This window comes from Neodiprion pinetum, chromosome 2, assembly GCF_021155775.2.
Source record: "Neodiprion pinetum isolate iyNeoPine1 chromosome 2, iyNeoPine1.2, whole genome shotgun sequence".
NCBI classification, from domain to species: domain Eukaryota; kingdom Metazoa; phylum Arthropoda; class Insecta; order Hymenoptera; family Diprionidae; genus Neodiprion; species Neodiprion pinetum.
In genome coordinates, this window is record NC_060233.1 from 4,501,841 (window position 1) to 4,573,929 (window position 72,089).

A 72,089-nucleotide genomic window follows, 5' to 3' on the forward strand; every position below is an offset into this window, starting at 1 on the left:
GATGATAATTGATTGAAAACTGTAATCATGACATACCTGCCTAAGGTCTAATTGGAGAGTGTAACAAATGAAACTCGGCAAGCTGACAAAAAGCCAGATATGGTTCAGTTGTTTGTAATCGGATCTTCAAAAATTACATTTGTTATAGTAACTAAAAGAATTGAGTAAAACAGGTATCGTTGAAAAAACCGTTTGAATATTGTTGGAATTACGAAAAACGAGGTACGCCCAAACATTTTGCGATATCCTCGATCCTTTTTTGGTTATTGCAACGCGAAATCAGTTTCTGATTTCAGGTTCAATCAGGTTTACTCAACTTTTTTAGTTAAACAAGGCTTTAACGTCAATCAACGGTTACAAGAAAATATAGCAACAGTGATCGTAATGAGAAAGAACAGTAACGGATACTAGAAAACTAATTTTCATTTTCTGCCTAGAACTATATTTTTCGATTCTGGTAAAAAATGAAAATATTTAAGAACCGAGCGGTAACCGGAACTAAAAATTTCTCTCAGTGTTGGAATATAAATTAAAAACTTGAGTTTTTGTCCAAGCTTGTGCAGCTAAAGTAGTTTTAGATTCAAGGCAACATTTTTCTCGATACCTTTCATCGTTTCGACGATCCCTGAGCAAAGGTTACTTTCTACTCTACAAGACTTACTCTGTGCATTTTTTCCTTTCTCTCTTCCCCTGTCCCTATTTTTGGGGTTCTATTCCCAAAAATTCCCGGCGCTTTCCATACTAAAGTAAAATACCGGGAATACGATTGGCGTAAAAATGGGACTCAACGTCGTCTTCCGTGTCATTCGGAGAGTACAAAAAAAAAAAAATACGAGCAAGGGAGGGCGGGGGGGGGGAATGTCGGGTGTATTGTTGCCAGACGCCGAGTCGGAGATATGATCTAGCGGCGCGGTTATCACTCCGAGGGAAACGTGATGTGGCCATGATATCCTAGGATGGATGCATATAAACGCAGGCGTGTGCATGAGATGCTGACCACGCAGGTCACCCACCCCTGACGATGAGTGTAAGAGACGGACCCAGGACTCGGGGCCTTACGTAACACGCAGCCTCGGCCACGCGGAGCTCGGGGTCCGTTTTTCCCGCTCCTTCGACTCCTCGAGGAATAAGTAAGCTGACAATGAGCCAAAAAGGGGGATCAGTTTTTATCGCTCTTTGTGAATAAACCATGAACTGGAGGCGGGCGGGATAAGGGGGTACACGCATACAAGGCCCCCAGGGCCCGACGCATCGGGTTTACAATTTACTTTTTATAATACCGATCAACGCGTGGCTCCGGTTCGCCGTTCGATCGATCTCTCTCTGCTGTTCCTCTTCTTCCTCCTCCTCTTCTACTCATCTCGCTTCAACTCCCGTGCTTTTTACTACCCTCGGTCATTGCGGAGCAGCTGAGGGATAAAGAACCGGATAAATTGAAAAATAGATATAAACGATCGCATGAAGACACCGTCACGGACAATTATCAGAATTTATACAAAATTCAAATTATTTTCAATCACGAATAATATCGTCAATTTTATACCGATGAAATGGTAGATTGCGCTACCAGTACGGAAAACAGGCGATTCCCGCACCGGTGCAGGAACGTGATATTTTGCGCACGCGGTTGGGAAAACGAATTTTACTCTATTTCCGCAGTCTAATATAAATCCCAGAAATTTAATTTTCAACTTGGATGTGAAAAATTTTTCTGAAACTAAATGGTTCTCCTTAGAAAGAGTTACGAGAAAAATTCGTGAAACGCAAAATTTCTTGAGATTCACTTTCCCGCGTTCGGTTAACAGTTTTTGTAGTCGGTTCTTTCACACGAAGCGGAATGAAAAAATAAATGTATAAGAATGAAAATAAGTGGCTCGATGAAAGAAGAACGCCGTAAGAGAGCTGCGGCTTTGGGCCCCAGGTATGAAAAAGCGCATAGAATGGATAATAGACATCGGATTGGTTACGTATACTTAGAGGGAATTGTGGTTTGGGTTATTGGAACACCCGCCCACACAAAAACCCGTCTTCCCTCAACTCGAGGCCATCATCCTGCCGAAAGTATTTATTCTACTCGTTTTTCGTCTGAGCTTTTACAAAAGCTCGCCAGCTTCAAAACCTCGAATTCGGTGCGTACAATAATGCGCCGCACCTTTCGTTAAACTTGTAATCCCGAAGGTAATCGCCAATTAATCGTAAAAATGAACGCGACAAATGTTGGACCGCTTATGTTATAATACTAGGATTTATTTTGTCATATTTCTCCACAATAATTTTCATTTTATTCGTTTTTTATTTTTTTTTCTTTCTCTTCTACGCTTCAAATTCCCTGTACAAATAAACACGCATCGTATTATACCATGAATGAATTATAAAGATCCGAGAGAAAGCTCACAGGGAGGGAAAAAAAACTGAGGTTTGAATAAAAAGAAAAAAAAAACCAAGAACCTCAGACGCCGCGGCTGCGTTGATTCATGAGAAGAGATAAGCGCCCATTTTTTTTTTTTCTTATTTCTCTTCCTCCTGCACCTTCCTTACATAATCACGGCAGCGCGGCAACGCAACGCAGTTGCCTGAAAAAAAAAATATATGCCTAATTCTTTCCCTGACAAAAGCTTAAGTCTTGACTGCTCGTTTCTTCTACGTTGGAACGACTCACGGTTCACGTCAAAATTACACGTAGCTCAATTACCATTAAGCGATACAACGTGTCTGTTTTCGGTACTGCGGCACTAATTTTATTAATTTTTTTTTTTTTTTGTTCTCTTAATCTTCATTTTCATTCCCGATCCTGATCGCCGATCGACACGCAAGGATTTCAGTTACGGCCCGAATCTTGACGCATTCTGCATTACCTAACTTGAATTTATTACTGTGAAACGGTAACAGTGCGTGAAAAATTGAAAACGTCAGGTTCGGAGGAAAAACAATCGTTATAAAAATTTTGAAGAAAATAAAAATAGGAGAAAAACTGCGCGAGTTTAATTTTGATATGCGTGTAATTCGTATGTGCGCGCGTGTATTTATATATATATATGTATATAGTACATAAAAAAGTGCACTACATTCAAGATTGGAAATATCGTCTTCTTTTTACTGTTCACATTAATAATAACAAATTCAACGTTCAACGTATATCGGATGTGTAGCAAAATAACCGTTATAGGTGTGTATAAGTTAAATACAGATTTACAAATATTTACGACTTAAGATCTACGTTGTACACAATTATATATGTATATATTAATCTGATGTCTATATTTATATAATTTGGAAATAATTTATATTGACTTACTGATGTTTAATGTATAATATAATATAATATAATGTAATATGTATAATAACGGACGTTTCAGATTCAGCGTGGGTTGTATACAACATATTATATACTCGTATAAGCGAATCGTACAATAAATTGTATATCTACAGGTTACAGCTTATTCAATATATTCACCCCTTTATTTGAATAAATCGCCACGCGTTCAGTCCCATTACGTCATCCCATAAACATATAATATGGGTAATTTTCACATCTACCTGTAGCACCGAATTTATGGGTTTGCGATGAAAAATATCAACGTATTATACGTATGTCTTATTATCTATACAATAACTCTCATTTAAGTTGTAACTAATTTCAGCCTTTTTAACGATATTCTAACGCACGCATTTCATCGCGCGAATTTTTTAACATGGTTTATAAATCGAATTCATTTTCTCCGATAAATTTGGGAATATAATATTTCTATAATACGAATGTCTATATCGAGTGATAGAAATTAATAATCTAACGATTGAAATTTGAAAATTTTCCAAATAGCAAATTGCTCGATAATTTTAAATTCGTTTGGCATTTATTTAAATTCAATTCACAACCTATAATTTTTAAATAATCAATTGAAATGTTCCGAGATTCTACAGTCGCAAAAACGTCCGTCATTTATCAAGGCACAATATTTCGGTGGTCAAGTAGAACCGAAATAATATCAGCTAACGTGTGTCTTCGGATAAAAAAAAAAAAAATTGGAAGAAAAAAAACAAAATTGAAACCATTGGAGACGAATAACATAAGAGGGATGCGGGTCGTTAATCGGGTTAAACAAACAACAGGGTTAAATCATAAAAAAAGGAAAATGAAAAATTCGTTCAAAAATTATATTTTCATCATTCTGGCACGATTTTGTAAACACAACATAATTTATAAATTAACGTACACAATCTTCAATAATTTATACATATTACCATTAATAAGATTTTTATACCTCATCTACTACCGTTACAAAAATAGGCAATATTTTCTGGAGATTCCGTGAATTAAAAAACAAAAACGATGTCAAAAGAAACAAAAAAAAAAGGAAGGAAAATTATTAAAAGTTAAAAATTATTTCAAAAAAACTGAGGGAGAACTATTAAGCGTTTCATTCGACCTTTGATCATTTACAACGTACAGGTATAACAATTTCTCATATCCCTCAAGCGCGCTCAACATTTTTATAACAATAGTAAATGCATGCACACAGGACTATCCAAAGAGAGGGAACAAAAAAAAAACTTCTTTTTTCCCTACTGTTTTTTTTTTTTTTTCCTATTCTTTTTTTCTTTCCTTTCCTTTCCTCATCTCAATGCAATAACTTGTGAAAACCTTATGACATACTAATCGTGAATAAAAGGGATTTATTATGTATAATAACAGGACGCGGCGGGATTAAGGGAAGTGGAAACGGGGTAACAAAATAAATAATAGAAGCATTAAACATTATTAATCACTTAACAAAATAACTAATGTATAATAATAATAATAATAATAATAATAATTATAGCCAAGTGTCTACGTATGTATGAACGTATTCGTATGTATACGTAATAAGTAAATGTATGAATAATTACAAACACAGGTAAATTTTTCTGGCACGATTGTTCGCAGAGAACGGGGAAAAAAAAAAAAATTTCCGTGCACGATATTATCGTTATGTGTGTTTTTTCTCCTTGTCGTTATATATGTATATATAAATACAATATTTTTCAGCTCTCAACTGCAGAGATTTCTTCTTCGAATGGCTCCGATTTTCAATATTTGCAAGTACAACACGCAACTACAATAATTGGCAAACTGTCGGAAGAGGTGAGAGAAAAAAAAAAATGGTTTAAACGTAATTTCGTTTTTCTTGAAATCTTTGCAAATTTTTTTTTTTTTTTTTCGTCGTCTTTTGTTTTTTGTTTTACTACATTCACCCTATCCGAACCGTTCAATTAGCAATAAAGGATTTCCATTACTATTTGCGGCGTTGATCGGAATGGAAAACTGGTTTAATGCAAGTTCGAATTTTCATTCCTTCCGTTGAAAATTTTCACGGGTCCGTAACATTTAAAAGAGAGATAATAAATTGTCAAGCCTGTTATTTACGGGCAAGTAAAATGGCAAACGAGAGAGCAAGTAAGTTCGTACAAACTTAATAAAAAAACAAAAGTTGAAAATAAGAAAAAAACCAAGAAACTTAATCACTAATTAATGTCTTAATAATGCTCGGCTATTAAACGGGATAAAAAGAAGAAACAAATTTAAAGTAAATGAGATACAATTCGACGTTCAAAAATATACACAATCTTTGTGATCCGATGTGTTCTAATATGTTACATACAAGTGTATAATAATATAATTTTTGCTAACGAGACGAGAAATGGCCCGAATATTGTAATGCTTGTATATGTATATATATCATTATAATACCTGTGTACGCGTTTTCACACCTTTAAATAATTTACTAGCCTATCGTGCACCGTAATGCCCTGATATACAGTTGATTTTATAACTAACGTTATTACTACCATTATTAATAATAGTATCATTATCGTAACTGTTAACGTTATTATTAAGAAAAATTGTTGACAACGCTGGCAGTTTTTTTTGTTTTTTTTTTTTTGTTTTTTTTGATTTCCTTTTTGCATCGACGAAACTTAAATAAATTGACAAACACACATACATAGTTTAACATTTCGTGTTACTCGTTATAAATTGGCTTTTCAAACGATGTGTAATTAATCAAGGATTTTTCTCGAGAAAGTACATTTTTGCTTACACATTTTTTTTTTTTTTTTTTGTATATTAGTTTTTTTTTTGTTTTTTTTTGTTTCTTCGAGAGACCTTCTACCAGGAGGTCCTCGGTCACTTATTAGAAGAAAAATAAATAATCTCGGAACCGTATCCACATCGATAACCAGATCGAAAGTATTTGTCATCGCCCTCTGCTTTTTTATAAACTTTTTTTTAACGGCTCGCGCAGAAATTTATTGCAAAACATTCATGCAGTATTTCGATAAACAGTCGGGTACAACAGTAGTAAAAACTGTCCCCAATTTTGCGTAACCATTGTAATACGTTACACAGTATGTTTCTTTTTTTTTTCATTTCTTTTCTTTTTTATATACATCTACGATATGTTATTATAATATTGTGCACATTATGCGGAGTAAAATTTAATAACATGACGTATAAATTTGCAGAATACGTGCACAATAATGACTAACTTTATTTATCAAACCTCGAGATGTTGTTTTTAAAAAAGTTTCGAAGCTTTTCGCAAAATTTTTTCACGTTAATATACGTTTTCTGTCAATGGATATATGTATATATGCATGTATATATGTATTTATATAGTCTTGTATCAAAAAATATTTCATCTCGTTTATCATCACAGTAATGGACCACAACTTGTATTTTTGTTTTCGCGTGTCAGCTAATTAGTCAGTCAAACATCGCGGGAGATGTTTTTTTTCTTTCTTTTTTTTTTCATATTTGCGTAGCGCGTATTTTAACGTATGTTAAACATGAGCGCAGATATGATTTTGATAGATTACAATTAAACAACTAGTCAATGGAATAATTTTGCGAACAGCTTCGTGTTACGGTCAAATTTTTCGGTATTTTTAATTTTTATTTTTTAATTTCTTTTAATCGTATTTACTTACGTACCTTGTACAATATACACTCAAATTTCGTTGAATAAAAACAAAATATTTTTCTAATTGGTATAAAAATTTCATTCGCAATTGAACGCGAGATAATTATGTCCGATTTCATTTTATATATTTTGTTTTACGCCGCATTTAGGTTACTAAAAAAAAATTTGATTCGTCGATAGAAAAGTGTAAAGGAGCCGTCACGGGTCGATTACAAAATACGTGTATTAATCGAGTTTGAGATAAAACAAATTAGACTTAGGTAAAAATAAAAAAAAAAAAAAAAAAAAACACAGATAATATAATAAGATAAAATAATGGTGCACGAGAGTTAGTAGGTAAAAAAAAAAAAAGAAAAAAAGAAGAAAGAAAAACATCCGCGATCAATCGCGATTATGCAGGATCGATTGAACTTACGTGAAATTTACTACAAGTGTCCTGGTAGCAAGATTTGGCACTGCAGACTTGCGCGATGGAAATTTCTCGAACAAGTTTAGCTATGTAATAAAAAATTAACGAAAAGAAAAGAATTACAAAAAAAAAAAGAACGAAGTTCAATAAATTATTATACGGATATTAATATATTAAGGATCACAACGTCGGAGCATTATTATGAACATAAGATAGAATATTTACAGCTGTTTACTTTAATATGTTAACCTCGGAGAGCTTATTATAGAAATTAATTCATACTTAATTCCTACATCGTGTTTATGATAGTGATAATAATAATAATAATAATAATAATAATAATGATAGAAATAGAAATACGACCAGAAAAGGTCATCTAATTAAATTCCTCACACAGCGTCGTGTCACGTTTCTTACGCGTTACGTTTTACGTATGTAGTTTTAGCGGAATGCTTGCGTTTTTTGTTTTGTTTTCATTTTTATTTGTTTCCATGTTTCTGTTTCGCTGATTTCTTGTTCAGGTGGGGGAAATTTTTCTCCAACTTTACCTTTATCTCACATCCTATCCCTCTGCGCATGTGTATTGTTATATAATTATTAAAAATTGCGTTAATTTTTGAAAATGATTAATCAATGTACCGACGAATAAAATTGTTTTAATACTCTTCTATGCAACGTATCGTCGATTAAAGTTACCGAGTGAATTCAACTGCAGTGTTTGTTTTCTTTCATTTTTTTTGCGTTTTTTTTTTTATTTATTACTTAGCAGATTCCAAAGCATACGCGAACACCTGGAATTCCGACGTCACAGACTATAATGAACTTTTTCAACGTGAAAATTAAGCTCGCACGACGAGTCGTTGACCAAAAATCTTGTCATTTCTCAATCGAGCACACAGTACGGAATTCGCGAGTGTTTAAATTTTCATCCATCTATCGAATGGCGAATAAAACTGGCTGGTCAAAGTCGCCAAGTGGATAAAACTAGCCGTAATGGCGGCCATTATCGGCCGCCATTCTCATTGCCTATCGTCACGGCGTATTTGCTGGCTGAAAGAGGTCGCGAAATCATTTTATTAGTAGAAAAAAAAAAAAAAAAAAAATACAAACTCGAAACTTTACCACGAAATGTTTCAATAATGACTTTGAATTTTTTTTTTTATCTTCTCCATGCGATGCTAACACAGCACAAGAGTACCAAGAGTTATTCAAACATGAAAATTTCATAATCTACGACGTCAAAACGCTGCGTGATTTTTGAAAGCTTATGTTATGGAACCGACTCAATTGTAACCAGCGGTAAAGCGTGTATTGTAAAATGATATGCAGACAGAGGTGTAGGTGACACCGGATAAGAGGTTAAAAACATCGATTTTCATAACCTATTTTCATTTCTTTTCGTTATCCTCCTTCCGTTCGATTATTTCCGATTATGAAAAATTCGAATAACACAAAAAAGAATCCTACATTTCTCAACAGCTTTATTACACCGTGTGTAATAAATTCTACGTTTCGTTATATTGGGTACCCCCATACTCAGCCCTTGGCAATATGATGATAACAATAATAACAATAACAACAATAATAATAATAATAATAATAGTTAAAACCGCAATAAGGGGTTATTAAACACATATATATTCATATATATATATATATATATATATATATATATATATATATGAATATATTATATACACACATATATATGTATATATATATATACATACACGCACATATAATACTGTAACGATGTTGCAATATACACATGTATATATTATACACATGTATAAGAAATACGAAGTATGTTTATCAGAAATATGTATATCGTATACGTAATCATTCGGTTGTGTGTCCATTAATGAAAAGCAACAGACACGAATAAATTCGATGATCTCGTCTCGATCAAGATCGTTAGTCATCACCACCGTAAACGTGCAACGATCGTACAAAAATTTATAATAATAATAATGATAATAATGATAATAATGATAATAATATTCACAACACAGAGTGAAGTATAAAGATTGTAGTGAGTAGAAAGAAGTAACAGTATAATATCGGTATAACGATAACGATAATGAACGTCGTCGTTAAAATCATCAGCAATATGGATAATAATAGTAGTAATAATAATAATAATAATAATAATAATAATAATAATCGTCAGCATCGACCACCGAACCCTCGACAAACGTCATTCCATTTTCCACTCCATCTTGACGTTCGCTGATCCGGCCGATGGCGAGGGTGCGCCATGATTCTGCGACGGTGAAGGAGGACTGCCCTCGGGTGTGCCAATTTCACTCTTCAACGGCTGTCCGTCAGGATACCTGGCGTGGGTCCGCATATGCCGTGTTATCATGTCCCTTCGACAAGCGGCGTAAGGACACTGAGGACACTTGTAAGGTTTCTCGCCTGTATGGGTACGCTGATGAGTGCTGAGGTGATCGGACCTGCTGAATACCTGTCCGCATACGCGGCAAGTGTACGGTTTTACACCTGTATGGAGCCGCATGTGTCTGGTTAGCATGTCCGACCTGGCGAAACTACGTTTGCAAACATCGCAGAGGTAAGCCTTTGCCGAAGCGTCCTGGGGACCCTGACGACGATGACGCGAAGCCATGTGCTTTGCGAGACGATCGTGAAGGCTGAACATCTGACCGCAAACCGGACACACGTAAGCGACGTCGGCACCGGGCGGCATCTCCTCGACAACGGGTGACACCTCCAAGTTGTACCTTACGGCAACGCTCTCCTTGGTAGTTGGTGAGGCAACGTCGCCTCTTACGACCGGAACGCTAACCGATCCTCGAGTTACGATACCGGGTGGTAGGATATGAATGGGATGCGGTCGTCCTCCGATCCCCTTCTTCATCGACAGATCGAGCGGCGAGTCCTGAGCCGGTCCGCTCGACGACGTCGACGTCGTCGTTGTAGTCTTCGTCGTCGTTGTCGTCGTCGGTGCCGGCGACGTCGTCGCCTCGTTCTCCAAGGATCCACTCCTCGAAAGCGGGGGTGGAATCGGCGAGGGTCGTTCCCACCCCGGAACGTCGGAATCGGAATGACTCCGTCGTCTGAACATGTCCGGCAGGTACTTCGTGTGGAGGTAGTGCTCGAAGCTGTAGGACGACGGTGATACCGGCGTAAGAGGAGTCAACGACGCCGGTGTCAGAGGCGTCAACGGCGAGGCGGGGGAGGGAAGAAGCAACGAAGGTGGCGTCGCGCAATGAACGCAGGCGCAACCGGCGTACCTCAGAGCCGGATGGTAGCTTGATAAAGTCAGGTTCCGACGATGAGCTCCAACGGCCGTTCCCAAACCCTGAACGGAACCCGGCGGATGATCCTCCTCGACCCCGGTTCCAGCCTCGTCCTTCAGACGGAGCGGGGAGAAGTTTAGACGTCCGGGACTGCAGTCGGCCAAGGGTGACCTCGACGATCCGAAGACCTCCTCGTCCTCCTCGGAGACGGTGGTCGAACCCTCGAACCTGAAAACCTCGCCCTCGTTCGGCGAGCTCCGATGAGCCTGAAGTATGTCGAGGACCTGTGACAACCGCTTTCGCTTGCGATGACGGTGGTTCCGGTTCGCCGTCGCTGACAGGGTGTTGTTGTTCGTACAGGGTGGCGGCTTCGCCGGTCCGGGGGGCGCTGCGGCGTCCTCCACGGCGCTCTCGGCCATCGTCATCGGCGACGCGCGGCACCCGCCGCCAAGGCCCTTCCTTATTTCTACCGCTACACCCTCCGAGGCTACCACCGTACTGCCTCCCACCTCGTCCTGGAACAGCAAGTTTTTTCACACAACGATTAGTCCTCTATTTTTTTTTTTCTTTCTTTTTCTTTACAACGAAACGACGATAGGCGTTGCGTGTTGAGTTACAGAAAGCAAAAAAAAATAGAACGATATTGCATAGCTAGTATTTTTCCGACTGTTTTTAATTACTGTTGTTGCTGTTTTTATTGTTATTATTATTGTTATTATTATTTGTTTCAGGGTACAAATTTACGTCCATCGGTTTTAGCGAGGTGTGAAAAACGTCAAATCATGATTAGAAACAGCCTGAATTTTGAATTCCTATATTTTATATATTCTCTTATTTTTCACAGAATAATCTAATAAACAATACAGGCTACAATTTTCGATTATTTTTACAAATAGGAAAAACGTATATTTTTTTTTTTTTTTTTCTTCTTTCGCCAGGTTTGAAAAGTTTCATCAAATTCGTACATATGTCTGTGAAAGTTTGATATCCGAAGATAATTATGTAAAAATGCAATCAGTGAAAAATGATTCACCAAGTTGCTCACATGCATTCCTCTCGATATACACATACATAAAATATATACCACTTTAAAACAAGTGTTAAAAACACTAAAATCTTGACGGAAAAGCGATCGATCAACGCTTCCTTCGAACAGATTGATTGTCAAAGACCGGTGTGATCGTTCGACGGAAGTCTTTTAACTTCCGATCTTCCAACTTCTACCTATACATTAGTACACGTATAAATCGTTTCAACGTCGCAGAGTTGCGGGACAATGTTAGTTATAAAAATATAAATGTGTATGTGTGTGTGAAAGAAAAAAAAAAAACATTCTCCCTGACTCCGATCGGCCGATCCAATCGTTCGGTGCCCGGTTTTTTCCTGTCCCTAGGCTGTGACCCCCTCGTCCCGCGTATCGAATACCAGACCGTAATCGTGGTAGGTATAATTGCGGAGGCTCGGAGGTATAACACAGTTTCTTTGGCCATACCGATCGGGGATCGATGATCGTCGCGCGATCGTCTCGATCAGCGTCCGGGCGCCGCGTCGATCGCATCGCGATGTCGAGTCGCGGATTCACCGATCATCAAACGGAATCGCCAGACTCGAGGATGAGAGGTTGTGGGAAACCAAGGTCAACGTTAATCGCTAGTCGGTAGATGGGATAGAGATCCCAAAGAAAATTATGGCGATACGTCGAATTCTTACGGAAAGACGTGGCAAGGAAAGAAAAAGAAGAAGAAGAAGAAGAAGAAGAAGAAATCACGAACACCGATCAGAGATCAAAATACACCTGTTCAATGGTTCAAGGATCCAATGGAAATGGTCAGTCAATTATAACCTTGAAATATTAGGAAATGACGACCGACTTTACGATTAGTTCACGCTTCAACGACCGGGCAACGACGATTAGTTATACAAGAGTTGCGATATTGAACTCGGGGGGAAAGTTTTTCGAAAGACTTGGCAATACTGTACAAACTGTTTTCCATGGGGTGTTTTTCTTTTATCATTTTCTTTTTATTTTCTTTCTTTTTTTTCTCTTGGTTTCTTACATACAGTTCGGCAGCTCATAATAACATGCACGTATTGAATTAATGTTATTTTATTCCAACGTTCGTTGTTTATTTTTGTTTTTCATTGACTATATTATTTCTTCCCCGTTCTTCTTCGTGTACAATTTGATTGATTATGACCCACCGGGAGGCGATTCGGATTCACCAAGAAAGTGTTGACCCTAGGTGCGTGTTCGATGACACAACGTCGGTTTTTCCATCTTCCTATTTTTCTTCCTCTCGGTAAAAATTCGTGAGTGTTAAATGATACCGAAGGTAGGTGCCCACCATATCCGTGCATAGAACGGCAATTTATCATAAGTTTGAGTAAACTGAGAAGGTAGCTGTATCAAATAAGAGAATATACAGGTATACACTGTATAAAGATAAATAGGCAGATACAATATTTTGAAATTTGAATACGATCCTGGACTATAAGCGGTGTCTACGCAACTATCCGCATGCGCGTACAATAATAAACGTTTGGTAGTAAATCACTCGTATAATATTTGACGCGTCGTAACTAATACCGTCCCATTATTTTCTCTCCATAGGCGTAAAAATTTTATTTCGCTTCTTCGCTTCTCCCGTACAACGTGTTACAACGTTATACGAATATCCTTATTACACATTCGCGGGATTCGTACAGGCCAAGTGGTTATTATCGTCGTAAGGTTGCGCATCCATGCGGGGGGAGGGAAATGGATACTTTTACGCGTTACAACGACACACGTGTCGGTTGGGAAAGAAGATAACAAGACGACAAGTCGCAAGCCTGGATAAGAGAGAACAACGTTGCTGGAAAGGGAAACGTGCGCGAGAAAAAACAAATAAATAAAATAAATGAAAAAAATAAAGGGAAGAAAAACTACGCAATGGAAACTAAGAAGAACTGGAACTTGAACGTCGGGTTAAATGCAGTATAAATGAATTCTGCATCCGTTCCTCATTTCGCACGGCTTACCGCACGTGACGGACGCTGCATAGCACCGAGGTAAATAATGCGATATGCGAATAGCGCTTAGGACACAGGTACACGTATGTGTATGTATATCCACACGTGGTACGAATCCAGTATTACGGAATTACGATGGGTATGAGAGTTTTCTTCTCGTATGTATACCAGCTATGTTTGTATCGCTAAGCTCTGGAACCTGCAGACTGCTGCTGCAGGTTGCACATTGCAAGTGCGGACAGGCTGGTGCAGCAACAGGTATATCTATCGTTGGACAGAGGGAAAAACTTGCCTCAATTTATATAGACAGTCGCGACAGGTGCGACGGAATGTGATTTTCTCTTAAGCAATTCTGCGCTCCATGCTGGAACGCAACGCAACGCAACGCCTTCGCAGTTTCTGCAAACTCCAACTGGAAGCAGTATTTTCAGAAAAGGATCTCGCGGGTGCGTTAATTCGCCTCAAACTGTTCAGCAAGCGGAACACTGAGAGAATAAATTCGCAGAATATCTTCCCCAAGTCGTTTGATAAACCGAGATTCGATCCGCCGCTGCGGCGTGCAAAAATCTCGACACGTGCCTAACTTTGATGAAAAATTGCGAAAAAAAAAAAAAAAAAAAAAAAATTTCACGGAAGCTGAATGGTAGAATAATGCAGCCGCGTGCAAACCGCACTACGAACGCGGAAAACTTAATCACGCCGTACCGTTTCAATGATAAGTTGCAGTTAGGCGGCTGCCTGCCTTACTGATCGATCGCACCCGAAGCGCCACTTATGACGATATTTATATTTACCGTTCTTACTGGCAATTGCACAGCAGCAGCAACAGCAGCAGAGTGGCGGCGGCTTATTAACAATACCTATACCTATATATTACCCGTACATACACGTATGTATATAATAGGTTATAGGTAATAGGCAAGGAAAAGAAATTACACGTGCAAACGTGCATCGTTGTTGTTGTTGTTGTTGTTGTTGTTGATGTTGTGCCTACCGAACTGCACAACACGCGGAGATAAATCAAATACATCGATTGCTTCGCATTTTCTTTTATTTTGCAGCTTTTTAAATGAATACACTCAACACGTTTTTGCCGCGAACGGTGATTGACTGATTTAGAAAAAAAAAAAAAAAATTTAATCCAAATAATTGCCTTAAACCTATTATTGTTATTATTGTTCGATTATCATAAAATGTGATCTCTGAACAATTTTCCGAGATAATTCATATAAATTTTGAAAATATCTAAACTCAATTCTTTTGGTCGTCAAAAACGATGAGTTTCATTTTATACATGGGAGATAAATTCGAGTCTCATGGATCGTTCGATCACGAGTACAAATTATTTTCATTGTGCAATAAACTGCAGTTATTTATTGGCGATCCGGAGTTTTTTACTCGCGGTATGTTTCAGTCACGCAACGGATGTGAAGTTAGTGCTTGACGTTACTGTAACAATGCATGTTCGAGAAGAAAAATGTTTGTTTTGCACAATTAAAATTGTCCGACATTTCTTTAAATCATACCGAACCAAACATACGCATATTTTTCAATGGCAAAATAACGAATTTCTTCCCGATGTTTCGTGACGTTGAACGTTGCCAACCTCAACCTCTCGAAAAAGAGATAAAAAGAGTTCGTGGTGAACGCATTCTCCAAATATGTCGATGAAAAAATTGTTTTCAAAATACGATCCTTAAAAAAAAAAAAAATCATTCCGCAATCAATCCTACGTTCAAATTTCTGACTTTCGAATCTCAACTACAACAATCATCACTAATCTCGCGTAAATATTTTTAATTTTTATCAACAACGACAATTTCCAACAGCAACGTTTATCCTAACGAAAGATTGATATAAAAAAATATACACTTTATCAATTTTATAACACGACGACGATTTCAAAATACGACGAACATCGGTTTGCTAAATTTTGAACAATTCGAAATTCGACTAACGATGGTTAATTTTTTCCTCAATAACCGAATCGACTCGAACGTTGATGTCCGGTAATCCAAAGACGGAAATCGGGGTGATCCGCGATTCTAAAGCAACGCCGAAAACCCTTGTCCAGGTCTTCCTGGAATCGGGTTCAACGTAACGCCCGTCAGAGGCACCTGTAACAGCGACTCGCGACCGCCGGACGAAGAGGAACGGAACAGGTTGAGATGCACGCGTGGGTGGGGCTGATCTTTTCTCCCGTACGATCCGGACTCCCGACCGCGTTCAGCGAAGGGTTCGAGGTTCGAAAGAGAGCGTTCAAATCGGGTCAAAACCGTGTTGGAAAAGACGGAAACCGGGTCCAAATAAATATCACGGATAATTTCGGGCGACTTTTGGCGGCGATAACTCCGCGCCTTTGGATTGTCGGAATAATTTCCGGGGCGTTTTTGCAAATTTCTGACACTGGATACCCGAGTCCGGTTTAAACCCGTCGCTGGTAACTCTCCGAGATCCCGATGATGCGAGAGCCTCGGGGCAGACGAGATCGGCTGCTGTTGCTGCTGCTGCTGCAGCGGAACCAGCGATGCTGCTACCAAAAAACCCGCCGCCTCGCTACCGAAGACCCGTGGAAGAGATGAGGAAGACCTGGAGCTCCTGCGAGAGGGGAATAAGATCACGGATTCTCTTCCTTCTCTCTTTCTCTTCTTGCTCTCTTTTTCTATCTCGGCGAGAGTCCGTCGACTTGCATCCATCGAACCGTGCAGCCGCCGGCAGCTTCCTATAATACGACACCGCGCGATACCGATCCACGTGCATAAATATGAAATGGATTCAAAATCTATATGCATTCCGCATCCACGATTCACGGTTTCTATTGTACGAGCAAGTTTTTCTAGTAGAGACAAAAGAAAAAAAAAAAAAAAACAACAACAACGAGGTCAAAGACAGTAACGTTACGGTAACGATGCGCGTTTGGGAAAAATTAGCGAAATTTTTGAAATTTATTAATGCAGTTTGTAAACGAAATATACACTAATTTTGAAGAGCCAACTCTTTTAAAGTCATCCTGCAATTGCAGAGTACTGATTTTTTTGCAAGATTTATCGTTAAGTTAACGTTGACTAACTTCAGCCTCGTGCAACTTCAGGATTGATTGAAATTCAGGAATTATTCATAATTAAAGGAAAACGTACGGATGTTGTACAGATTAAACTTTCTCAAAATCGTAAATCAACGAGTTTTGTTTAGATACGTTTATTACGTTAACGTTACTAACTTCAATACCTACTGTAGAAAAAAAAGCCACATCGGAATAAAAACTATACATTTACTTCTTTTTTTTTTTTATTCACGTAAATAGAAAGCGATCTCTTTTAACCGATTTCGGTTAAATATTACAAGTTCCAACTGTAACCCTTGAGTTTTTATTTTCCTGCAAGGAAGAATATAATTAGCTGAACAATCAAAAATTTCAGTGTTAATATAATGAAGAAAAATAAAATTTTTGCAAATTTGATTACAACTATTTACTCTACACACACAAATCGCGGTGAAAATTTTTTTCTTCTATTTTGTTTTATCTTCGTACACGTAAGCGAGAGTGGTATATTTTTCTATTTTTGACGTTCGGAAAAAATTCCCTATTCGAGGTATAAAATTTCCCGCAGGCTGAAAGTTGCTTTTACAGACAGACCAAGTCGACGATCGCGTGTCTCGCGAAACGGCCTTTTGATACATAGAGAGCTGTTAAGCATGCGGCTCGGTTGTTGTACAGCCGAGGGTATGAGCTCTCTTCGCCTGTTAGTAGCAAATTAACCGACAATTACGCGATAACGTCTCTCGCGCGAGCAGCGCGCGCAAACTCGCCTTACGCCATAATTCTGTGCCTAGTAGCTCGGAGCTTCGGAGGTGTAAGCGAACCTCCGTACGTTGCAAAAGTTAAAAGAAAATAAAATAAAACAATTGCCGCAAAATGGCGGTCAGTAGTTGAAAAAAAAAAAAAAAAAAGCCATTAGTTAACGTATTTTTTGCAAATTTTTGCATCCCACCTCCTAGCGATTCGTAACATTGACTCGTTTTTTTCCACTATCGTTTTTTAACATTAGCTAACGCGATTTTAAAACTTTATTGGCAAAATATCGATTATTTATATCTGAGAATATCGGAAATGCCATTTGTAGACACATCCTGATCGATTTATTCCTACTACTAATTATCGACAAGCAACTGAACATTAACAAGTTAAGTATAACATAAATTCATTGTTGATTGGGTATTCAATACATTAGATATTGTCTTTCTTCTCAAACGCAGGCGATAAACATTATATTTGCCAAGATATTATCATTGACAAATTTATGTATTATTAACACCTCTTTTTAAATAAATTTTTCAACTTTTGACAACGTTTCTCCGAATGGCCTGGCCCTGTTTTAGCGTCAGCTAATGCTTGAACGGCCGAAAATTCGGTGCGCAAACATTTCGGAAAAATTATTTTCTCGCAAATTGCAATTGATAAAAATTTCGCAACGATTCGGCTCGTGTGTCGTTATTAAGGTTGAGAGTTTCGAGGTTGAGAATTTCTGTCGAGGAAAGATGCAACAGCAGCAGCAGCATCCGTAAAACGACGAACCGAGACAAAACGGTCTTCCAAGTATCCCGACTTCCGAGTATACAAGGTGGACGTCGACATTCCGTCGCTCCAGAAAGTCGTCTGCAGTTACAGTATGTTGTTGTACCTATACGTGCAACTGCATACATACCTATAGGAAAGTTAACGGTACGGTCAAGGAACGCGAATTCACGATTGATCTACACCTACATCGGTGTACGCCTGCAAAGCCACTTTCGCATCTTTTTTCACTCCCTCTAGATATCGTGCGGGCGTGAAAAATTTATAAAAGAAAGTACGTCGTATAGGAAGTATACAAGCACGGAGAAAAATTTCATTTGTTACAGTAACAATTTCTTCTTCATTCTTGTTTTTCTTGCATTAAATGTCTTGCTTTGTTTCCTCTCGTTGAATTATTCTTTCGCTCTATCGCTATCGGGTCTCACATATATATGCAAATATATATATATATATATATCCAAGGAGATCGCACGCGTGCACGCCATCTTCCAAAGTGGTCAGAGTTTACAGCACGAACGGACCGTATAGGCGTGCGTGTGTGTGTGTGTATAAACATACACGTACACGCAGCACCAACGCCCATTAATATCGTACTTTTACATTATCGGCGAACTCGACAGCAGCAACAGCAGCAGATGCTTGGATTCGCTGCGCGATCTGCATCGACGGCGGTCGAGGTAAAAAAAAAAAAAAAAAAAGTAAAAAATATCTTTTTGAAATAGCCTGCAAGGTTATACCGGTACAAATGTATATAATAACTGTATAATTGTAACAAGAAATATTACGTATAATGACACAATTGTGTAAATTTATACCCGCAATACAAATTTCATTAAAGAAGCGTGTAATAAAAATCACAATAAAATCCGTAATCAATATAAAAAAAAATAATGAATGATAAGGTCTGATGAAAAATATACAAAATTCGAAATCGAACGAGGCTGAAGTTAGCAAAGTTAACGTAACGAAGTATCAGGGATCAAATCGTTACCGTACAATTTAGAATGACTTTCAAAGATTTTGCTTTTAAAAATACAACTTTGATTTCTTTAACAAGGTTTACGAAATTTCAGACGACCCGAAAGTGCGAGGTAACGACTTCTCCCAATCGTTCATTGTCAGAGTAACGTTACTGACTTCCCTTCCACGTCCTCGCGTTCGCACGCAGTTTGACGAAAATCGATTATCGATTAATCTATTCCCTCGCATATTATACAATCCTGTAACTGGTTGGTTACAAAAACGTCACGCATGCGTATAAATAGCACGTGCACTGCCCGATGCACCATCGGTTGGTTTAAAATGAGAAGTAAGGATTATTAAACATGGCGTAAACGACGGACGAGACCGGGAGGAAAAAGAGATAGAGAGAGTGAGAGTGAGAGTGAGAGTGAGAGCTTCGTTAATTATCCTTCCGCTTATACAAACACGCGGTAGGTTATCCTCCCCGCTCGTAAACATCGGTTTGTAGTAGGTATAACATGCTCCTTCTCCTTCTCCTTCTCCTTCTTCTTGTTCTTCTTCTTCTCCTTCGTCTTCTTCTTCATCATCGTCATCTGCATGGTTGCAGCTCGCGAGAACCTCGAAAGGAAGGTAAACGCGATCTTCCCTATACATCCCCCTGTACCAAAGTCCTTGCTCCCAGCATCCCGTCGTCGGTATTTTCCCATACGAAATCAAAATCTATACACACACACACACACACACACACATGTATATATACGAGCAGATACCGCGGCGTCTAGCTACAGGTCCAGCAGCATGACTTGTACCTGGCATAAATTATCTACAAGCATAAATTAACCGCCCTCGCTGTACGATAATAATTAACTATACCTCGAGCACACTGGCACCTGTAAGCCACGTTGTATCCACCTCCGAGTTATGCTTGGTACATCGTATTTAACTAGACGCGCGCAAACTGTGCCTTACAGTGAAAAGAAACGGGAAGTTACACTCCGAGAAATTTTTATTTCCGGTTACCGCTCGGTCATTAACTATTTTCAATTTTTACCACTATAGAAAATCATAGTTCTAGGTAGAAAATGAAAATTAGTTTTCTAGTATCCGTTGCTATATTTTCTTGCAACTTTTGCGAAAATTTAACGCTTGTGCAACGATAAATTGATTTACCTTTCACTGTTCATTCTGTCTGTCAGATTCTGTCGTTTTTGTTTTGTTTTTTTTTTTTTCATTTTTCAGTTTTTTTTGTTTTTTTTTTTAACTGCGCGTTACAGCGTCGCGTGCCTCGAGAATTGCGCCGCGATGCAATGTAATGTGCAATGCGAAACGCCAACCCCTGTTTAGTATGTATCTCGTACCGGACAGGCTATTAATTACACGCACAAGTGTGTGTTTGGGACATTTCGTGAGCCGCGAGCACGACTCAGATTTGCGCATATAAATATACATATACATGTGTATATACGAGTATGATGTTTGCGAAAAATTTTAAACGCACGCGTAATAAAGAGCACACGTTATACTCGAATGTATCAGGTGTACTGCGATGCAAGTTTGGACGAATTTTTGTAATCTGATTCCGATTGAGAAATAAAAAATAAAAATTAAAAAAAAAAAAAAAAAAACAATCACTGAAAACGACCGATCGCAACAAATTATTAACAATTTTAAAAGCTCCTCGAAACGAAGCATCGATGTCGGAATTTTTGTCGATATTTCAAGTAGATATTTTCAATTTTACGATTTTTTTTTGTTTTTATCTAAATAGATCTTCGCACAGCTCACGAATACAAGTAACTCGACGATTGTTACATTTTCAACGAATTTTGATGTTTCGAATCTCGAATTCTGGGTTGAGTGAAAGAAGAAAGTGTCTCGTAAGTAAAGGAGAGAATGAAAAAAAATGTTGTAAATTAAACACCGTTTCGTTTTCAAAGAGAGGAGGAGAAAAAAAACAAAATCCGAATACGAATTCAATCTACAAATGATTATACAGGAAATAAAAAATGAACTGTTTTTCTCAGTTTCAAAAAAAATTCTCGGTTCCCGGAGACTTTTGCAGCCCTTTTAAATTCTCGTTTATCCGACTGACAAACGATCCTGGACTGCACAGTGCGGATCCAGTCGCATAGGAACGAATAGGAAGCAATACGCGTGAGGCAGAATCGACGTAGCTGTATACTTGCTGTACAGTGGAAGGAATGGACGGATGGCATTATATGGCGGCACTGTTAAGGCAGGCAGGCAGGCTGGCAGCAAGAGAGGCGGCGGTAAGGCAAGTTTTTATCTCAGCCGCCATCTGCCGACCGATCGTCATTATCGCTAAGTAATCCTTCAGCCAAGAGGAGCACCACGCCGCTTCTCCTCTCTCTCTCTCTCTTTCTCTCCTTTCCTCTCTCCTCTCCTTCCAGCGAATCGCCTCGCCCTGTCCCGATCGTCGTCGTCCCCTTCTACACACGCGATACCGTGCTCTACTCTCCTCCTTTCGTCTCGTCTCTCTCGTCTCGACCACATTTCGATTTATCTCTTGACGAACGCGTGTGAAGATAACGGGACAGGGTTGATATTCCGAATTTGAAAAGGTCCGAAAGCGACGAATTCGGAATTTTTTTTTTAAGTGAAGAAAAGAAACTTTCAAGATACATCAAAGTTTCGAATGATCCGAAACCCGATGCTCAAAGTTCCGTGAGTACGAAAATGAGAAAATTTAAAAATCTGAAGCGTCGAAATTGCGAATTATCGAAGATTTTCAGTTTCGTGAATTTCTGGCTTGCTGAAATTTTACAACTTTGATCTTACTTTGCTTTGAATTTTCGATACTTTTACGTTCGAAATTCTGGTCGGTCAGTCAGACTTTCGATTTTTCTGATTCTGTACACCAACCCCTTGTTGAGTAAACTACTCTGTGCGAGTATATTTAAAACTTTTGGAATTTTACATCATCTTTCTCACTCCGCGTGCAACAAGGATCACAGTATTGTACCCAAACTTATTTAAAAATTCAACTTTTCCTCAATACTTTGACTACATTCTTTGAAAATCACGCATGCACAGTTTGGAAATAAACTGAACAACACTACGTACCATATTTTACAAACATTCGATACAAAATTTTTAAAATTATCTTTAGAAACCATTTCCTTAAAGGAGTAAAAGAATAGTAACGGATACCAGACTTTCCGGTAACCACTAGAAAACTAATTTTCATTTTCTACCCGGAACTATACTTTTCGATTGCGGTAAAAAATGAAAATAGTTAAGGACTAAAAATTTATCTCAGTCTATCTCATTACGGCAACGACGAAAATGCAAACGAATCAACGAAGGGTGAATAGGTGGGTACAGACATCGTGGCGCGTGGCACTCTGCATGTACGCTGTTACATGCCTGTATTATTTTTACGGTATGCACTCTATACCTATGCAGAGAAAACATATAACGCGGTAATAAAATTGTATAAAAATGTTATAAATCAATGTCTGCGTTATAAAACATCGACAAGCATGGGAGAGTATAAGTAATCCTCTCGACGTTTCTCGATTGATTTTATGTGCGGGTAATTTATACCTATACATGTACGTATCTCAAACACCAAGAAGTGTGCGTGCGTGTGTGTGTGTGATATACACGAGATGCAGGACAGGTGTTTGTATATATGTATACGATACAATAAAGACTGTGACACGTATTATAAAGAAGGAGCATCGCGGTGAAGGAGAGAGATCGAGGTTAATAAATTCTCCGTTTTTTACACCAATCAAATAATTTCGGTTACGTTGTGTCTGTGTGTGTCATTTTTCAACGGCGAATTTCATCACTCGACGACGCTGTGTTGTTATAAAAATTGAAATTAAATATAAAAAAAGCAGAAAAAAAGGAGAAAATTTTAAACGAAATAAAATCACCGTTTCGAGAGAAAGAGAGAGAGAGAGAGAGAGAAAAAAAAGAAAGACGACTGCAAGAAACGTGCCAATTTAATTTTTCATTCTGTCTTCGATCAGACTTTGTGTTTTTGAAATACGCGCATGTGTGTAATTAAATATATATTATGCCTGTAACGCGTCGTTGTCTTCTCTCGAATATAAAAACTACAATTTATATATTGCATAATTGTATACTTTATACGACAGTTTCCTTGACGCTGTCCACTTGCGAGAGCGGGATTTTTATTTTACAATTATCTCCTATCTCCTGTTATCCCTTTTTAATGGTTACATAGATTTACAAAGGAATTCTATTTTCGGAGTTTCGTATAATACACGCCGTTTGGAATATTATACACGCATGCCTGTTGTGTTAAAGTGTCACGTGACGCAAAGTGAGAAGAAAAAGAAAAACAAGAAGAAGAAGAAGAAGAAGCAACGTATGAGAAAAAGAAATGTAAAGCCTTTTCGAATTCTTCTAATACTAAGATTATTCTTATAATCATCGTTGTTATTATTACTATTCATTGGATAACCGATGGTTGAAATCGCGTTAGCTTCTCGCCTCCGTTCAATGAAAATCACATTTGGACAATTTTTGAACCAACGTCGCCTCGTTCAAGTGATTTTAAATTGAACCTCCGGCGGTATTTTATTTTTATTTTTTATTTATTTTTTTTTTTTTAAACCTAGGTACATCAATTACTTGATCCAGCGCGAAACATAAACCGATTATTCGATGTTATATTTATTCTCTACCGAAGAGCGAGTAAAATCTCTCGATGTGATATGTTAAAAGCATCGGCCGCGGAAGTTGGACAGCGAAAAAAAGGGTAAGATATTAACGTCAAATTCTTAGCTCCTTCCTTCTCCTTATTTTCTCTCTCGTTCCATTTTTCTCGTAATTAGTTCGTTAGTAAGGTCGTTATGCGGGTAAGCGTTTTTTTTTTTTTTTTTTCTTTCCTCTTTTCGTTGACAGGATAACAGCATCGCAACAAACAACCCACTGATATAAAACGCCTTGCCCGCGGTCAAAACTTGCAGAGAGAAAAGAATTCTATCGCCATTCTCAGGATATAAAAGTTGACCAAGGTTCTCCGATAACGCGCACTGCGTCCCATCGTAACTGCAGCCTTTCTTCCGGCAGCTTCGAGATCTCAGATACGATTAAAATAAAGAAATGAAACTTGTGAGAAGGTAACTCGCAGTCTCCAGACTTGCCAATTCTCATTTTATATTATACTTTTCCTTTGTCGTATAGTTTGTACGGTTGTGATTTTTTGTGAATGCGATTAATATTGGTTTTTTTTTTCCTCTTCTCGTTAATTGACGTTCAAGTCTGGATGTGAATTAATTATCTCGTACGAATTATAATATCGTTGAATAAATAAATGAAAGCTCAGCCAATCAATCGATCGATCGATCAATCAAACAATCGTTCCATCAATTAATCAATCAATCAATTTCTGCAATAGTGAAAATTAATAAAATATATATATATATATACATCTACTCGATGATCTTCGTTGCTCTTTATTATTCATAATCTATTTGCAAAAAAATATGCGTTGTTATTTTTACCTTTCAATGGACAACAATATTTCATTACTTGCGTAATATAATAATGTGATCAATAATATCACCCATAATTTCCAAAATAATTTACATGCACAACGAATGTACAGATTTTTCATTGGCTGCGTCTTTTCGCACACACACACACACGGAATTGAGTATAAAGTTTGTATAAAAATAAATAGGAATATCGTACAGTAATAAAAACTTATCAGCGATGCAGGTCAAGGGTCAACACAGAGAGTATAATAAAGCACTGCACGATTTATAGACGAATTGCATTGTTTACACGATGTAACATTGTTTTCAGATAAAGTGTATAAACAATTAAATGCGTACGTTATCATTTTTGTTATCAAGTTACATCCATGGAATAATGAAGAGATCATTCAATCACGGGATGGATTTTGAAATTGTAAGTTTTTTTTTCTCCGATTCTTAATTCTCGATACTTGAATAAAAGAAAAAACGTGAAAATTTATAGTACACGACGTTATAATTAACCGTGGTAATTAGTGAATTGTAATTTTTCATTGAGTAATTCGAAACTGTTGTTAATTTTGAGGAAAAAAGTTTCAAGACCGATCTGTTGGAATTTATTTCACACCGTCGCGATACTAAATTTCTAAATTGATCGAGTTGAAGATCGGGATTGATGAAAATTTGAATTATGAAGCGGGAAGCTGATCGGCAAAGGGAAGTCTCGAGGTAGATAAGGTCCCGTCCCAAGTCCTGCGATGCGAAAAAAAGGAGAATTAAGAACAAAGGCGGGACCGATCAGCGACCGTTTTGTTGGGACAAGACAGATAACTGAAGGGACGGTGGAGGCGACAAAGAGAGAAACGGAGAAATTGGGAAGAAAAATAAGAAGAAGGAGAAGGAGGACGAGGTAAGAGCGGCCGAGGGAAAAAAGGAGGAAGAGGAGGAGGAGGAACATTGAAACACTAAAACGTCGGAGATGCGATAGGTCGCCAACTATCCGAACAAGCACCCAGCCCACGTAATTAACAGGCCACTGCGGTCAGTGAGCGTTGCCTGGACGGCAGGTGAACTTCGACCAGGTGTTCTCAAAGAAAACGCGACGCGGGTTTGACGCTGAGCTTCGAATTTGTCGAGTCGAGACGCACGCCGAGCGAAGGTGGCGGTGAAGATGTGAAGGGACGGTGGAAACTTGAGGTAAACGAGTCAAACTTTGAAGAAACGACCAAGTTCCGAAATTCAAGTTACGATAGAGCAAAGTTTCGAAAAGTAAAGTTTCGGCGGGGTGAAATTCCGAAAATTAAAATATACTCATTGCGGTGCAAAAAAAAAATTAGAGTTACCACATCTAGAGAAATTTTTAGTTCCGGTTACCGCTCGGTCCTTAACTTTTTTCATTTTTAGCACTGTAGAAAAATATAGTTCTGGGTAGAAAATGAAAATTAAATAAAAATATAAAAATATCGAAAATCCAAAACAGAGAAAGATCAAAGTGGTGAAATTTCACTTCCTTCCTTTCGAAACTTTGCACTTTTGGAACTTTGAAGGTCCGGTTTCGGACCATTCGAAACTTTGATGTTTCGTCAAAGTTCGATTTCTTTACTTCAAGTTTCGTCACCAAAAATGTCGAATTTGTGCACAGGATTTTCCTTCGTCTCTAAACAATACATTTTACATCAAGTTTTGACAACTCTTGTTCGACCGTTATTTTTCAGTTTTCCTCGTTTTTTTTCTCACACATTCTCGTACAACGGGGGTGGTTCCGTTGCAATACAATCCGACCAATCAACCCTCCCGAGTGAATGAAAATGCAGATAATAAAATCGCGCGAAAACTCGATTACATCAAAAAATCGATCCTTCCGGCAAGTCACGCGCAGTTCTTCTCTGTAATCCCGATTCCGTTCAATTTAGCGATTATCACACAGTTCTTAAACAATACGTACATACATGGTACACACCTCGCGATGTTAAACCCGTCGGATATGGTTCCCCGCATCCCGTATCAACACCGCAAAGTCACGGAGATACGTACATGTGATATTTTCTTTCATTTTTACTCGAGGTCGCTCCGTTTGTCTCGTTCGTCAAATCTTTCGTTCCTCATTTTTATTTTTATTCTCTCATTTTCTCTCTCTCTCTCTCTCTCTCTCTCTCTCTGTCTCTCTCCTTGCTCCTCAAATCATATTCCATTTTCGATAATCAGAACCGATATTGCAATACACGTCTCCAATAATTTCTTCCTCCACCGTAAAAATTCCACAAGTACCAAACAACTTTCCCTCTCTTTTCCCGCCTGTACGTCGTAATGTAATGTTTTTAACCTATAGCGTGCGGCACAAGGAAAAATACTAGGAAATACTACCACCGGCAGCATCTCAGGAGCAGCACAAGAAGTCTGGACCAACCATTCGGCGTAACGACCAAAGCGTAATAATTACAGATGCGTGTTTCTGTCCCCTATCATCGAGTAAAATGCAGGGTGTACAAATACGACACACGCATGTATATATGTATAAATGAATGTAAGAGTTGTAATTTAACTTGACTCGCGTTGTTCGGGGTCGTTAGTCGGTTGATTATTATTTTATTTATCGTTTTCTTTTATTCGACAAAATTTTTGTTTGTTTTTTTTTTCCGTTTCTCTCCATTGTCTTTGCTTTTTATTAGTTTCATTCATTCATCCCACGTCCAACTTTTCTTTTTTTTCAATATTACGACGATTATTATAATTCTACAGGTTAACGCTATAAACCTGCGAGGAGTTCGGAGGATTTTTTATTTTTTTTTTTTTTTTTTCTAATGTCAGCGGGGCGGCGTGTCTACTGTCTCTAAAATATAATGTAATAGAGGTAGAGATGACAGCCAAGGGGTTTTTATAATACGATGAAACAAAGCGGGCTGTAAATATCTTGGATTATTTATTGATATATGCAAACGTGTAAAAACACTGTGACGAATTTCCTAACAAACAATTTGCCGCGCAACTCTTCGAGTTTTATATATCTATACGTGTACGAGGTTTACTAAAGCTAGCGAGAGCGTCGTTTAAAGGATTTCATTTTCATTTTTACACATGTTCGTTGCTCGTTGTTTTCTATTTTACAATACCCGTGAACGCCGTGTCAAAAGTTACAACGAAACGAAACGCGGTGAGACGTGAGAAAGAAATTTTATCAAACAAAAAAAAAAAAAAAAAAAAAATTCGTTACTCCGTCGAAAGAATTGTTTAAATCAAACTGACGGGATGTAAAATGGTATAAGAATAAAAAAAGAAAAAGAAAAGTAAACGTATTTTCAAACTCGTTTACGCGTTACTCGTAATGGCAAATTTTTTCATCACAAAAAAATTCCAGACATTGGGTAATATGTTGAAAATAACATATCTTCGAATCCGACGAAACGGTGATGCTGATTTTTGTTTAAATTTCAATTATTTCCGACTCTTGTATGAAATTTTTTGGTACGAATGTATGTACCTGAATACATTCACCTTATTCCGGGTTCACGTGTCTCTCCGTGTTATTACATGACGATATACTCGTATGTACGCTACGCTACGCTGCAGGGTGAGAGAAAGTTAGGAACAACGTCGCGACGTCGCATCACCTGCAGCGCTTCTAATATTTAAGGTAATTCCAAGTTGACGACGGGTAGAAGGGTCGTTTTTTCGTCTTTCTTATGTACACGCAGTCACTGTGCATGTTTTACATACATACATATATATACATTTATAATTATGTGTATCCACCCCTGAATACGCTGATTATAATTAATTTCTTTCCCGCAGCCGCAGCCTGTAAACGAACAGCTGGATAATGTATAACAAGTATAATATTATTTTTTACACGTCTGCAACATTATAAATAAAGTGTGAGAAATTCTCGAGGGTAACAATATTATTGCAATTACGAAGACGGGGTTGAAATTCCGAAATTAAAAAGTTGAGAAAGCGTCAAGTTTCGGAATTTTTGGTGGCGAAACTTAAAAAGTAGAGAAATCAAAGGACGAAACGTAACCTCCGCAAGTCAAAGATCCGAAAGTGGGAAAATGGGAAAATACAGAAAATCTGAAACATCAAAATTTTAGTCGCGCGGATTTATGGCTTGGTGAAATATTTCGCCGCTTCGATCGCTCTTTGTTTTTGATTTTCGATATTTTTACACTCGGAATCGTGGTCACTTCTGATTTTCGGTTTTCCTGACTTTTCACACCCACTCGTTGAATAAGCTACGCTCTACGAGTATATTTTAATTTTGGGATACATTTACACGCGCGCGTGTGTGTGTGTGTGGCTGTGTGATTAAATAATTATGATTTTTCTCACGGAATATTACATCTAATTGTTTCCTCAATGTGAAACACTCGGTAACACGTAAAAATAAGTAATAATGAGAAAAAAAATTTAAACAATTTTGATCAAAAAAAAAAAAAAAAAAAAAACAATACGACCGCACGTAATCGACGGACACTTGTAATCTCATATAAATTATAATATTATTATATTACGCATGTCTCGCACGTAAGTTGCGGTATTGCGTTAAATCTGCAAATATGTATACGTAGGTATAATATAAATTGCAAAAAAAAACCACCACCGCATTCCCTTTCGAGATCAGTCAAACATAATGTACACGTAATGTAATAATCCAGATAATATGGGTAAATATATGAAAGATCGAAGCGATTGATCGCCGATCGTGGTTAAATTATACCTGTCTGTGTGTGTGTGTGTGTGTGTGTTTGTACAAGCGAATACATATAGATATAAAGTACATGATATAACGAGAAAAAGTGAAAGAAAATTGTTGGGAAATCTGTGATGATCGGTATAACGGAATATATATATATATATATATATGTGTGTGTGTGTATACATAATATATGCAGACACGAGTGTGGGCACATCGAGGATAAGTGTGCAATATGTATGAGTGTGTATATATATGTATACGCGTGCGTCGCGTACGCGCAAAGGTGGAAGCATGCGTGTGTAAAGGTGCCGCATAGGCCAGCGGCCATTAAACGATACACCTGTAGGCAATTAAGAATTATGCTGTAGGTATTATAAGCGTTCGGATATGGCCGCTGAGCCGCGGCCACCTACGCGTCTTGATTTATGCGCAGTTTGTCTCGAGCCATTACCGCCTTGCCGGAGAATTAATTAGAGAGAGAATTCACACGGTCTGCATCGCGCCGTTCGTTTCTTCGAGTTTCACAGTTTCATCCTTGATCGTAAGTAAAGCTCGTATCCGTCCGTGTTGGTACGTACGATATTGTTGTGTACGCGTTATGCGGGACCGTATCGTCGTATCGGGAGAGAATTTTTCGACTGTCGGTATCGGAAGGATGTGAAGAGAAAAAGGGAGAGAGATTTCGTTATAGACGATGGAAAAGAAACTAAACAGGTAAGAGGTCACACGCTGCGAGAAGAGGATGACGACGAAGAAGAAGAAGAAGAAGAAGAAGAAGAAGAAGAAGAAGAAGATGATGATGAGGAAGAAGGACAAGTCTCTCTCTCTCTCTTTCTCTCTCTCTCTCTCTCTCCGCATTATACACGCGTATGGGATACTAAAATGTGTCCCCGGGAGATGGAGAGGCGACCTTACAAGGTCAGATTTAAATTATTCATCTCCGAAAAACGGTGAATATATACACTTTGTCAACACTCCAAACTGCCTGAGACACCTGGTCGCAACGACGACGACCATTTACGAGAACCAACTTCAAAAAAGAGATGGGCGTAATAGAGAAAGAGAGAGAGAGAGAGAGAGAGAGAGAGAGAGAAAGAGCGAGCCCGGTATACATAATTATAAGCTTTCTGAAATTCACACGTCTTAAATTATAATTTTTTTTCCATCTTATGGTTTTTAGTTTTTTATCATCAATTTTTCAGTTTTTTCGTTTTTTTTTTTACTTCGATTTAATTCATACACTGAAAAAAAATTCATTTGTTACAGTAACTAGAAAAATTGAGTAAAACAGGTATCGTTAAAAAAAAAACTGTTTCAATATTGTTGGAATTACCGGATTAACCGGAAGTAAAAATTTCTCTCAGTGCAGATTTAAAGCTTTCTCAAAATCTATTCACGTATTATCTAGGTTAAATTTTTTACATACTACAATAATTGTTCAGAAAATTTTGTCGAATTTCTAGTGATGGAAGAAAAAAAAACAAAAAAAAAACAAAAAAAAAAACGATTTAATAAAAACAGTTGTACTATATATGTATATATAAACAGTGCAAATTATTAGCTTCTTTAATTATCCGTATATCAACGGTGAATGGTTAAAAAAAGAAATCAACAGAAACGGAAAAAAAAATATAAAATAAGCTCGAAAATCTTGGTTCAATTTTCAAACATATTCTCTCTCTCTCTCTCTCTCTCTCTCTCTCTCTCTCTCTCTCTCTCTCTCTCTCTCTGATTCTCGTCTTTCCATATAACGCGATTATTATGCAGATCATTCGAAGCCGAGAAATAATGATCAAGAATTATGATAATACGTAGACGATCGTCGTCGGGGTTCACCGACCGCGATTTGCGAATAGATAATCTCATTCTCTCTCAGGTAAATTATTTCATCATACGCATTGTCACCTACGGATGTACCTACATATATTACATCTACCCGATACTATACTTATCGGGATATTATCATACGCACACACAACAGCTGTGTTTACAATCGAGTCGAAAACGTTGTATATTATGTATTAAGTGGTATACATCCTTATTCTAAGCCCCGCGATCATTATTTAAAACAAAGATCGTCCGTCCAATTCCCAACACCCGGATTTAGGTTTTCGTACAAATATATTTGACAATATTTCGAGTGTTTTTTTTTTATTTTTTTTTTTTTATACAAAATTAAAACCGATCCGTGATCCAACCATTGAAATTTCTACCACCAATTTTATTCTGCAATTCTTTGCATTGGCATGAATATCGAAAAAAGTACATCGTATAATCTATATAATATATATACGTATACATAATTTTATATCCCATGTATGCATATGCTTTAAAGAGTAGTAAGTATGTGATCGAACGATTATAAATTTCTGTTCATCGATTTGTGTGCGTGTGTGTGTGTGTGTCTTTTTTTTTGTTTTTTTTTTTTCATACAAAGGAGCCACGTACGTCGGATTACACTGACAGTGTGTACAAAAGGACAAAGAATTGCACGAATATCCGATACACGATGTGTTTTTCTCAACGTCGCTAATCCCTGAGGTTCTACGCACGTCAAGGCTGTGTGTACGATATACTAGCCTGCTTACTACTTACTCTCTGTTCGGTACGAGTAGAATATACAATATATATGTATATATATATATACATATCTTATATACGTAAAGGCAAACGTGCAGCACGTGGCTTGGCTGCAAATTTATATATATATATATCAAGGTGCCAATTCATTTCAAGTTCCTCGAGTCTTTTTTTAATATTTTACCACGAGCGTCGACTTTTGTTATCAATCAATTTTCAAATTAAATGCAACGTGAGATTAATTTTGCACGGAAATTTTGTCGATTTTTACCCTGAATCGAATAGTTTTAATGGATACACTGAGAGAAATTTTTAGTTCCGGTTACCGCTCGGTCCTTGAATGTTTTCTTTTTTTACCACGATCAAAAAATATCGTTCCAGGTAAAAAATGAAAATTAGTTTTCTAGTATCCGTTGCTATTCTTTCTCATCACGATCGCTGTTGCTAGATTTTCTCGCAACTGTTGCGAAAATTTAACGCTCGTGCAACGATAAATTGACGTTGAAGCCTCGTTTGACTAAAAAAGTAGTGTAAACCTCAGAAACTGATTCAGCGTTGCAATATTTTTTTTTTTTTTTTTAACGATACTTGTTTTACTCAATTTTTCTAGTTGCTACGACGAACGAAATTTTTATCGGTTTAAATAGTAATTTAGTAAGATAAATAAGGCGACGTAAGAATCAACGATGTATATAAAAGTATAATCGAAACGGCATCGTTTGATTATAAATTCACTGACAATCAGCTCTAATCGCTACGGAAATGACGCGTGAATACCGTCTCTCGTCTCTGAGATCTCAGCTGCAGCCTGGCAGCATTCATTCGGCAGCCACTCGGGTGTTACGTTCGTTCACGGGGCAAATTATTGTACGCCAAATGGATTTCCTAATTGCCGAGCAATCACTGTCCGATATTGCCGCGGTGCATCGGGAGTTAGACGTACGTTGTACGTATATTTACGTATAAGGTGAACGGCGGTAGCAGCTGCCGATGGATCGCGTGTGTTGGAAGAGGATAGAGATTGCACGAATAGCGAAGAAGCGTTGTTATTTGACGAGTAAATTTCTCCTCGTGTATTTTTTATTTTTTTTTTTTTTTTCCTTTTCATCAATTTGTAAAATGTCGAATAACTTTTCAAAGAGTACATTTGTCGTAAAATGACAAGACACCTTTTTTGTAGATCTTTCAATTTTCTACGAAAACAACTAATTCGTTGATGAGTTATGAAATTTCAAAGTTTAAAAATATAAAATATCTCCGTGTCGTTTAAATGGGAAATAGATAATGATGAAAAGATGAGGCACCTATAAATATTAATATTAGCGGCTGAATCATCTTTTATTTCCCGTCGTTTAGAACAATATTTTCGACTTGAATTTTGAAACAAAAAAAAAAAAAAAATCATCATCCAACGTATGCATCACAGCGGTATGTAATCAGTTTCAACTTTTGTACGACGTTATCAACGTCGTTGGATTCATTTCATTCGTTGTACGTATTTTACCATATTGTGTTAAGGAAATAATTATATATAAGCATACAAGTGAAATATCAAAAATTCTGTAATGCAAGTGTGTGTGTGTGTGCATATATTTAACGTCAACAAAGTGAACGTAATTTTTATACACATGTATAATAAACGATCGATATCGAATTCGAAATATTTATAATAAACTCTCGCAACGACGCAACAATCAATGATCTTGAATCAATTGAAAATAACAATCCGCAACTCAATTTGCGAATAAATCGATATGCAAATTGTCCGACTAATAAAGTGCAAGCATATCGTGTAATGTATAATACATATATTGGAAGGATTGTTTTTGCCTGAACGCAACGTGATTTAATCACTTCTATACTACGTGAAGCTTGAATATATATATATATATATATATATATAGTGATCTGAATACAGCGTGCGGAACGAATATTTATTCGCTTTGTGTTTTTCGTTTATTCTTTTCCTTTTATTCCAACGGGTTTGACAATCTCGTCGTGAGACCGCAAAAAACGCCGATTTTTTTGGATTCTTATCGACGCGGAAAAACCTGTCAAACGTTCCGTTAATCCGACAACTGAAAGAAGTTGGGAAGAAAGGCGAAAAAAAAAAAAAAAACGAAGATGAAGAGAAAGAGTTTAGAAAAAATGGTAACAAAAAAAAAAAAAGAAAAAAAAAAAAATACGTCAACAATCAAATAAATAGAACAAAATCAAAACACGTGTTGACAGGCCTACGTTTCTACCGAAAAAGCATACCGACGGAGAAACTGTACGCGCGTAAGTAGATTATACATGTGTGTGCGTGATTGATCGTGACGGAATGCAAAGGCGCCGATGACAAAGCCGTATTTTCATTATTCTCCGATTCACGGCAGCGTGTACTTCCTTTTTTCCTTTACTTCTTCGACGAAAATGTAGAAACTCAACCGAACCCGGGCGGTGGATAGCCGATACGTTTTATGCGACGGATATTACAAAGAGAACTGACTGTGAATCGAAGTAATTCCAGAGAGCCAGGAACGGTGTTGATAATAAATAATATAGTAAGAATTAACGAAGGGGAAAAGAAAAAGAAATATGTCACGGTGGTACGTTTTTTAATTTTTTTTTTTTAAGCCCCTATCAAGATCGGATCATAGATCATATATCACGCTGTGACGATAAGTTGTGTATAGTATTCAGCGATATTTGTGAGATATTTACAATTGACTTGGTAAAAAGTGTACGGGTAAAATTAGTTTCATAATCGATGGTAAAAATTGTGTCAAGGATAAACGATATGAGCAGAAAGTAAGACTGAATTTGTCTGTAAACGAAAAGGAAATAAAAGGAAAAAAAAATAAACTATCGATTAATGACCTGCGGTATTATATGTTTATAATATACTTGGTGTAGGTGCAATGGAAATGTTAACCGAATCGGCGTCGATCGAATTGATTTTAAAGAAAAAACGATCTAAATTAGATATATCAAAAAATGGAAATCATGTGATGATAATGATAATAAAATATAGATTAATTATTCAAGTTTAAATTAAGGTTTTTAACAAGATAATTTTGTGGTTATGAATTGATTGCGATATCAATGTAGGAAATAATGCGATAAATGTTAATAATAAATCTTATTGGCTTCCGTCCGCAAGTTATTGTAATGTATTATATACATATATTGATAATTGTAGAATCATGAAATATTCTTATGCCATGTACTTTTCAACAATTGATTAGTTAATTCGCGATTTTGATTACGACACATTTTTTAACCTACTGTCATACTGTAATTAAACACGTATCTGAAGACTTCGATTAACGAAGATTCAAACGAAGTAAAATCTACCAAAATATAAAAATCAAATAGAGTGAAATTCGTAACGTTAATGTAACAATTCAGTTTTGGTAAAAATGATTATTTTTTTCCAACTGTAGGATCGTTTCAAATTAAACAATGTATTTTCAATCACATCAAAGTGTATTCAGATTTTGATAATTAAACTACTTTAAAATCTTTCTAAATTTTCAAAGTAATAATTTTAGTTTTCGATATTTCGTTAGATCAACGTTACCATAAGTTCAATCTGGTAAAAATCATCGTATCTCGAATGAAGTGAAGATATTTACGTACTAATTCTAAGTAAAATTGAGCGGCTTCCTCAACGATCCTTATCCGGCAAAAGATGATGCAAAATCGAAAAACCATCGCATTGATCCCAGTTAAAAACTCTGCACTGTATACCACAGAAGCAGAGCGAAGAAACTAATCGCAGATCGATCCGCGTTTTGAGATAAAGAAAGAAGGAAGGAAAAGAAAAGATATAAAAGAAGACACGGATCAGGTTAGAAGGGGTGGAATTTTTACTACGGACAAAAAGGGTCTCGAAGCGTGAAAATCGGCTCGCCTTCGGCAGGCTGTCAAGCAACGTTCATGGAGATATTACGCTCAGCTGGGTTTCTCTGTGCGTGCGCGTCCGCGCTCCAATTCCGACGCTTAGCGCCGCGACGCTTCGCTGAGTTCTTCTCTTCCCCTCGATGCCGCCTGACGTCACGCAGCGCGCGACCAACGCGTGCCACCCTCGCTTATTCTATGGCGATGCTACTTTGCCATCTTTGTTATACCTAACAAATATAATAACAGCAACAATCGGGTTCGATTTTTCTCGCTGGTTAATTTTTTGACGGTTCATCTAAATATCAAATTTCATACGCATATGATTTTACTGTACTCGATAAAAATCGTGCGAAAATCATTGACGAATTTGTTATCCGTGTTTCCAGGAACAATTTTGTCAAATAAACGTGGCGGAGATCTGTGCAAATTTTTACTCGCAAAACGTGTATAAATAATTGGCACACGAGTTGTTCGTAACTGCCGTACGCAAAACGATCAGTGTATCAAGATTTTATCCAAATTTTAAAAGAATCGACGCAAATCCAAGTAAGATTGCAAAATTTTTCAGTTCCAAATCGTACAGCAGATTATTATCCGCGAAATAATACGCGACGTTATTATAAACAGCATTATAATGTACGCGGGTTACTAAAAAATTAATACAGGAATCGGATGGTGAATGTTTCGTTTTAGAATTTGCCGCACGATTCGAATGGAGGATGAATCGCAGTTGTAAAGGGGAAAGAAATTGTCTGAAACAGCTGTTTCTCTTTATGAGGCTGAATGGGGGAAAAAAAAAATCACTGCTTTTCAATTTCTCAGTGACTTTGAAGTGGTCAAGTATCGAAAACATGAATTACTTCGGCATCTTTACAATTTACCGCATTTCAGAAACATCTAAAGTTACGAATAACAACGGCTTTTTCGAAACACGAATTATTATTACAATAACGTTACTAAGTTTTCAGCCTCATCTTTCGCTACTCTGAAGTTAGCGACGTTACCGTATCGATACGTTGAAACAAAAATTACCACATCGCACCTTGTTAGAACAACTCTAGAATATGAATAAAAAAAATCCGAGTTCTTTTACGCTAGATTAACGGTTTTCCAAATCTCAGAAAAAACAGCGACTTTTTCTAAAGATGCATCGTTACAACAACGTTACAAACAACTTCACTCTGACAATCTTTCTTTCCCCCAAAGTTTGCACTTTTGTTAAGTGGTAAGAAATAGTCTCGAATTTTCGCGATAAATATTATTATGGATATAATAATTATTGTACATTTTACATGCGTTAATAATTTATTACACACGCAACAAACATCCGTCTCCGTATCCTCGTTAAATTAACCGCGATACTGGTTTGCAGAACCGCAAGCTTCAAGAGTTTTGGTTTCGGTACAAGAGAGTCGAGAACTGATATCGTGAAAAGGTTTTCCGAGACGTTGATAATGAAACACATCAAGCAGGCGTTTCAAACCGGAATCATATTTACAATTAAATACACTCAGTTTTGCAAACTTACCAAACTTTTGTGCTAATTGTCGAATTCGCAGAAATTCATCGGCTGGTTATTCGCACCGTTTGATCGTCTCCTCGTTAAATTCTTCCTCTTCTCCTTCGTGTAATCTTCTTCTTTTAAAAAACCGGCGAGATGATTTGCTCGTTGATTATTCTTGAATTTGTATTATATATATATATACATATATATATTTATTGCTCACAAATCGTCGTTTACACAGCCACTTGTAATCATTTATTATTCATAAATTTGTTATTATCTCCGCAGCGAAAGATTGAAACGAAAAAACGGTTTGAAATAAAACCACCACTCGATAATCGATGCGTATAATAATACGATGAATCGTTTGCTCCACGGGAAAAATCAATCTCTTCACTTATTTTTAAATATCCGTAATAACGACGTATTAATTATGCTTCGGTTATACAAACTTCGGTCCGTCGGTAGACGAGGATGAAAAAAGATGCACTCGACGAAAACTCGGGACGTTTATTCGCATCGTATTTATCCTTTTCATCGTTTTAACAAACATTTAAATCACTCTCTTCTCGTATCCAAATTTATGCCTTTATCGTATTACACGTACGTACGTGAATAATACAAAGGAACATGTTCCGCACAAGTTTTTACTTCTCATCATACAGCGAACTTCGGAACGTTTCAGCGAGTATCCCTTGAATTCCGTCACATATCCGCAAATCGTTTCAATGTCATCATCGATTATATTCAGTCTTTCTCTCTCACTCCTCCTATCACCCGTGTTTCTATATCACGTCGGCACTGTAAATTTTCCCAAATTCAATCTCACTACAACGAAGAACTTTGTTTTCGCATTGTTTTAAAACTCGAATATTAATACATACATATACATTATAAATTATCATTTCACTTCGCAGCTGCACTTCGTTATATCGTTAATCTCAAACCACAAAAATCACCGTGAAAATCTCGTCGATCGGTTTCACCGACAGTTTTAATTAACAGTATAAAAACAACAAAAACAATAACCAACATCAACAACAACCAACAACAGTGTTAACAACGACACACGGTTGTTACATCGCACAGATAAACATTAAATTTCAACAAGCAAATAAACACGACGAAATTGTCGTCGAGTATTCGACACGAGTTCCATTCACTATCTCTCTACATTCGGCGTACGATTAACGACGATCTCGGCGGCAACAAAAAAAAAAAAAAAATAAACAAATAAAAGTCAAGTGAAACTGTAATGAAAATTCGGTAAAAGAGTAATCAAAATTTTCAAATAAACAATGTTATTACTCCTCCTCCTTCTCTTGTCTGCGTATATTATATATCGTATGTACGTACGTTGTTATATACATGTATATTATATATTATATATATATATATATATATATATATATATACATATGTACATCGACAGAGAGTGCGAGAGAAAGAGAGACAAAAACACACGCAACGTGATCGTGTGTGTGTGTGTGTGTATATATACGCATATACATATATATATATATATGTATGTTGTTACTCGTTTTAAAGATAAACAGACCGCACGCGGTGCCTCGACGCGTTCTTAGCGGCAGCGCGGTTCCGCGCTGACTGTGACGACCGAGTATCGTCTCGAGTCTCGGAACCCTCTTTCACGCACTGCCGGTCCTGCTACGGGACACACTCGACAAGCCAGCCGTCCGACGAGGAGTGAGGAGGGGGAAGGTTGGCCGGCGTTGGAGGTGTGTATGGGGGGTGGGGGTGGGGGAGGTGGTACGGGGGGCCTACCGGCGGCGACTCCCCCCCACCCCCGACGTCGACGCTCGCGCGACTCGGTCACACTAACGCACCGTCGGGTTAGTTGGCTCCGCCCCCTTACCCCCACCGCACCGCCGATTCTACAGTACTCACTCCTCACGCAGAACGGCCAGGAGGAGTCTGGCTGTCTCGCCTCACGGCGAACGCGCGCGTCTCTCTTTTCTCTCTCTCTCTCTCTCTCTCTCTCTCGCTCTCTCGCTCTCTGATCGTGAATGAGGCAGTCGGTCGATCGACCAATTTTAGGGTCTGTTTCTACGCCGTTTTGAACGGTGATATATGATGCGGTGAATCGACGATTGGCGCGGAATTGAAGTCACGGGGTGAACGAAATTGTTGTCAATCTGGGGGGGGGGGGGGGGGGGGTGATGTCGAATTTTTATTAACAAAGCGGATTGGATTTATTTAATTTTGATATTTTAGAAGGCACGGGGCGGTAGAAGACTTTAAAGGTCACAACGTAGAATGCCAAACTCTAGAATCGTCGGAATTTCTCTTGATAATATAGATTGCGTATACAGATTGTCGATTTTGTCGTTCTATGTTTTGACCTTTCTATATTTTGTCTTTCAATATTTTCAATTTTCTGTGCTTGGACTGGATGAATTTTTGGAACGAATGAGATTTTCGCGTCAATGAAAATTCGATATTCTATTGGAAAATCTGTCTTGCATGAACTTTGTACACGTTATAAGTGCGGTTTGTTTCAATAAGTAGATAAAGTTGAGAAATTTGTTTGTGTAAGTAATTTTCAATCGAGTATTGACGTGAAAGTTTTTTCCGTGAAAAATATCATTCGATACGTTCAGCGATATACACGTGTAAAGAAAATTAATTTCCCTACCGCAACGCTTTATGTTTCTGGTACAAACTATTATTATTACGTGAGTTAAATTTGAATTGAATTGAGGTCGATGTATAAAATCCCTCAACAATGAAATTATATGAATACGAGTTTATCGAAATGAAAAACAAGTAAAATTGAATTTGAATAAAAATTTTTAAAAAGTTGAGAGCTTTTTGTCATCGATTTCTAACATTCCGCCTTTGCAGCATGATCTAAAAACTATAAGTATAATTAACGATGATCTCAGGAATGGGATTGAAAATTTATCGGTATCAATGATTTACTTCGTATCCTAAACAATTCAGTTCCCGTACTTGGAAAAAAAAATGCAAAAAATTTATTTCATTTATTTGATTAATTTAAATTGAACAAAAAAAAAAGAAGTACGCAGAGACGTTCGTGAATTCGCCCATACATCGTAATTAGGTATGCTAATTATTAAATCGGGCACCACGCGTGTCGCAAAAAGCTGTAAGAATGTTGATTTATATCCGGACACGTAATACAACGGTCGGTTAATCTCGGCAGGTGCGAAAACCTCGCATCGGTTTGCTTTTCGTATAATTTATACGCACAAATGCGTGTAATAACACAATTATCCGAACAAGGTGAGGCGAATTAAAAAATTGGTCAGCTTTATCGATTTATTTTCATTATATATATATATGTATATATACAACTATATTTCTTCTTTCGGAGGAAGAATATAATCTGCAAGTCGCGTGTGGGACCGACTGTGTATAATTTTCGAATCCGCGTCACATGGTTTCTTTTTCTCTCTTGTCTTTTTTTCTTTTTTTCTCGTCTTCTCGCTTCTTGCCCGTCATTTTTTGAAAACAACCAATAATTTGTCGATAAATACCGAGGCGGCCGTTCGTGTCGGAATTATTGCAACTGGAGCTCGCGTTGCATCGCAACTTTGTTACACCTGCGAGGATAATTTTTCTCTTCTTATTATTTGTTCTCTCTTTCAGAATATTCAATAGAATATACCTATATACGTATATATATAAATATATAACGAGGGAACCTCGGTGTAGAAGGTCTACAAATTATTTCGCGTGACTGCGTGGCGGTGCAGGGATGCAATCGCATCACATCCTATGCACCGAAGGTCTGTAATCGTTGAACATGTGATAGTTACGGTTGCTTTTAAACACACTGTATGTACGTTGCATACTTCGCGGCGAATATCATTACATTGCGAATGAAAAAAATTGTGCGGTGGGACGGAGTCTCCGTGAAATGGCTCGTTATAAGTGCACTTATAAATAAATTCACGAGTCCGCTTCGCGGCAAGAGACGCGGCTTATTATCGTTATTATATATGCAGGTGGGTAAAACCGCTGATTGCCCGACATTGTATAAATAAAAAGACCGATGGAACCGCAATTAGCCGCATCCTGACAGATGACGGTGCTCTTTATTTTTTTTTTTTTTTGTCGTCGATATGGGGCGGGGTTGGAGTTACCAGTTTTAAAAATTCCCGATTCCGCATTATTTTGTGACGAAATTTGAAGTACAGAAATGAAACTTTGAAGAAACGACGAAGTTTCGAATGGTCGTAAAGCCGAGGGCTCAGAGTTCCGAAAATTCAAGTTAAGATGGCGCAAATTTCCGAAAAATAAAGTTTCGACGTAGTGAAATTCCGGAAATTAAAATTTCCGAAAAACATCGAAAATCCAAAACGAAGAAATATCAAAGTGGTGAAATTTCACCAAGCCGGAAATTCACGGATTTATCACTTTCGGAACTTTGAGCGTCGGTTTTCTAACCGTTCGAAACATTGGTGTTTCGTAAAAAATTTCTACCTTCGCTCAAAGTTTCGCGACGAAAAGATCCGCGATCTGGCGCTTGCGGAACTTTTAAAATTCGGAATCTCAACCCCGCGCACATCGATATGCCGCACGTATTTCGGGAACCATCGAGAATGTCCGAGGAAAAATAAGAGATGAAAATGGAATGTAGGAAAGAGGAATTTTCAGTGAACACACAAGAGTGCACGTGGCGGACGGCGCACGCTTTCGACACGTGGTGTGCACGCACTGGCTCCTCGGCCCTCAGAAGCCCTTTCTTATTCTACGGATGGTTGACGAGTAGTCGCTAAGTGAGAAGTGGGTGTTCGTAGCAGCAGCAGCAGCAGCAGCAGCAGCAGCAGCAGCAGTCAGTCAGTCCCTTTTCATTTTTTTCACCTCCTTCATCCTCTGTTTACCTTTTTACGAAACTGGTAAAACCCTAATGCCGGACTCCTGGATGCGGTCGAAAAGATCCAGCGGTAGCCGATTCCGTATGTACGCCATTGTACAGATGGGCACACGTGGGTACATTTAGGCTCTCGTAAAGGATACAATTTTACTGCCTCGGCATCGCGCCCGTCGTTTATAATGTCTTGCTAGATGCATTTTTACACCTATTATTGTATGATATACCGCACGCTTGCATATTGCTCGCCAACAGCGTACGCACACCCATGCAAATGCGTTAGGGTCACCGTAATAGACGATATTGGAATCGACGGTGAAAAAAGCTAAAAATTGACGAATTTCTCAAGATAATATGTAAAAAAAAATTCTCCAAAGTCTCGGTGATCAAGACTTTATCACGTCGTTGTAACCATGGTTATTTTTTTTACGGTATATTGATACGGTGGAAATTTTGAGAAAAGCCTTTTTTGCAACTTTTACAATACTGTACAAAAAACAAGAAAAAAAAAATATATATCGAATAAAATTAAAAGAATTCGGAAAAAGATAATCTGTAACAAAAAAGAGAAACGAAATTTACGGACAGATGAGGAGAATTTTGACGCAGCAGTGACTGTATTAAATATACAACCCGCTAAAAATATTATACGGCTTTAAGATACATGTGTTACACCTATAATTCACAAGGGAAAAAGAAAATTACAGAGTCTTCAATTTTGTAACTAATAATTTTGGTCGTTATATTATACGTATATGTATATTGTTATTTATACCGTCGAAAAAGATCAGCAACTCATCACGCACATGGAGAATTTTTTAAAGTAAGGTTCGAAACTTGTGGTGGATGAAAAAAAAAACGCTGAAACTAACCACGTTCGTGGTATACCTATACCTACTATAATATATGTCGGGCACTTTTCGCTCCTTCGAGGAATCATCATGAATTATTTAACCCGTCACATAACAGCTGTGCTTCAAATATCCAAAAATTTAGCTATTCGGTCGGGAAAGTGTTTCACTTTTGATGATCAAAATGAGGGTATCGTAAGTCAATTTTAGGGTCAATTATTATTTGAATACTCGAATTATTAAGCTTACGTACAGAAAATGTTTCACTACTAATTCCAAGAAAAAAAGTGTGGTACTAGAATTGAACAGATTTCGAAATTCATTCTCTGAACAAAATATATGTTTTATAGCCAGTATATAGTTGTATAACCGTTGGAAAAATTTACCTATTCAATTGGGTCTAATTTTGATTTCCCAAAGATGAATTTTCAGCGCTATGAATCAAGAATAATTACCTCGTCCAATCCTGGACAATTCTCCTCTTCTTTGATTGTTTGAAATATTCTTCCACCGGTTTAAAAAATAAATTCCAAATTGCAAAAATCTCAGGGAAAAAAATTAATACACGGACATCACTTTTTTTTTAGTTAAATCTAGATCAAAGCTGATAGATCTACCTAATCATGTTGTAACTCTGATAATTACCGGATTAGTAAATATTGCCACAATTGTTGTAGATTATACTCCTAAAAAAAAATGATGTCTATATATATTCATCACGAGAGATATACTCACAAAAATTTCATTTGTTACAGTAACTAGAAAAATTGAGTAAAACGAGTATCGTTAAAAAAAACTGTTCGAATATCGTTGGGATTACGAAAAACGAGGTACGCCTAACCATTTTGCGCTATCGTCGACCCTTTTTTGGTTATCGCAACGCTGAATCAGTTTCTTCGGTTTGTCTCTACTTTTTTAGTCAAACAAGGCTTTAACGTCAATTTATCGTTGCACGAGCGTTCAATTTTCGCAACAGTAGCAAGAAAATATAGCAACGAGAAAGAATAGTAACGGATACTAGAAAACTAATTTTCATTCTCTACCCAGAACAATATTTTTCGATTCTGGTAAAAAATGAAAATAGTTAAGGACCGAGCGGTAACCGAAACAAAAACTTTCTCTCAGTGTACAAAATCAACAATATTTTTCTTTCCATGAGCTCAGCGGCTATTAAAGCGTAATTTCGGATCGAAATATCGATCCGCGATCATTCACCATACATCATACGATCCTGTGATACGTAAACGCATTGTGCAAGGCAGCTGATAATCCGCATTAGTAGCCTGTGTAAACACAGATGCTGGATCTAGCTCTCGAGTAGCGCGGCACGTGGTTCGATCAAATCAAACAGCTGGATCATCTCCGTATCGCACGCTTAGTCGAGCCATGCGTGGAGGTGGCACAAGAGACGAGGATATCCCGCGTTTTCTTACATGTATTGTACGAGACGGTTTTTTGGGGGGGGGGGGGGGGGATTTCCGGTATCCAGGTGGACCTCGAATAAACCTTCAGCATCTTCGGGCACGCGCGCACCTCACAATGCACCCCTCCACCCCTGATCCGAGACCACATCTCCGATCCAGCAGGGCGATGTTACGGGATTGAAGAAAGTTATCCGGCTTTCTTTTCCTTGGATGACGGATGATCGATTGGCTGGATTCACGGGGATTCATGGGGTTCACCCAGATTTCAAATTGCCTTAAATCTTATTCACGATTTTTATCCGAGTTTAATTTCACACCGTTAACCCGCACCGATTAGTGCAAAAATTAAACATCATCGGTGTAAATCGTTCCGATTCTTGACACCAAGTCGTCTTAAAATCAAACACGCGAAATACCGCGTTGACTTCTATGTAATATTTTCGTTGTTACATTTAACACCGCATTTCTAACAATTAAATCCAATTCGGTCCAGAGTTTCGCATCGTTTAAAATTTACGCGAGAATCAAAACATCTTACACACCTTTAGTCGATTCAAAACCGAATTTTCATTCCGTCCGTGTAAATGATATACGATTAGATATACTATTTTATGCCCAATTCTTATCTCGTATCCTTTACAAAGTAGTATAATAATAATAATAATAACAACAATAATTACAATAATGACAATGATCCGGATGACACGAGACAAAAACGTGGCAGCTGCCCGACTTTAAATCGCTTCATTAGCATCGTTTCTTTGGTTAAGATTCTTCTTCGTTCGGGTATATAATCTTGAAAGAACGGAACAGAGAAAGGATCGTTTATAGAGAATGGTAAAAAAGAGTTTATCGGAGATGACTGGCTAGTTTTCGTACGACTTCAGGAAGCAGGGAACGTTTTTGGATAATTAGTATAGATAGGACAGTTTCGGACACAATTAGGATGTCACACACACACACATATAGAAATAGAAATGTATAAGAAACGAGTCCCGAAGTATGAAGAAAAAGGTGTTACGTATACACACAGCCGAAGGTTTTCTTTCCCCAAAGTGACAAACAGATTTCCTCAAGCTGAGAGCGGACAATACGGATTCGGAGTTTCAACATCCAAAAGATTTACGATTCTTTCGCCACCTCTTTTCCCTCCCTCTCTCTTGCTCTCTCTCTCTCACTCTCTCTCTCTCTTTTTCCTCAAACCCGCAGGTAGTGCGAAGAGAAACGATAATAAAAAGATAAAATAAGGTTAACGGAGAAAGAGGAGAAACCCGCAGGATGCGCAACAATTAAACCGGAGTATCCCTGGTGGTCGGGAAAGACGGAGAAACAAAGTTGGTTTTAAGGGGACGCACCGAGAGAAATTTTTAGTTGCGGTTACCGCTCGGTCCTTAACTATTTTCATTTTTTACCAAATTTTTCTAGTTACTGTAACAAATGAAATTTTTCTCAGTGTGGCGTGACGGAGAGCGGAAAACTGCAACGACAACTCCCGACTTACGTATTCTTTCTTTCTCTCTCCCTCTCTCTTTATCCCTCCTCACCGCCGTTCACGGGGTTCTCGAAAGCCTCGGGGGTAGATCTCACATAAAGATCCCGTCGAGTCATAATGCCTGAGGTACCTTACATGTCCCACCTCTGCACCCGACACACACACACACACACACGTATAAATCCTCCACTCCGTGTCCCCTAACGTACTTCCCGCGACCGTTACTGCGGTGCTTAGAACTTCCACACGTGCCCGTCACACATACCCGCAGACCTTATTATCATATTTTTTCACTTTTATTTCCCAAGTTTTTTCCTCTCGCACACAATTGTAGTAGTGATTCAACACTCGGCGCATGCCGTTAAGGCGTAAGGACATACATGTGTACGGATACCTACGCGTCACGAGACACGTACTTCGAATTAAGACGAAAGATTCAGAAACGTGGTAATTTTGACGGGAAAAAATATCGGGATCAATTTGTTACGCGCATCAATTGTATTTAAATACAACGATAATAATTCATTGGAGTTTGTCGTTCAAATTGTACGGATATGTTGTTAATTTTAATGTGTTAAATAATTTTCATTGTTCATTGTAGATTCAACCGTTTGATTATTACAATTTTTCAACCGCTGTACAATACGATCGTTGAAAAATTGTTAAACGATGAAATATGAGAGTGATTTATTTTTTCCTTTCGACGTCGATTTTTCTTTTTGTATTTTTTTGGATAGGTGATATTTGTCCGTGTACACAATCAATCAAGATAAGATATTTCCTGCAGCATGATGCACGGAATGCTCGCTTGCGTACGTACAAGGTGTACATAGACGCCCGATAGGTGTACACGAGTAGCGCGTTATACGTTCTACGATATTCCTTCCTCGACAAAAACATTAATAAATATACACGTGTCTGTGTGTAAATTGTGTGCCTAGACACAAAACGTGTAGGCATGAAGAACTAGCTGCAGGCCTGCATAGGGAGGGGAGAAAATAGATGTAACGCGCTGCATATATATATATATATATATATATATTTTGTCGTTATTTTAACAACCGTACAATGGGTCCGTGTGTGGATCACAGCAAGTATACATGCACGTAGGGTGGTTAATTTTTTGACTTTGTTTTTAAGGTGCCAGTTAAAAAATTTGTGACAGAGCCTGAAAAAAACATTGTCGTAAGACCTAAGACACGCACGATGATACTGACGATACGCAATTGCGCATCCAATCACGCATCTTACAAAAAAAAATGAATAAAAGAGAGATGCGCGCGGGTGTGTGTGTGTGTGTGAATGAATAAAAAAAAAAAAAAAAAAACGTCGAACGATCACGAAGCGATTACTATTCGCCGCAGCGTATGTACATCGCGATATTACCTGTTGTTCGACATATGCAGATGATAATCATAACAATGATAATGAGAACAGCATGCCCAACTTCGCAGGCATTATACAAGGTATAACCACACAGAAGCCTCCGCTTCGCCTCGAGACGGAAGGCTAATGGCTGACACGCGAACCCGTCCTAGCCTCTCGAGGTTTGCAGAACCAATCGCTACAAGCTGAACGCGTTAGCGAAATTTACATTTACGTTAGCGGGGGAGTCGCGATCCCACTTTTTATCATCACCTTACGTATCGTTATTAATTATTCACCTATGCGTGGATCGCCTCTCAAGTCGTCATTAATATCGACTCGCACACACACACACACACAGCTTCGCTCATAGAGCTCGGAAAACTTGACGATAGGCGGGACTGGCATGGAACTAACGAGACGCCTCCCTCTCTCTTACTTGCAAAATTAGAATCTAATACACGTTCGCGAATCCAGTCGAGGAACTAATAACTAACGGTCCAAGCTTTTTCGCAACGAACCGCTTTGCCTTTATAAAACCGGTGAAGACGAAGGTGTCTCTGGGCTCCGCCCACGCCTTAGGATTGAATCATCCGTCCCCCCGTAAAAGGTGTATTACAGTCGTTGCGAATATTAATACGGCTGTAGCGTGGAGGTTTATGGGGTACGGTTATTCAAGCTTGCCAATTTTTAACGATGATTTATGGCGTGGGTCATCTTTCTGTCTTGAGGTCGTTACGTAGCACGGAAGAATGATCGGTCGACGGTGGTTTTGTGTTTTTTTTTGTTTTTTTTTCTATTTCTCTTCTACGGCAAATTGAGATCGAAATTTTATTCAACTGTAGGAGGTGCACGATAACGCGAAGGAAGAAATTTATTCGATCGGCAAAACTCGGACGCGATTTTATCAGACCTGAAATCGTTGATGAGATTTCGACATATTTTTTGATTCTCGACGTCTTTCTTCGGTCGGGAACAGTTCTCGGGTCGTCGACGTAGGCGGGACTGTCGCGTATACCGAATAAGCACCAACAACGCGGTGACCTTTAGGTGCTCGAAAGTAACAACGAACCGGACGAAACGAGGCAACGTCGAATCGCTGCCGCGGCTGGTGTGGTAGGAATTTCGAATGGTGGCGCGTACACGCGGCCCCCCGCGGCTCGACAACTCGCAACAGGTGAAGAGGAGATCCCTCGGGCACTCGAGGTCTCGGCACGACGCGTCGTTATAGGACCGGGAGTGGTCTTGTGGAATTTTGTTTCAAGATCGAATTACTCGAGATTCAAATTCGGGTATCGATAAATTTCCGATCTTTTTCGAAGCTGAGAACATCGCTTAGGTCGCGATGAGATAAGATCACCCGCAAAAGCCTGATTCCAATATGGCCGCCGTTTGCTCGCTTCGAGTTTTGTTTCGACTGTAACATCGTTTTGAGGACCGATAACCGAGCGCAATTTTTTTCACCCGAAAGACGACGATGGCAAGAGTAGTTCAAGTGCTGGTTAGTCTCCGACTGAAGTTCGGAAACCGTGAATTCGGTCTGCGAGATCCGGTTACTTCGGAATTCCGCCGACGTAGAATTTCATTTCCCCGCCAATAACGAGAGGATTTTCAAACCTGTCGTTCGCAGTCGTCGGGAGTTTTGCGATGAAAACGCTGTAGCGCAGGGTTGCCGCGCGTGCAGTATGGAGAGGGGCTAAATTACAGCCAGTTTGAGCGCCGACGTATACCACCTATAACAGCAAGGGCACCAACAATGATATGTCATTATTCTCGAAGGCTCGGTCACGCAACAGCTGATGGCAGCGCAGCGGGCTGGAGGGTGGCGGCAGTCGAATTGGGAGGAGAGAAGAGGATAAAAGATAAAAAGGAAACAGAGCGAAGGAGAGGAGAAGAAGATGAAATAGGCGAGAGGCACGCGTTGACCACGAGACGCCAGCCCTCTGGCGCACGCCTCAAGGCGATGCGGTCGAGCGGTCAAAACGGTCAAAGTGTTGCCCCGTGTGCATGCGGTCCCCGAATATATGGAAGAAGGAGGGCACGCGGAGGCGAATAAAGCCGCGCGTGTTTCGGCCGCATTATATTATACCCACATCGCGGGTATATTTGTCCGAAGGATGTTCTCGGCTCCTTGGCTCTCCTATTTTCTGGGCCCACTGCGGGCATTACACGGGACTCTCTCCAGCCTCGAACCCCGAGCGAACAAAGCGCGGAGCTTCTCCGATATTGTAACAGCGCTTCGCGGCGTGGCTATTCCGAGATTTACGCCTGTCCGGAGCCATTATGGGGCAGGTTCGAAGGGCTAAACGGTCCCGCGAAACACCCGCATTGATCTTCACGGATTCATAATACGCCGTAACTTTCCCGATGGTTGTGTCGTAGGCGTGTAAGCTGCCCAGTGTAACGTAATTCACTACCGGGCGGGGTTGAAGCTCCGGAAGCGGCATATTCCGAATTATTTTGGTGGAGAAACTTGAAGAAACGTGGAAACATGGAAAATCCAAAAAACGAAGGAAGATCAAAGTGGTGAAATCTTACCGAGCCGGAAATTCACACTGAGAAAAATTTCATTTGTTACAGTAACTAGGAAAAATTCAGTAAAACAGGTATCGTTAAAAAAAACTGTTTGAATTTTTAAGTTTTCGCACTTTCGGAACGTTGACTTGTCGGATTTAAGTCCTTTCGGAATTTTGAGCGCCGGATTTCAGATCATTCGAAACTTTGATGTTTCATAGGCTTTCCAATTTCGGAATTTCAACCCCGCGTCAACTTCTCGTTTTTAAAAGCTCAGAGATCCCGGGGAATAATTCGTATCACGTACCGCTAAGTTTCCCCGAGTAATCGGCACCTCGTGTACAGTGTAATAATCTGCAACCGCATGAGCCAAGCTTGCTGCTGACAAATCGCTAACTGCTTACCGTTGGTCTGTTATACGCTTGCGATGCTGCAGGCGAGAAACTGCACGGCAGCTACCGGTAATAGATAAGAAAGAATTAATCGCGCGAACACGAGTCTAGTACAACGCTTACCAGACACTTTACACGCTCCCGCGAACTTGCCACGGTTTACACACGTTATGCGGTATGTATACGAGCCGATAGCGCTGCTCGTGCAGGCTAGTTGTGTACAGTTAGGTCAGGTTGGAATGAACGAGGAAAAAGAAGAGAGAAAGAGAGAAAAAAAAAAAACATTCCGTACCAACTTTTGAGCTCCTCTTCACCCGAAGATCTGAGTCGTGACATCACGTAGCACGTATCTACCATAAAACAGAAGTTTAGAAACGATGCTGCGGAGGAGAAAACCGGCTTCGTTTTGTCGAAATTTCGTCTGTTGTGTGAATAAAATGTGTCGTGTGACTTTAAGTTTCGCTGCAATTTTTAAAAATGAAGAAAAAAAGTAAATAAACTGTTGCTAACAACGAACGATTCTTTGTTCTGAAATGAAATGCGCGAAAGAAGAAAAAAATTACTAATTAAAGGTAATAAGTAAAGTGATTTGTCAGGAATTATCAACCCTTGAAAAAAAATTATATAATTATACATCGAGTTCGAGTAAACGTTGAGAGTTGTTTAGATTCCTGCAGCTTCTTGATCTCACTTCAGTATTTGGTACACTGTTGTCATTTGGTGTTAAGTAATATGTACATAGAATGTATGCACAAGTTGCGCAATGAAAATAAGACTTCAAGTGCAATTTCTTTTTCTTGTCAAGATCGGTATCAATTTGTATGAAAACGAGTTTATTTCTTCGACAGATCCAAATTAAATCCCAGTCTTATTTTCAAAATTCCCCAACTGTTTCCTGTATTTTCCCTTCCGCATGAGAAATCACTCGGAGTTTTCCCGTTTTTCCATACTTTCACTGCACGTACACGGCTAGAAAGAAAAGAATACGCCAGACAGGTTCGCTAAAATTTTTGGATCGATGTAACAGTTTTCTGGCGTATTCACCGATTGAAATAAAATTAACAAGTACGAAGATAATATTTAATCGTCAAAATAACGAAAATTCGTACGATATTTACCAAGAGAAACGTAACAAGTAACTCGAACAAAAATTAGACCTGCCGGTGCGTTACGTTGGGTGATAAATTTTTCCAACAGTGTACGTTAATCCCTTAGGTCCCTCGTTATCAGGTGAATAAGGTTATTCGTGCCTTCCTTTTTCCTCCGATCCGGATACGATCTCGACACTGTAAACGCAGAGAGGCACTCGACGGATGACGACTCGGGAATTACTATACAGATCTGGGTTACGATGCATCAAACTGACTCGCTCCGCGCCGAATGAATTGCAAATCCGATCCGAACGGACCCGGAGGTACAAAAGCAGCTGCCCCAAGGCGGCGTGTCGGTGAGTCCCAAAGGCCTCCTCCTCCTCCTCCTTCGTCTTCGTCTTCTTCCTCTTCTCAGGATGTCTGTCTGGCTGATCGTACGAGAGCCAGTCCCTGTTCTCACACATCGAGCAGAGCGCAGCCCTCCCCGATCATACGAGAACCCTTAAAGAGTCCGTCGAGCCGAGGCGAGACAAAAAATGCACCCAGCTATGAATGCCTAATGTCCCCTCCGTCCCTCCTCAGCACGTGCTCGAATTGCACCTCGGCGGCGGCACGTGCCCCATTCACAACCCCCGACACCACCCTCCGCACCCTCCGTCGTCCAGAGACCGACGAAGACGCCGACGCCGTTCAAGACGATCAACCGAGCGATTTCACCCCCCCACCCTTGACGCGTCTTACTCGCAAGGCTCGCAAGCCGGCAGACATCCGGACGACCGTTTTTACCCTGCAGCTGGAACGTCGCTCAGGCCTCGATTCTCGATTTCGAGAGCAATTTTATTAAATCCCGGCTTCGATGCGGGGGATGAAAATATACCCAGGCAAAAAATACGATCGCGTCGATCGGTTCAAAGATATACTCAACGAATCGATTTCTTGTTTTTTTTTTTTTGTTTTTTTATTTTTAATGTTTTTTTTTTTTTTTTTTTCATCACCGATTACGCGACATCGAGTATACGTGATATTTCTGCAAGCACGTTGCGTATGAAAATATTACCGTTACACCGTACAGAATCGTTTCGAACAAGAGTGGGGAAATTTTTGTTTCTTTATTTCATCTTAACTCGAACACTTATTCCAACAACGTTCGAGTTCAAGTCAATATTTACAATTCTGAGTATATAAATGTGAAAATAAAAAAAATTAGCAATATCGTATACCTGCCGATCAATGGATCTAATTTAGTATATTCTATGAGGGATCGGACGATTCGCTTCACCTAGCAAAAATAATGTACGAAATTACAAAAGTTTGGCTTTCACGGAATGTCACACGGGTGGTTAATCGAACCGGCGAAAACGCGGTAATTTCTCTCTTGTTTGCACAACATATAACATTATATATATATATGTATAACAGATATTCTCCTTCACCTATTTGGGTACGTAAGTACACATAAGTCACATGCATAGGTACACACCATTGGATGATTGCTCAAGGCCGTTATATACCTGCACGCTGGTCTATAATATGCAAGCATACGTAGGTACACGTAGGTTCGGATGGCCTATAATATCGTAGACGTAAGTACGTAGGTGTGCGTGCGAGAGGTATGAGGTGGTATGCATACCATGGAGCACCGTGTGTGCCGAGCATGCTCGCTGCTATATTTGTCGAGAACTTTGTCCCGGCGATTCACCGTATGTGTAAATACGTACGTACACGAACGTAGCGTACGTACAATGAGAGGCACGTGCGTGAGTGGCTAGCTTCTCTCTCTCTTTCTTTCTTTCTTTCTTTCTTTCCTTCCTTCTTTCATTCTTTCCTTCTCTTTCTCTCTCGGAACTGCGTTATTACCGTACCGTTATTTCACTCACAATAAAGCCGGCTATTCCGTCGCATATTGTGAATATATACCGTGTTAAACTGCGATCGATTATCGAGAAAACAGGGAACACGAGTTGCAGGAATATATAAAATTTTTAAAGGATTCTAAGTAACTTTTGAAAGAGTTCACTTGTCGCAAAATGATGGGAGACCTTTTTTCGTAGATCGTTTAATTCTCTACATAAATACGTTCTACTCTTATCCGGTACACCGATGCGATGGCGGGTTGTACAGTTTATAAGGTGAAAATAAATTTTTTTTTTTTCCAATACGTTGTTTCTAGATGGGAGATAGAAAATCGCGGTGAGGCACTTCTGAATTTAATATTAAGAGCTGAAACTTGTACAGCATCTTTTTTTCTTCACAATTTATCGTAATATCACGAATTTGAATAAAAGACAATTTAAGTTAAAAATGAATTTCGATAAGATATTTGTGAAACATCGATTTGGCGCAATTAAAATTGCAGCGTTAATTGCACTCCCCCCTCTTGAAGCGGAGTTTTATCTTTGAAAGAAAATGGACAATTATTCAGATTTTCTACGGAGAATCGCGTCGGCGATAATATTCACCGTCCATACCTATAATCACGTACCGTGTATGCACGTACCTTATACGAAAGATAATTATAATAACGTTCGAGTTAATAATAAGTAACAAGGACGAGTGCAATCTCTGTATATACAAGCACAATTAGGAATAAATATATAAATAAATAAGTAAATAATTAAATAAATAAAAGCGTTCAAGCTGCGGAAGATGTATAATATTTTCACGCGTTATCACGGTGTCCCGTAAAATGTGAAGTGGGCAAGTTTTCAAACATCGGAATGGTTAATTATCCCATATCATCCAAACGAGCATATGTATTCATATATATATATATATATATATATAATTCTAGCCATCGGGTATGTGCATACAAATAGATGGGAGGATACGGTAATCGGAAACATATGAACTAACGAGCAATTAGCTAGACGGCGGAATCGACGCTGTGGAATTTCCACCCCCGCGAAATTTAATGGTACGTAGGTAGGTGTAATCGGGTAATTTGTCCCCTCTCTCTCTTCAACTTCCGCAATCCGAGTTTCCCTTTAATTTCGTGAAAGTTCACACTCGCAGCGTGCAATGCATAGAATGCAGGGTCTATTATCTATATATAACCCGTGTACAATGCCTGGACATTTATTGTAGATTTTCTTTCGCAAATGCGTCTTACGGTGGGTACGGTAATAATTACACTCGATTCGATCGGAGGTCGATGTGTGAAAGTTTTTCAAGCTGTTTCTCCCGTGTTATACGGTTTTTCTCTAATTTTTGCAACCCTTCGCAGAGATGCGTGGGAACAATTTATTCAACGGTTCGATGATGAAGTGTGTGACAAAATTATTAATTTAGAGTATACGCTGAGAAGGATTTCATTTGTTACGGTAACTAGAAAAATTGAGTAAAACAGGTATCGTAAGAAAAAAATGTTTGAATATTGTTGGTATCACGAAAAACGAGATACGCCTAAGCATTTTGCGGTATCGTCGATCCTTTTTTGGCTATTGCAACGCAGAATCAGTTTCTGAGGTTTGCTCTACTTTTTTAGTCAAACAAAGCTTTAACGTCAATTTATCGTTGCACGAGCGTTAAATTTTCGCAACAGTCGCAAGAAAATATAGCAACAGCGATCGTAATGATAAAGAACAGCAACGGATACTAGAAAACTAATTTTCATTTTCTACCTAGAACTATATTTTTCGATCGTGGTAAAAACTGAAAACAGTTAAGGACCGAGCGGTAACCGGAACTAATAATTTCTCTCACAATCAGTGTGGAAACTCAGATAACTGCAGCGTGTAATTTATCCTTGCGTAATGACGTGTGTAACTCACCTCTGGTACAGACGGCAGCGTGAATTGGCTTATCGACTGCGATTCAATGATGACGGACGACGCGTGGCACTGAGGTGACGACGATGATGAATTCGATTGGATAAATCGACATCACACTGTGAGCATCACTGATTTATCCGTTGCTCATCGCGGCACAAAACTGGATCGTCGTTATCATATTTTGTTGTTTCCTTGTTTGTTCGTTTGTTGTTATTTTCTTTTTTATCTTTCACTAGATTAGTTTGAAACGGAAACGGATACGTGATAATCCGCATGTTACGTAATAATTGTTCGCAGCATCCAACCGGACATTTGTCGATAATTTTCAAAATTCAATCGTAACCATTATCATATCTTGTTTATTTTAATTGACGTATCACTGCATCCCACATTTGTCCGTCATTTACATATGCGTTCACATTGATCGATGGATCGATTCAACGATGTATCGTTTCAATCATCCAACACGTAAGTAATGCGACCGTCCAACGTGGCTAAGAGTCTCGCAAAATGTTATTCGTGATCTCGTTTCACATATAAAAACATTAACCGTCGTTTCAACACTTGCGTCATTCAACGTATCAGGATAAAAATTCATACGTGCAGTGGTAGTTGAAGAGGGTGAAGAAACATTTTTCTTCTCTTTTCTAAAAATCACCACCACAACGATCTAATCAACTCGGAGTAAAACGTCCGACCACAAACGATGTTAAAAAAAAAAGCAAACGTAGAAAGGAAAAAAAAAAGACGCGATCGATTCGAAAAAAAATCAAATAAAAAAAAAAAAAAAAAAAAAAAAAACAACCAAATAAAGAAACAAACGATGCACGGAAATGTGATGATAATTCAAACTTTTCGTACGAATTCCAATCGACCGTCAGGCACGCGGTGAATACTCGTACGACGTGCGTCGTTCGTAAAGCTTCTCTACCGGGATTTGAAGTATGAGAAAATAAGGAAGAAAAAAAGAAAAAAAAAAAAAGGCGCGAAACGTGCAGAGACTCGTGGGCGGGCGAATATATAGCGCGATGCGAGCGAAATGCGGCGGCGCCCGAGTTCGACGACGACGATGTGCGGGTCGAGAGACGCGGGGTACAACTGGAGGACGTCCGGCGTCGGTGGCGTCGGCGTCTGAAATGCACCCCGTCCTCGATTGCCCTCGGGTATACCCCCCCCCCCCCCCCCCCCCCCTCCCCCCCCGGCGCCACCACCGCTCCTCACCCCCCACCTCTCCTCTCCGCTCCTCTCCTCTCCTCTCCTCTCCTCTCTTCTCCTCTCCTCGCCGCTAACGCGTTAAACTTTGCAACAGGTGACCGCGAGGCCTGCTGGAGCCTTGTGTGCGCGTACCGAGAGAGAGAGAGAGAGAGAGAGAGAGAGAGAGAGTGAGAGAGAGAAGCTTCGTCTTCATTTTCCGTCTCTGTGAATCCCCCCTCCCCCCCCTCTCGCTCTCTCTCTCTCTCTCTGTGGGAGGGAGAGGAGAAAAGCCGAGAGTGCATCCGCGCGTACGCGTCTCTTTGCTGCACCTCCACGTATGCTATAGTATTATATTACATACCTACCTACCTACCTACCTACCTACCTGCATTCGTGTTCCCTTGCCGGGGGGATTCCTCGATCCCTCCGAGTAGTGGATCATCGGGAGTGGGGAACGAGACACGCGACAGGATCGAGGTGGGGATCGATCTTCCCCTTGAATCCTACACTCTGGTAGGATGTAACCTACGTTATAGGTGTAAGTCCTCCGGGACGCGCGGATCCTTCGCACTTTGTTATGTTTTTGATCAATTTTTAATTCGCGTATGACATTTTGTTCCAGAGTCGGGAATTTTGATTAATTTCTCAGGTGTTCGGGATTTTGTTTCGATATATTTTACATTCTTGCAAGGATTTTATCGTATTGTTGGATCGAGTATCCAGATCGATGTTTTCATTGCTTGTGCCGAAAATCGTTAGAAATTTTTATAATCTCTTTGTTGCACAGATTTTTGTCTTAATCGTGAAGAAACACTTTTTTCTTTTACTTTCATTCAATGTTCTTATCGGTAAAAAGTCCCGGAAAACTAAGTGAATATGAGTCAGTAAATTCTTATTTCACTACAGATTAACGCTGTAGTTTATCAACAGTTGAATGATATGTTGTAACGATGAGAGAAAATTAACTTTCAACTGTTCGTTGTGACGAAACGAAATGAGTTGTAAGTACGAAACATGGCGTAAGATAAAATAAATAAACCTCGCGTGTAATAATCAGTGGTAATATATAGTTATTTAAGAATTTAAGAATACATTACTATATAATTTCAACTCGATATCGTACAAGTATTTGTTTTATTGTTTTTTATTTTTTTCAAACAAAAACACTTATACACAGTACGCTCGAGAATGTTCAGTAAAAATGATGTAAAATCGAAAATCATTGAGAAATCGCGCCACGAAGATTTCTGGTTGAGAAATTGAAAGTAAAATTTCGGGAACGTTGCAATAAACAAATACAACGACGTGTCCACCGCAGGTATGAAAATTCCCCCTCCCCAGACCCTTCGCCTTCACTCATTGTCAACCACCCTTGATATCCTGACCAATCAGAATCGCGCTCATGCGCACCTCTGAGTCTTCCGAATGAAAAAGGTGTTCAATTATTCCACGCGTGAGTCCGGGGGCAAATTTTTGGGTACAAACGACGAGCGAGAAGGGCAGGTTGCGTCCCCCCTTTTAGAAGCGAACCCCTCCGAAGGACCCCCGAAGATTTCACCGAGAGTCCGCGTGGGAACTGCGCAGGAGAAAAGATTGGGGGGGTGGGGGGGGGGGGGGGAGGGTCAGCGACAACTGCGGCGTAATTTCGAGGGGTGGATGCAGGGGTGGTCGGATCTTCGAACCCCCTCGCAAGATCGCGATCTAAGGGGGTTGGGGCTCCTCTCCCTCTCCCTCTTTATTTCTCCGTTGTTCCCTTTTTCTCCGACACGCAATGGGGCAGGAATAATATCCGTCTGTGGGTACCTACTGTAGGTCTTGACTGCAGCTGCGACGCAATTCGTTACTTCGATTCCCAGGATCTGCGGCTGGAAGGTGAATTAGCGATCCTCTGATATTCCACAATATTATTATACTCGGACATGAAAATCTGGGATATATATGTCTTGTGAGCGTTGGTTTTCGGCTGCTTTTCCTAAATGACAATTCGGTGTACGAAGATATCTAGAAAAATATGAAAATACGTAACGATTGATGCTGGAATTATGGATAAAAGCTTCGATAACGATGCTTCGTTTCAAAGACGATTTATAATTATTTTATTTTATATAGTAGAATCGTTCGATTTTACTTTGCAATTACTAATTTTTCACTGAACCAAAAACCTTCTTTTCGCAATAGTCGGTGCAATGTTGTAAAATTGTATATTTAACTGTGCAAACGTGACAAAAACGAATGAAAATTGTTTCCGTGAATTTGTAGAAACCGATCTTTCCGAAGAAAATGAATCTACTAGAATTTTCACAATTTTGAAACGAAGCATCGATTTCTAAGAATTGTTTTTTTGTGATCCAAGTTTTTTTCGTTTCTCAACTTCAAAAAAGATTTTTCTTGGGAATACAATAGTTCGATGAAAAGTTCAAGTCTCGTGATAGAATCAGTAAAACGTAACGATTTTCAGCCAATTAAATAACCTTCTCAAATCGTCCATTCCGAGTCTTCGTTCAAACGAATCATAGCATTATGCAAAGTTCGACGCATTGTTTTCAGCATCGCCGAATCTCCCCCTTGCCGTCATCAATTAACACAGTTCACCTCCTCTAACAACAAATCGATTCCGTGAAAGGAGAGAGAATGCGCCCGGGGAAGGAAATAATATAAATAATTCTGCGCAGCGTATATAATTCTCCGACATAATTCACCGTTCTCAACTTATTCGTTTATCGATCCAACTACATTTTGCCAGGGAATAATTCTCCCTCTCGGAGTTAGGGAAAGAAAGGCTTAAGGCTCGACAGATCCTTAAACTGAAAGGTCATGTTTCACTCGCTTCGTGCAGAATCAATCGAACATGTGTCCGAAGCACGTATTAAGCTGATTGTAAGCAGAAAAAAATAAATAAATAAATAAAAAATAGAAGAAACAAATCTTCGAAGTGATTTTTTTTTTGTACATTGCATCTTTTGACGGCGTATGAAAGAGAGAGGAAAAAAAAAATGTGTGAGCTGTTTAAAAAAAAAGAACACAACTATGAGTCATTAATTTATCACTGTCCAAAATATTGGATAAGAATATGTATTTCGAAACAATTTAAATTTACCCCCCCCCCTCACACACAGAGGCGAAGCCGCGGCTGCGGACGATAATGACGTGTATAAGGAAAGAAGAAAGACGAAAGAAGAAAGAAATACGTATCGACTACCGCTTGTCGCTTCGTATAGATGAATATAAATACCGCAGGTACTTGTACTCGCGTTATTATTATTTCCTCTTTTATTTTTGATTGAAAAATGGTCGAGGTGGGACATTATACCCCCCCGGGCGAAGGAGCTGATCGACGGTTCCTCGACGGTAAATGTAATACAACTGCTGCACGTACCTCTCTACCTTGTAGGTAACAACTGCGTATAAAAATGGACAGGCGTCGTGCCTTGAGGAGGATGGAAAAAATATTAATCAAGCGTTTAGGCGACGTGAACGTCGATGACCCTGCGGTGATTAATGTTGGTTGAAAAATACGTCTGATAATTGAATAGCCGGGGGTAGAAAGAAGCAGCGCGCGGTTTGAGCCTTAACAAAAAGTTACCGTGCATACGTTACGCGTATCGCGAAACGTAGGGATAAACTTGGAGAAATTTTTAGTTCCGGTTACCGCTCAATCCTTAACTATTTTCATTTTTTACCACAGTCGAAAAATATAGTTTTACGATCACTGTTGATATATTTTCTTGCAACTGTTGCGAAAATTTAACGCTTGTGCGACGATAAATTGACGTTAAAGCCTTGTTTAACTAAAAAAGCAGAGTAAACCGAAGAAACTGATTTCGTGTTCCAATAACCAAAAAAGGATCGACGATAGCGCAAAATGTTTTTCGTAATTCCAACAATATTCAAACAGTATTTTCAACGACACCTGTTTTACTCAAGTTTTCTAGTTACTGTAATAAATGAAATTTTTCTCAGTATAGATTATACGCTTACGGCGCCATTAGACGACTACATCAGGATTTTCATTAAGGGAGATGGTTTAATTAAAATTCAATATTCGATATAATTTTTCAATTCAATAGATTTACGTGATTTAATCACAGGATTAAAATCTTGTATAGATTCACGGGATTGTTTGTGAGATATGAGCCAACAAGTCTTCGCTCGTTAGGAATGAACGAGAATTGAAGCTATCAATTAAATTTGTTGACATTGAAATTTCGTTAAAATTTTTTTGTCGCAGTAGAAACAAGTCTAATAATAATCGACAAAGATATTTCAGAATTATTCACCACTCCCGTGATATTGGAAAGAAATTATTTAAAAAAAAATTTACACATTTCCGAAGTTCTATCCAGCTATGCAGTCTACAAAACATTGCGACGTGGCAACACCGCATCACATGCCTAAAACATGAAATTTCGGTATTAGAGTTACTTTTCGGTTAAGAATTTAAAAAAAAAAATTGGAATCTTATGCGTGACAGATTTTGGAAGTACACAGAATGAATGTACAAAGCCTTCGCAATAAAATGACGCGACGTTGCCAAACTCCGAAAAATCTAATACGCTAGTCAGACACGCAACGCGATCGAATTTTGACTAGCAATGTAACGCCCGTTAAAACTTCCTCAAGCCGTTACAACGATTTTGCCCTGGCGTATAATATATAATACATGTATAAAGGAACCGAGCCAGCCTAATGAAATAACAAAAGTAAAAGGATCATCACGGGATTGAAAAAGTGGTATAAGAGTGACTGAGTTTTACAGGGAATATGTATATAATATATATATATATATATATATATATATATATATATATTTGTATACGCGCCGGGTCTAATCAGAGCTCCTGCACGGGATGAATATAAATTGAGATGAAAAGGGTAGGCGAGATTTCGATGTTAATTCAATACACATAAAACGAAACGAACGCAGGAGGATTGGGAAAAGTTGGAAACAAAAAAAAACCAACGAAAATAAAAATAAAACAAAAAAAAAAAAAAAAGCTGGGACGGGAAAGAACGAATTGAAAAAATCCGGGCACGAGGGACCCGCTTCGTGTTTTTAGACCTCGTCTTTGACGGTGCGGTAAGTTGGCCTGACAAAATGAAATGGTAAGCGTACGAGGCGTTGATAAAAGAAAAAGTGATTTAGTCGATCAGCGTTGGGCGTGAGCGCGCTGTCAGTCCCGCCTCGGTTAATGTTTTAATTAATATATCGATGCCGGAAGGGGGATCCCTCCCCTCGATATACGTACAGGTTGAGTCTTCGTAGCTAGCCGATATCTTCGATAATAATTAGACGTCTTTTACACGCATGTGAATATATATACATATATATATATATATATATACATGTATCGACGCTTCGAACTCGCCTGAGTATCGATAGAAATTTGCTTTCGTTAAGCGATCGATTAAACTTTTGAGTCATAGCGGCAAGTGTTCTTACTACCTATTTTATATCCCGTATTTTGGTTTGTTTTATATTTAGAGAACTTTTCAACACATTTCTTTGCGGATTTTTGATATTTTTGATAGTATACCGATAGGTTTTACTATAATTGAGAGTAATTATTGCGATATAATGTAAATTGTTGTTGTGAGGAACAAATTGATTGAAAATAATCGTGAAAATTTAAGGAATAATTTATTTCCGAGAAAGTTATTTCATTAATTGTAAGTTTTTGGGCTCGCTTATTACGAAAATAAACAGACGGTTATTGGGTCGCGAAAATTTGCAACCACGCTAAATAAAGTAAATGGATCGCGGCTGACGGTCCGGAAGACGAAATCTGCCTAAAATAATTATTATTATTATTAGTATGCTCCGGCAGATTCGATTCCGCAGACCGCACGCTACTCCGGAGGGACACGCAAGGGCCACAACCACCTGTTGATTCGGTCATAGAGTAAAAATCGGGGAAAAGGAACGAAGGAAGTTGAATTCAAAAGATTCAAACGTACTTGTATTGTTAATAGAATTACGACGTTCGTGAAGCTCGAATTATCATTGAAAATTTGCTTTGGCAAATAATATGTATACTTTTGACGTGTATAAAATCGATACAAATTGTCTCGGGATGAATTGAAGAATACAATTTTGTAATCAATACAATGTAAAGATCATTCGGAAGATGGAACGTGTACGTAAAATTTCAAACTTTATTTTATTTCTCGATTTTTAGTTGAATTACTGCGGAATAGAATTTACTTACAATCTTACATTCAAGCTAAAGAATTATTCGTATTATTGTTGGCTGTAAGAATGGCACAAAATGTTTCCAGTTTTTGAGGAAGATAGAGGATATTACGGGAACATTAGCGCGGTACGTCGGTACCGATATTTTTAAATAAACATACGCGCGGTATCGGCTCGTGGATATTTTAACGCCTACGCCGAGGCATCAGGCGACTGTTTAATAATGTTTATATAATGCTACGCGGTCCGTGTATAAGTATCAATTCATGCGTCATTATGACGACAGCAAAGCTGCTCCGGCTCGTCGAACTGCGCGCGAATGTCGAAAAGCTAGGCAGTCGGATAAACGATGGAAGTGAAAATTGGCTGATCCGTTCTTGCCTATTTATTTTCTTTTTCTTCTTAGAATTTTAATTCGAAATCGCTCCAACCCCCGACTGTGTTTCGCATATTCGACGTCACGGTGCCAAATTGATCGTTTAGCGACTCGCGAATCGTGACGAATTGAATTCCGAACGGTACAGTTTAAGCGAGATCTCGATGAACGTGGGATATTTGAGACGGTGAAATCGCTTTAACGTGATTAAAATTGTGCGAGAATCAATTGAATCTGCAATTCAGGTGGCGCGTATCGATCCGATAAACGATTACGGCGCAGGTGAAAATTGCGAGGACGCTATCGGCGCGGAATTGCAGAGAGTGAAAAATGATCGAGAACGAAAGTCCCGACCTTGGAGGGTTCCTATCTATCTCCTGATACTCACGAATCTTCCGTCACCTCGAAACAACAGATAGATTTTCGGAGGCGGGTCACGGAGGTTGCGGTCTAATGACGTCAATGCCATCGGACCACTGATACATAAATAATATCGCCGAGATACGAATGTGGGTGGATCGCGAGCGTCAGTGTCAACTGTTAACATCGTACGAGGATCGCATATATATTTTTTCGATTAAGGCAAGTGTACCAGTTACATTGAGAGAAATTTTTAGTTCCGGTTACCGCTCGGTCCTTAGATATTTTCATTTTTTACCACAACCGAAAAATATAGTTCCAAGTACAAAATGAAAATTAGTTTTCTAGCCGTTACCGGAAAGTCTGGTATCCGTTGCTATTCTTTCTCATTACGATCACTGTTGCTATATTTTCTTGCGACTGTTGCGAAAATTTAACGCTCGTGCAACGATAAATTGACGTTAAAGCCTCGGTTAACTAAAAAAGTAGAGTAAACCTCAGAAACTGATTTTGCGTTGCAAAAACCAAAAAAGGATCGACGATAGCGCAAAATGGTTAGGTATACCTCGTTTTTCGTGACTCCAACAATATTCAAACAGTTTTTTTAACGATACCTGTTTTACTCAATTTTTCTAGTTACTACGACAAATGAAATTTTTCTCAGTGTACTGATCTCGTCCCAATTATTCACCTTTCTTGGTTGTACCTGTTTGATCCTGAGTTCCAAAATTACTAAAAAATAAATCCCTAGTGTCTAACCCTCTGGCGATTGGTTTTATTCATCGAAAAATTCAAAACTAGTGATTTTGAAAAATAAACGGTTCAATAATTGGGTCCGAGCTTGTCAATAACCGGTACACTTATCTTGCTTTGTACGCGTGGCGAAAAGAGAGAAGCAAATTTCAGCATCGGCTGAACCGAACGAAGTTCGACGAAGGCTCGCAACACGTTGGTAAAAATCATGACAAAGTCAAGGAAGCAAAGATCCTCTGTTCGAACGCGTCGGTTTGTTGATCGGTCCCGAGACGACAGCTAGCCCGAGGCTCAATCGGCGAATGGGCCCGTCTGGCCCAAGAGCCAGAATATTCGGTGCCCTCTTCGTAGAATCGGAGCCCGAGGGATGACCCAGAGGAAACAGGGAAGAGGCGAGGGACGCGCGGGGCTCTTTGGAAATACTTGGACCCATTGGACCCAGGGACTAACTAAGGGCCGGTGTTTAGGCCCGGTAATGAATGTGATCAGCGGAAATAACATGGAGTTTCGAGTTATCCTTTCGTTCTTCGATCGCGTATGTACCCACCTATACGTATACCTACCTACCTACCTTCTACCTACTGCGCAACACGCACAGCCGCGAAAGAGAAAATAAGACGAAGATTTCGACGGCTGACGCGGGCCCAGCCCGCAACCTCTTAGCTCGGGGCCAATTATCGTCGAATATAAGGGCCCGACGGTGTCCCGCCCACGCGGCCCTGCGGGGCCCGAGGCTCAGGGCCCATCGACGCCCGGAATCGCATTCCTCGACCGTCGGGCCCTGATCACCGACTCGGTACACGCTACGCGGGTAAGGCTATCTTAATTACGACCTCTTAATTACGACCGCGATCACGCGACCTCGAAAACCGCGGACGCTCCCGAGGTACTCCGGTCATTCGATCCGAGCGAGCTTCGTATCGGCGGACAAAAGAATGGAGGGTCTAAGATTGCGATTTATTCTATCGAATTTTCCTCGGGGATGAAAAACGCTTCACTCAAATGACGAACAAGGTCCCGAAGTTGGTAGTTCGACTGATTTGAACATTGGACAAGCTACTCGTTTAGTCGACGTCGTCAAGAATATCGAATATTTTTGCTGGCGACACTTTTTCGAACCTTGGCTGAAACCTGAAAAGTACGGTGATATTGTGTACGATTGGAAAAAAAATTTGCTTCTGGTAGGCCAAATTTTTTTGTTATTTTCACTCAACCAAAAAGTTTAGTTGATTTTTTGGTGCGCGGAAAACACACAATTTTTCAGTAATGTCTAAGAAAAAGTTTGGCACCATAATCTCATATGATTCTGTTGCAATTGCGAAATTAGATTTGAAAAATGTTTGTTTAATTGTTGTAATTGAAAAAATTATCGTGTGATTGTAATTTATGCTACACGAATCAAGTCTCGCATCAAACACCGACAAAGAAATGTGCCGATCTAAATTGACAAGTTGATTCAATGGTTTTAGAACACTAATGATTTAGTTTTGCTTATTATACTAGACAGATACCTGCAGCTCTCACCAATAAGTGTTCATCTTACTTCTATTGCGAGAAAGGATTTTCGACTCGTCACAGAGAGTATTTTGCCACTTGAACAAAAATTATTTTTAGATTTACGATGTAACATATTACACGATAGCGGTAATCAATTAGTAGCTCTCATGATTTTGTAAATTTTTAAAATTAAAAAGTAAAAAGTTTTCCCTCCGTGCGGGCTACATGTACAAGTCAGTGTCGACGCAAAACTATCGAGCACCATAATCTGAATCTGTATTTTTGGATTGACCAAAAAAATGATTCCAAAGCACGTAGTGCTGGATATTTTTCATGACTCCACCCATCGCGATCATCAGCCTCGAGGAGGGTATAACTTATACCTATAAGTCAAGAGTTCCGTATGCAGGGGGCTGAGTCCCGGTAACGGTAGGCTTAATTGAAATATTGTTTTAGTAAACGTCGCCATTCGTCATAGAAATACACGCGGTGAGACAGATGAGGAAACTCCGGGTGCGCACACCTTGTACCCCGGCCTGTAGCGCGTGTACGTTGGTTTGTATCAAGGCCCATACGGACGTGCGTGAAACTTACGAAAGCAGAAGCATTAGTCTTACCCGGATTCCCCCCTCCTCGATTCGAATCCACCGTTGAAACATCATCCTCGCATAATATTTAGGTGCGTACTCCTTGCCGCGCGGATGTACCGCGATGAATCGTAAATTTTGAAAAATGGAGGAAGAATCGTGAATTTTGGATACGTTTACGTGAAAACTTTGTACATTGAAATTGAGAATCTTTTTGGGGCATTGAACGAATATTTTCGTAAATACAGCCTTCACAAATTTTCGGAAACAGAAATTTTAAAGTAATGCAGAAAAAGCAACGAATTCATTCCACATGACGACAAAATAAAAACGTTCCCGAAAAATTTGTTTAGACAATGTTTTGATAACTTTCGGGCATTGTTATTATTATCAAAATTTTATTTTCTCATAGCCTTTGTTGTGGTTGACTTTTTTCAGATTTTTATCTTCTCGTTAAGAAATTCAATATCGTCGACGAGACAAGTTTTTGGTTGAGAATGTACAGCCGGTACATCCTTAATTCAATTTGTACAGTATCATCGTTTCTTTGGTGCTCGTCCAATTGGCGAAGAATCATCTGGTGGCATTGTCTGGAGGACTGTCTGCAAGCTGGACCTCAAAATGATAATTTGCGAATTTGGGTTGATCAGGATCCAATTCCGAAGTCTTGTGAGAGTCAACGCTGGACTCTCGGTGCGTTATTCTTCTTCCTAGCATCGATCGTCGATGACGAGTATCTGGTTATTTTGTATTTCCCACGGAGCGACGGGTTCCGGGCAACAAACGATATCTCTTAAGCTTGTGCCTTGTCGATCGGTGAACGTGAGGTGTTGTAAAATCGTTGAGAGCGTTTGATGGCTGGCTGGAGGTTATTGGTTATACCCGGAGGTTTACCCACGTTGATATAACACGTATTCAAATGAAAATCATACGTCGTTAACCGAGCTCCTAATCTCGGGAGCTGCTGGAGCATCGTTACTCGAGGTACGTGATGCAACAGTGAAAAGCACTCCGTGTGACTCACTACTGGAAACCGAATATGACCACGGTTAACAAGTCGTGTCCGTGCAGGGTGGCCGACATCCGGATAAGAATTTCGGTTTCCAATTAGTGATCAATTTACCGATCGAAGAGACGTTGACAACGGATAATTGTCGAAAACGCTGATCAACACTCGGACTTCTCGGACAATTCACACGCTTTGACCACCGGTGGATTTTATTGGTAAGAAATTTGTGCCCTGCGTATTAAACACGCCGTCTAATCTCTGGCAGTGTTGGGATACGTTGTCCTCAGTTTGATATCGGATAAAACGGTGATCGAAGAAGAGAGCCTCGTTCCTGCGAAGCTTTTCCTTATTAATCGACTGCTTGAGAAGGCGGCGATAACGAGGAGGTGATGCGAGGCTTTCTCGCATGTCTCGGAACCGATTTTCCCACGCTGCGTAAGTTTTTTTTTTTTTTTTTTCGAAAAACGAACGCGGTCTGAAATCGGTGATCGCCGAATGCATCGTTGGTCGAATTCAAGGTCTCCTTAAAAACGCCGAAACTCGCCTGACCCAGACAGGAAAATAATATAAATTCGACAAGGATTATACATCTGACTCGTAAATCGGTGAGACGAGCGAAACGGTTGCCGAATAAATTGCAATCGTTTTGCATCCCGATGTCGGGACGTGCATGCCCATTTTTAGACGACTTCTACATGGCCAAGGCTCACATTTCAATATAGGGGTCAGCTCATGAGAGACATGCCTGACATTCGGGCGGTGAAAAGTAGGCTTCTTCCGGGACGGACAAATTCGGCGTACTAAATGGCGGACGATTTTTCGCACAATTTAATTATATTATTAATTAGATGGTACGATAGAAATTAGCTCGGTGCCAATTGTGGCTAGCGATAAAAATCGGTATGTTCGGTATTGAATCGAAAACCGATAGGCATGGACCGTCGACATTTTATTGTGAAGCGAGACAAGTCCGAGATAGGAAAGAAGCTGAGTAAATTTTGTAGGCAAAAATCCGGGGAATTTGAGTCTTGAAATTTGAATTAACGGTGAAAAGACTGTTCGATCGCATTGGTTAGTAAGATTGAATTGCCGGTGTCGATCGATCGAGTCTATGATACGCAATAAGGTATGTAAAATTTGTTTTACTAGTAACTGATCGATGTCCTTGGAAGGCGATGAAAAGTTGAGGGTATACAGATCGGCATGTCAAACAGCTCTGTGCTGGCTGCGATACATCTGTGTACCTACACATCTATCGTTCTTTGAAATAGTTAATGAAATTTTCTAATTGTCACAGTGCTGATTAATTGACCGCTTATCGACAAGGCGTAATCTCGGTTTAATTTAATTGCTATCAAGGCTCACCCTCTCCCTTTTTACCTCGTTCCTCTCCTCTCTACTCCATAACAGCAAATCTCCCTCCCTCAACCGCCCGCGATCCTCATTAACCGAGATTAGGCGATAGTCGCGGGAGTGACGTGGTTAATTAAGCTGCAGAGATTAAAGAAAAGAAATAAAACACCCATGGCTAACGTTATTCTACACATTACACATACATTTATAATCACCGCGTGGAGCGCAATTGCGCAAGGCTATAATGTAAATGTAATACAAAATTAAAATGAATAAAAACCGTTCGCGTATAGGTTCTCGAAGCTGGTGTAAGTCACATGTTTGACACAATAACCGTTACACAATATTATTTATACATATCGAAGGACTTGTCTTCTTTTTACTCTCTCAGAACGAGATCGTGAACCCGGATGATGCATTCTGCACTCGAGTTTCATGTCGCAGTCCCGAGATGATATGACGAAGTGCAGCTGGAAGCTTGTCCATCGAAATATGGGGAAGTGACAGGGGTATTCGAGAAAGCGCAAATGTGCTTTATTCGCCTTCGCGAAGCATGGCAGTTTCGATCTGTTGCTATGCCAAAGTGGCCCGTGGAAACTGCATTCGCTGAATCCGATCCAAATTCATGTATTCCATCCGACCTATACCCGGCTATCCGACGTACCCCCTGTATACACTTCGCAGTCTAGATTCTATAAGCAATGCAAATACCTAAACTCGTTTACAATTGCCTCCCACTTCGCCCACAGGATCGCGAAGAAATCTTGTCGGGGAATCAGAAATGAAATGGGGTCTTATATGTTAAGTCTTGAGCAGGCTTCGCCGCGTATCGTACAGGAATATCTATGCCTAACCTACCTCTGCGGTATCTCCATTCCTTAACCATGGTCATTGTCACGCTCTTAACGATACCAGCATGTGCATTTTGACCGGCGCCCCATCATCAGCCGTGAATTCACCGATTGGACTTCGACGTCTGTCGGAAAAAGCTCGTAAAATTCGGTTCACTGCATGACGCGCGTTGTTTTCCTGGATTTTCATCCGGCTTGTCACGGGATAATTGGAATAAGGCTGCTTTGCGATGACCGGACATTCGTGGGTTCAGCTTGGGACGCAACCTTCTTCCGTCACACGGGACACGGTTACACTTGAGTGCTGCTTTTCCTCGTTCATTCGCTCCTTCGTTTTCCTTAGCACTATATCGGAGGACGTGAGCTAATTCATTCTGACGTTGGACGAACGGTTATATCAATTAGTAGGAGACACGGTGAGGTCGTGAACAGATTTGAGGTCTGGAGTAGGAATCGGGGGCGCGGAGACAGAAGAGCCATTCTCCATAATTCATGCGCGTACATATCGAATGCATAACATCCTTACATCCCAGGAGCGAAGGATCGAATCGGCTGAGCAGCGGTCGTTGCTGCAGCTGTGTATGATGCCGGTACAGGAATACGAGGCCGAATATCGAATGCGTAGAGAGGAGTCTCGAGATTGGTCAGACGAGATAAGTCGAGCTTTGTCGCAAGTACGCGGTGACCGCTGTACGTACGTTTCCCGAATTATTCCTAAATGACGAATTCCCCGAGGCCACGAGTTCCCGGCGCCATTCGTTTTGAAAATCAAATTCACCGGACCGCAGGATCGACGCAACGTCGTGCAGCGCGAGACGATCACGCGATGAGGACTCGACGGAGAGCTTGCACCCTGGAATGTCTCGGCAGCTGCTTGCACCCTTCTTGAGCTAGGCGAAAGTCATGACCTCTCAGGTTTCTTTCCCTGCAGGGGAGGAATTTGTCCCACGCATTACCTATCGGAATGATCCGGTGGCCGCGGGTCGACGTTAAACGTTCCCGAAGAACCCATTCGGGACAATGGCGAAGTGAAACAATGTGGTTGGCGGCTATGCGAGCTGGGGGAGCAGGGCCAATGGTCTCCAGCAGCCCTCCTTATCCCGGTGAAGGGGCTCCGCCGTCACGACCAAGAATCAAGTCCAATTGTCCTTGGGGTGGCTTTCGAGCGCGTGAGAACTTGCGGGCAGCTGCAGAGACTCCGGAGCCCCGCGATCGGCTCGCCTCGACTGGTAGTCGCGATTGCGTCACAGCCTGCACTGCAGGGTCTCAGAGCCGCAGATGAGGAGGAAAATAGACCGGGGTTGGTACAAGCCGGGCCGGACTCTGGTGCACGTGTGCTGACTACAGGTAGAAGACGGCCGATGGCCAACCCCTCGACTAATGCGAACACCCGTCGCGATTCTGCCGGACAAACCCTGCGACCCGCGTTCTCCGATGCAAATTAAATCGCCCAGGGGCACCCTGGCTCCCTATGCGCACTTAGCCCGGAGGCCTTGAACGACTACGAGGGCTACTAACTCGTTGGCTTTTCTTCACAAAGAAGCTGGTCATGTGTTCCCTTATTTTTTTCAAACGGGAGGCGTGAGCCAAGGCGAGAAACTTTGGAACAGTAGATCATTTTTCATTTCGCTGTCTTGGTACCAACATCTGAGATCGAAGGTCGTTTCAGCGACAGTACGAGGTACCAACAGTTGTCTCTTAAATAATCCCGACCATTTTCTGAAGGCCCGGTTATACAATTATATAATCTTTTCGAAAGATCGTTATCAGCCACGACTGTAATTGGTAAGAGGAATTAGTCTCACTCGAAACAGCGAACATCTTAATTAAGTCAGGAACGACCGCGAACATTCGGAAGATCGTTGCTGAAACAGTTTCTCCGCGAGTTCAGAGGTATGAATGTATGCATGTTACGGCATGCATTTGACCGAGCGAATTTCTGAGACCCTGCTTTATGCATTATTTCAGTGCATGATCAAAGATTGTAGAGACACGTGACGGTGGTGGGGATGGCGGGATGTCGAGTCGCGTGGATTTATGTAAATGGTATAAAGAGGCAAGCGAGTTTGCAAATTTTCGTGTATACACCCGCGGGCCTTGGCACCGAGTTTTTCTCTGTAATGCATTGGCCACTACATTGAGTGACGTATGTAGAATGCAAGCACTCGGAATGTACATTATTATACTCCCGTATAACTCGCAGGTGAGATTAGAAATGCAGATGGGAAACGATTTATTATACATCGATGGTATCGTCATCGTATAAGAGATGCAACGACTCCGTACTTATTCCTTCCACCCAGCCTTCAGGCTTCCCACTGTCCACCACCTTCCACCGTCTGTACCTCACCTAGACAAATCCACCCGGATAAGGAGCCGATCAAAAATCAAGATTACCTCCGATGCCGGTGACTTACATCCATACACAAATTGCCGAACTTGCTCTCGTCTCGTGCACCTGATTTTCGAATAGCAATCGAGCCTCAGAATTATTCCCAGGAATTGGAACAGTGGATTTCAAGGCTCTACGCTCTTCTCGTCATTGGGGAAGCCCCGGATCTGGAAGATATACGAAACGCAGAATTTTCTGGACAGACTTTCGACATTGCACGTAGAGCGGCTTTCAGTTGCTAACCGTCGAATCGAATCCAATTGCCCGGATGTCAACACATGGACGTACCCACACCTCGAGCACGTGGGGTGATACGGGATTCTTTGAAATAAGCGCTTTCTTCGCCCGAGTAATTCGAGTGCTGGAGTATAACCGGCGCAACCTGCTTGGTATGCAAATTCTGGAACCCGATCGAGAGGGTGTTCTCGTTTATGACGAGTCCCGGA

The 72,089-nt window shown here is 39.6% G+C and overlaps 1 protein-coding gene across 1 annotated transcript; it reads right to left on the minus strand.

Moving 5' to 3' along the window:
- Positions 1 to 8,085: 8,085 nt before the first annotated feature.
- klu (klumpfuss) lies at positions 8,086 to 38,960 on the minus strand. The gene is made up of 4 exons (XM_069133563.1): positions 38,859 to 38,960; positions 38,206 to 38,519; positions 37,346 to 38,122; positions 8,086 to 11,143 (listed from the first exon to the last, which is right to left on the minus strand). Exon 4 carries the CDS (start codon positions 11,051 to 11,053, stop codon positions 9,566 to 9,568), a length of 1,488 nt encoding a protein of 495 aa, XP_068989664.1. The 5' UTR covers positions 11,054 to 11,143; positions 37,346 to 38,122; positions 38,206 to 38,519; positions 38,859 to 38,960; the 3' UTR covers positions 8,086 to 9,565.
- Between the last annotated feature and the right edge of the window lie 33,129 nt (positions 38,961 to 72,089).

What these genes read in the sequence shown, in the direction of transcription:
- klu (XM_069133563.1), bottom strand. Translation starts at nt 11,053, where the DNA reads ATGACGATGGCCGAGAGCGCCGTGGAGGACGCCGCAGCGCCCCCCGGA.